At 41.2% G+C, this 63,810-nt stretch overlaps 3 protein-coding genes, 1 long non-coding RNA gene and 1 pseudogene across 6 annotated transcripts in view; 4 read left to right on the top strand and 1 right to left on the bottom strand.

The window, feature by feature from the left end:
- The window catches only part of LOC124112900, a 4,507-nt gene extending 2,899 nt beyond the window's left edge, over positions 1 to 1,608 (bottom strand). The window contains exon 1 of the long non-coding RNA XR_007220699.1: positions 1 to 1,608. This exon is cut by the window's left edge and continues 1,066 nt beyond it. This is a non-coding gene — a long non-coding RNA (uncharacterized LOC124112900).
- A 3,151-nt stretch (positions 1,609 to 4,759) lies between these two features.
- LOC125379315 lies at positions 4,760 to 8,338 on the top strand (annotated as a pseudogene).
- Positions 8,339 to 12,755: 4,417 nt separating this feature from the next.
- Positions 12,756 to 20,688, top strand: LOC124112902 (transmembrane protein 267-like). The gene is made up of 2 exons (XM_046473081.2): positions 12,756 to 13,227; positions 18,688 to 20,688. Exons 1-2 carry the CDS (start codon positions 12,913 to 12,915, stop codon positions 19,045 to 19,047), a joined length of 675 nt encoding a protein of 224 aa, XP_046329037.1. The 5' UTR covers positions 12,756 to 12,912; the 3' UTR covers positions 19,048 to 20,688.
- Positions 20,689 to 24,089: 3,401 nt separating this feature from the next.
- Positions 24,090 to 42,637, top strand: LOC124112872. Of its 3 annotated transcripts, none has more exons than XM_046473043.2 (7): positions 24,090 to 24,216; positions 25,755 to 25,978; positions 36,425 to 36,485; positions 37,007 to 37,179; positions 39,927 to 40,075; positions 41,257 to 41,318; positions 42,497 to 42,637. In XM_046473043.2, the coding sequence occupies exons 2-6, from the start codon at positions 25,765 to 25,767 to the stop codon at positions 41,299 to 41,301; spliced, it is 642 nt and encodes a 213-aa protein (XP_046328999.2). In that variant the 5' UTR covers positions 24,090 to 24,216; positions 25,755 to 25,764; the 3' UTR covers positions 41,302 to 41,318; positions 42,497 to 42,637. The 3 variants fall into 3 exon arrangements, with proteins under 3 accessions (XP_046328999.2, XP_046328998.2, XP_048251459.1); XM_046473042.2 differs by having other exon boundaries at positions 24,096 to 24,231; XM_048395502.1 differs by lacking the exons at positions 39,927 to 40,075; positions 41,257 to 41,318; positions 42,497 to 42,637 and adding an exon at positions 39,248 to 39,826 and having other exon boundaries at positions 24,096 to 24,231.
- Positions 42,638 to 46,467: 3,830 nt separating this feature from the next.
- On the top strand, positions 46,468 to 49,387 carry LOC124112873 (complement C1q-like protein 4). Its single transcript, XM_046473046.2, has 2 exons — positions 46,468 to 46,793; positions 48,879 to 49,387. The coding sequence occupies exons 1-2, from the start codon at positions 46,502 to 46,504 to the stop codon at positions 49,283 to 49,285; spliced, it is 699 nt and encodes a 232-aa protein (XP_046329002.2). The 5' UTR covers positions 46,468 to 46,501; the 3' UTR covers positions 49,286 to 49,387.
- Positions 49,388 to 63,810: the final 14,423 nt, after the last annotated feature.

The following is a 63,810-nucleotide window of genomic DNA, read 5'->3' on the forward strand; positions in this document are numbered from 1 at the left end:
GAAACAACACAGAAAAGAAGAATCCAAGGCACTTAAACATATTAAGATGCCTTCAACATTGACAGTCCCTCTGGAGGTTCAAAACCCCTTTAAACCTCTTGATATGGAGGTCACTCCATCGCTGCCATTACAGCGAAGAGGACCTTCTCCCCGCTCACGATCTCCAATTATACCCCCATGAGCACCTCTCCCAATTTAATATAATGGAATTGTAGAGGACTTCGGAACAATTTTACTGATCTTCAGCTCTTAATTCAAGATTTTAAACCATCTGCATTTTGTTTACAAGAAACTTTCCTCAAAACTACTGATAAATTTGATTTAAGACAGTATGATTCTTACCATAGCTTTTCCCTTCCGGGTGATAAAGCAACTTGAGGATCTTCTGTGCTGGTGAGGCAGGGCCTCATTCACAGTCCTGTTCCTCTCAATACTACTCTTTTTAATGATGATTCTAACACGTATCTTCATCCTGCAACTGGACCATACTCTTGTCTGGACTTGTCAGTTGTAAATTCTAATTTATTTAATGAATTTGAATGGTCAGTCCACGATGACCTCTGTGGAAGTGACCATTTTCCTACCATTTTAAAATCTGTTACACCATCTGATGTTCCTCCGTCATCACGATAGAATTTTACTAAAGCCAACTTGGCGTTTTATGAAGTCCTTTGTTCTTACAAACTAAAACCTGAAGTTTTTATTGATGTTCCCGACTCTATACAAATGTTCTCTGATGAACTTACTAAAATAGCTGATGAATGTATTCCGAAGTCCTCCTCAAATCCTCACATACGTAAACCATGGTTCAACAATGATTGCTAAAAAGCTAGAAAGGCACGGAAAAAAGCTGAAAAATATTTCATTTGCCATCCAATGATCCATAACCTCAAAAAATTCAAAATTGTAAATGCTAACACCGGCGCACTTTCAAACAAACCAAATGCCAATCTTGACGCCTATGTCCAACGTATGGAACATTACTCAGAAAATGAAGGGTCAGGGCACTCAATACACCATCTCAAAGATGGGGATCAATTGTTAACTGATAAATCAGATATTGCAAATAAACTTCGTGAAACTCTGGCTCAACATTCTTCCTCGTCTAATTATGTCCCTCAATTTCAAAAATAAAAAAAGCTGCAGGAAAAGAAACCTTTAAATTTTAATTCAGATAACGGGGAAGATTACAATTAAGTCTTTTCCATTCATGAGCTCCATACTTCACTTGGGCAGGCTCATGACACTGCTGCAGAGTCTGATAATATACAGTATCAACTCTTAAAACATTTACCGCCATCCTGTTTAGAAACCCTTTTGATAATATTTGATAAAATCTGGACGTCAGGAGAATTTCCTTCTTCATGGCGTGAAGCTATCATTGTTCCCATACATAAACCTGGACGTGATCATACTGATCCTTCCAATTATCGACCCATTTCATTGACTAGCTGCGTTTGCAAAACCATGGAACGCATGGTCAATAATAGATTAACTTGGTACTTAGAATCCAATAAATAATCACAAATATTCAATGTGGATTCCGTAAAAAATCGCAGTACCATTGACCATTTAGTTTGATCGGAGTCATTCGTTAAGAATGCCATTATAAATAAACAACATGCAGTGTCTACCTTTTTTCGATCTAGAAAAAGCATATGACACTACATGGAAGTACGGTATTTTAAAAGATTTTCATGATTTTGGATTGCGAGGCCGTTTGCCTCAATTTATATCCAAGTTTTTAACTGACAGGCAATTTCAAGTCCCCGTGGGTTCTACCCTGTCTGATCATTATAATCAGGATCAGGGTGTCCCACAGGACAGTATTTTGTCTGTCACTTTGTTTAGTATTAAATCAACAGTTTAGCAAAGGTTTTAAACGATTAAATTGATGGATCGTTGTTTGTGGATGACTTTAATGTTTCTTGCCGTGGTAGGAACATGCATACGATTGAGAGGCAAATGAAATTGTGTTTAAATAACATCCAAAAATGGTGTTTAGAAAATGGCTTTTAATTTTCCAAATCTAAAACTAACTGTATTCATTTTTGCAGAAAAATATAAATCTCACAAAGACCCAGAACTAATATAAGATAACACCCCCATTAAAGTTGTAAAAGAAGCGAAATTTTTGGGTATAATTTTCGATCATCATTAAACCTTTTTACCACATATAAAATACTCAAAGAATAAATGTCTGAAAGCCCTAGATTTGTTAAAAGTTGTCTCTAATTCCAAGTGGGGAGGGGATCAGAAAACCCTCCTCCAACTACAGGGCACTTATCCGCTCCAAACTAGATTATGGCTCCATCATTTATGGTGGAGCCTGTAAAAGCAATTTAAAAATTCTAGATCCTATTCACCATCAAGGCCTGAGGCTTTGCCTTGGAACCTTCCGAAATTCACTGATACAAAGTCTGTATGTGAAGGCTGTTGAGCCGTTGTCCCGGTATAAACTCTCCCCCATACAAATTCTCCCCCGGCGAATCTGTTCTGAAATAAAATCTCCCCCGGGTGGATATATTTCGCGCCCCCCTCAGTATAAAGTCTCCCCCTTGATTATACGTAAAAAAACTGTCAAAATATCCACGCGCGCGTCCAGCTCAAACTGTCTGTTATACTCTGATTTAAGATCTAAAATATATTCCTTGATACAGGCTAAGATTTGAAATGGTATCAGTGTAATATCAGTGGCTAGAATATCATGGTGCAACCAGGTTTCTGTTAAACGTACAACATCATAACTATCTAATTCAGCACTGATTAAATCTACTTTGTCTTTAAGACTGCATACGTTTAGATGTATAATCTTTAAATCTGGACTATGCAAAGTTCCTGGATTCGGATGGATATCACCGCAGCAGAAGAGAAAAAGTAAAACTAACAATGATAATCGGAAATTATATAAGCAAAGTAACCCAAAATATAGAAATGTGTATCATCTTCCCGAAATGATTTAGCATGTAGAAAAGATTAAAAAAACACCCACCGCCAGCCTGTATTGAACAACATCAACCAGCATCGTCAAAGCAAAGTGTACATGTAATTGTCACAATCGGGCCGGCGGTGAATCTTAATGAAGAACACCTTGTTAAAAATACACACTGAAACTGATTTGCATAACGGATGACCACACCATATTGCAAAATATCAAAACAGTAAAAATGATACAGTATAACCTCATGCTGAAGAGATAACAAGAACAACACAGAGAAGTAAAATAGCACGTCATATAGAAATGAGATAAAGTAATCTTAGAAGGGATTCATACGTTATATACAACTTATTATATATACAAAATATTATTATGAAAAACGAAAGGAAATGTGAGACCCCCACCCCCTCCCACACCCGAAAAGAAATATACCCCGCAAAATCAATAAAAATAAAAATCAAGAAATAAAAAACCCAAACCCACACACACACAAGTATCTAAATGTATATTTAGATAAATATATAACCAAGAAAAAATAAAGGAGAGAAAAAAATAAATAAAACAATACATAGACAAATAAACATTAAAAGCTAGAGGTATATGAAAAGCCAATGTGTAATGCTAAAGCACGAAGACACGATAAACTGTGCCAACATTACAATGTTCCCCGATATGCATGCTTTACCTGGGTTACATACGGGTGATCTAAGTTTTGTTGTTGTCTGTATACATTTTTTTGATATACCAGTTTGAGTCTACATGTGAACACAATCGATGGTTGAAATGTTAGACTAAGAACAAAACATGAACTAATTCTCAAGAAGTCTGATGTATAAAGTTACCTTCATCTTTGATTGACTGATGTATTTTCAATCTTTATTCAGCACTGAAGAGGCCACAGGCCTATAGTACGAAGTATTAAGTTTATGAAGAATCAGCATTGATTTTGACTCCATAAACTGTCATAAAGTATTCACAAAGTATCAGGGGTCATTTCAACATGCAAAATGATTGACATAGTCCTTTATAGAGCGAGGATTGGGCTGTTTTCCCACCCGATTGACTGATATTACAACATTCACATGGTTTAGAATGGGACAATGAATGGTAAAGCATGCAAATTACACTAATACGCGATATTTCATAAGAATATATCATATCTCAATTAAAATATAAAACCAATATTTATGAGTCAGCACTCGCCATTTTGATATAAGACTTTATCACTGTATCCAATTCCAAAATTTGAGATACAAACTTTCGGACAGTTCAGTTCAAAATTCTTCAACCTTTAATACATCACAAGATTTGTAGCTAGACGACTGGAATCTACAGTCTTGACTGTGTGTTTTCTTTGATGAGAATGTTATTCACCTACCTTAGCGTGTAGGGGTGTGATGTCCTGGGCAGGAAATGACAGTGTTTTGACTACTCGTCTTTCATAAATTAACGTGTTAGGCATCCCTAATTAACCTTTACTAATTCATGTTAACACAGGATGTTTTCTGGAAGTGGACAATCGCGAATGTCATAGGGCTGAGATGACACGTGTTAATAACTGTCCTAGAACTTCTAAAGTTACAAAATATTCTTTATATCTAACGACTAGTATTATATCTACCTATATACCACCACTTTTTTGTCTCATATTGCGGTAGTTAAAGAAAACACAGTGCTCAAAGTGAAGCCCTTTTCACTCCACATTCTCAACATCGTCTGTATCAGAAGTGTTTGGCTTGTCTATAGATGTAAACACATTTGAGTAAACATCTATGCGTTTAAAGGTGATTTTGACAATCTCTGCCGAAAATTGTATCAACAATGATTTCGCAAAAATCTCAAACTGGGCCCGAAAATGGCAAGTAGGTTTCAATCCCGATAAGACCAAACCTATAACATTCAGTCGCAAAGTCAATTCTGGTTTTAGACCAAATTTATACATGGAGAGTACTGTTATTGAAGAAGTACAAAGTCACAAACATTTAGGAATTACACTTCAATCTGATTGTTCATTTAAAATACATATTAACAAAATTATTAGAAAAATCAGTCCAATGATCAACTGCCTAAGGAGCTTTAAATACAGACTAACAAGAAATACGCTTGAAACTAAGTACACATCTTTTATCCTAACAAACTTCGACTACTGCTGTCATATTTGGGACAACTGTACAAACGAACAGTCATTGTTACTCGAGAATTTACATTTGGACGCATTGAGAACTATTTGTGGGGCGGTTCGGGGTACCAGTCATGTTAAAATTTATAACGAAACAAACTTTCAGTCCTTAAAGAACGACGACACCGCTTCAAATTGATTACATTTTACAAAATGAAAAACAGTATTTCACCTGTATATCTCAACGATCTCATTCCAAGTCCAGTCTCTGATAATAGCAATTTTAACATTAGAAATAGATCTAACATACAAACAATCAAATATAGAACCCAGACCTATGCTAAATCATTTCTTCCAGATACGATTAACCTGTGGAACACTCTACCCAATGAAGTTACTAATTGTTGCTCATTAAAAGAATTCAAATCCTTAATTAATCGTTCTGATACAATTATAAATAATTTTGACTTAAAATACGGTCATAGATCATGTCAGATTGTCCACTGTCGCCTTAGGCTCGGCTGCAGTGACCTAAATGCTGATAAGTTTAGACGACATGAATCAGACATATCAGACTGCACTTGTGGGTATCACTTTGAAGACGCAATTGACTTTTTTTATACCTGTCAAAAATACGATAATATCAGAAACACTATGTATTTCTACACACATGGGTATGATTTAAAAACGATATTACATGGCAGTAGTTTAGTTAGCAGTTCTACAAACATGACTATTCTTAAATCAGTTCACGATTTTATTGTCAAAAGCAAAAGATTCGAGTAGCTTAATTTTATGCATGTAGTAATGGAAAACTGCTATATCTTATTTCACAGACACCACTTGTATTGGCTTCATATATTTCATTTGTGCATTTAGTATGTTTATGTTTAGCACCATCTTTCATATAATCTTATATATAACCATCTGTTGTAAAGTTATTACCTTGAGAGGTATTTACATAAGCAGGTTTTGCTTGTTTACCGATCCAGATTTTTTTTGAAATAAAAATATGTTTAAACCACTTTTAGGCAATGCCCTCAACTATTGAACTGCATGGCAAGTATTTATAAAACGACCGGGGGAGGAAATATTCTGGGGGGAGATTTTATTTCGTAGGGTGGGGGAGATTTTTTTTTGAGAGGGGCGGAACTGTACCGGTATAAATTCGCCGGGTGGAGATTTTATTCTGGGGGCGAATATATTTCTTGACACCGTCCCTTCATCAACGTCGCATTAAATTGTCTTTACAGTACATATCTAAACTATGTTCTTCGAAATCCAATCCAGCTTATGACTGTGTTTTTAATCCACTTTATGAAAATCTATACCAAAAGAAATCATCTCTCATTCCACCACTTGCAATAAGAATACAATCTCACATTTCTGCTGCGAAATTAGATCTTGAAAACATTGCCCCCACTCAGGTTTTCTCTTCTCCGCCCTGGCAGTTTGTGAAGCCAGAGGTGGACCTAACATTAACTAAACTGAAGAAATCTGACACAAACCAACTAACTTATCAACAACAATATAGTGAATTACGAAGCACATATGATACTTACAAATCTTTATCTACAGATGGATCCAAAGATGGTGACGCCAGTGACCGAAGGGATGATATAAATACAGCCGGGGTCCATGCAGGAAGCAAAGGCACTGTAAGTCCCCATGCCCCCTATTATGGTGATCTCCCTTTAGTTACTGACGATCTCTAGCCCATTTTTATACTGTGTTGTCAATTGATTCTTTCTTCTTTTAAATGTGCCTCAACTAGTTTCAAATCTAATCTGTGATATGCTAGTTATTGTACTGTCCTTCGATGACAGGTTTTTATAAAGTTTAAATAAATGTATTATTAATGTCTAACTTCTCGTCACGATATGGATGAAATATTGCCAATGTGACGTTAAATATTAACTCACTCACTCACTCACTCACCCAGGGACTCTCCAACATAACCCTCACCTTTGATTCTGTAATTCCTGGATCCCACAGACACTCCAACACAACCCTCACCTTTGATTCTGTAATTCGTGGATCCCACGGACTCTCCAACACAACCCTCACCTTTGATTCTATAATTCGTGGATCCCACGGACTCTCTGGGACAACACAACCCTCACCTTTGATTCTGTAATTCGTGGATCCCACGGACTCTCCAACACAACCCTCACCTTTGATTCTGTAATTCCTGGATCCCTGAGACTCTCCAACACAACCCTCACCTTTGATTCTGTAATTCGTGGATCCCACGGACTCTCCAACACAACCCTCACCTTTGATTCTGTAATTCCTGGATCCCACAGACACTCCAACACAACCCTCACCTTTGATTCTGTAATTCCTGGATCCCACGGACTCTCCAACACAACCCTCACCTTTGATTCTGTAATTCGTGGATCCCACGGACTCTCCAACACAAGCCTCACCTTTGATTCTGTAATTCGTGGATCCCACGGACTCTCCAACACAACCCTCACCTTTGATTCTATAATTCGTGGATCCAACAGACACTCCAACACAACCCTCACCTTTGATTCTGTAATTCGTGGATCCCACGGACTCTCCAACACAACCCTCACCTTTGATTCTGTAATTCGTGGTTCCCACAGACACTCCAACACAACCCTCACCTTTGATTCTGTAATTCGTGGATCCCACGGACTCTCCAACACAACCCTCACCTTTGATTCTGTAATTCGTGGATCCCACGGACTCTCCAACACAACCCTCACCTTTGATTCTGTAATTCGTGGATCCCACGGACTCTCCAACACAACCCTCACCTTTGATTCTGTAATTCCTGGATCCCACAGACACTCCAACACAACCCTCACCTTTGATTCTGTAATTCGTGGATCCCACGGACTCTCCAACACAACCCTCACCTTTGATTCTGTAATTCGTGGTTCCCACAGACACTCCAACACAACCCTCACCTTTGATTCTGTAATTCGTGGATCCCACAGACACTCCAACACAACCCTCACCTTTGAATCTGTAATTCGTGGATCCCACGGACACTCCGGTTTTTCATCATGAGCAAAGTGGCTTGAGTGAGTGAGTGAGTGAGTGAGTGAGTGAGTGAGTGAAGGAACTGCCTTCACACATCGTACCCATGTGGGGAATCGAACAGGATCTTCGGGTAACGGGCGAACACCTTAACCACCCCTACTAGAACTCTGAACCAGGCACACCGGTGTATTTCATCATGAGCAAAGTGGCTTGAGTGAGTGAGTGAGTCAGTATTGTTTTACGTCGCTTTTAGGAATATTCCAGCAATATCGCGGCGGAGGACACCAGAAATGGGCTTCACACAATGCACATATTTCGGGAATCGAACCGGGGTCTTCGGCGTGACGAGCGAACGTTTTAATCACAAGACTACCAGGTGGTTGGAAATAGCCATTCGAAATTATGTAACTTTTTATGTAAGTGCCGTATAATGAGATTATACTTACTTTTCGGAATTGCATATCTACGTGCATCATCTGAGACTCGGCCCACTGACACTGGACTCCCGTCTGTAACACCGAGGTGGCCGTACATGGTACAGTGGGAGGTGGTACGCTTGTACTCCAGGGCGACACATCCGGGAAGAACACCGCATTCTACATTGCATTTCAAGAGAGATACAGCAGTAACTTCGTCTAAAACCGTGACTTTATAATCAAAACGTTTGTCAATTTTCTTAAACCTTCTTCCAAGTACTGTTGCTTCTTGTGGTGAGGCCCCCAGTAGTATGAACACAGGCACAGCCGCTGAGAACATGGTGCACCTCGTGTGTTTCCGTTGAGGCAGTAACAGACTCACTGACTGTCACGTTGTTCAATATTAATGACGCACGAAACCTACAGTACTGCTCAAAACTAATCTTCCCGCGATCATACATATACACAAACAAATGCATACAGATACACAGACGCGCACGTTTGTTTCGCAGAGTGACATTTTTGTTACTTGACCAGCGTGTAATTCGCTTCCCAAAGCGGAATATTTTTTGTTAAAGTGATTTTGTATATAATCATATCGAAATGAATGATAAGAATTTTCGTGACCTTAAATATTTTTTTATACTTTTGTTTACATTTTTTAAGATTTTGCAAACACGAAACTACTTTTTAAGTCGCAGATACAAGGGGTGGCGAACCGTCCCTGTGTTTTCGGTAGGGACAATTTACGTTTCAAGGTTTTACGTTTGTAATGAAATAATTAAATTTTCCGGTAAACAACTCTACCAACAAGTATATAATAAATAGGATATCCCTTTTGTCTCGTGAGATATTATGTTTCTCTCATCTCGTGACGACCCGTGACGATTCCGGGGTAGAATAGGTCTTCAGCAACCCATACTTGCCGTAAGAGGCGACTAACGGGATCGGGTGGTCAGGCTCGCTGACTTGGTTGATACATGTCATCGATCCCAATTGCGTGGATCGATGCTCATGATATTAATCACTGGATTGTCTGGTCCACACTCGATTATTTACAGACCGCCGTCATATAGCTGGAATATTGCTGAGTGCGGCGTTAAACAACAAATCAACCAACCAAATCATCTCGTGACTTGAGAGATATCTTCTTTTCCTCCGTCACTCCATAAGAGAAACATGATATTTCACTCGACACATGAATTATCCTCTATATATTCGCTTTAAAAAACAGCATATCAACTTATAGGATGACACATAGCTTATCAGCTCTATACGAAACAGATATACAGACGGATAAGTATGAATTATTGATGGGTATATTATCTTGCATCTTGCAAGAAAACAGCTACACGATATACGCCAGTAGTTTATTTTCGCTTAATTGTACTCATACATAACACCTTTGGAAGGGAATGTTTTTTCCCCGACGAAAGAAAGTCATAATTCATAGCCTGTGCTTTTCCTGTGATACACATGACTGATGTAAGTCGGCATAAACAAACAACTGATAAATTTAAAGAGGGAATATATTTATTTTATTATATGTGTAAATGACATTTTTATAGCAGACGAAGATAGTCACTGACTAAATATACTTGACGATTTGGAAACGTATTGCCTGCAAAAATACTTGAAGGATATCGAAAACATATATTACATTTATTTGTTGCAGACAGATAAGTGTGAATTATTGATGAGTATATTATCTTGCATCTGCCTCTGGTGTTCAAACAGAAGAGCAACACAGGATGTGCCAGTGGTTTATTTTCGCTTAATAGTCAAGTTGTGTACAAGTACTCCTATATAACACAATTATCAAGGGCCTTTGGAAGCAAATGGTTTGTCGCCGACTACAGAAATTCATAATTCATAACCTGCGTCTTTCAAGTTGGTTGGTTGGTTTGTTGTTTTACGCCGCACTCAGCAATATTCCAGCTATATGACGGCGGTCTGTAAAAATTCGAGTGTGGACCAGACAATCCAGTGATTAATATCATGAGCATCGATCCGCGCAATTGGGATCGATGACATACATCAACCAAGTCAGCGAGCCTGACGACCCGATCCCGTTAGTCGCCTTTTACGACAAGCATAGTCGCCTTTTACAGAAAACAGGGGTTGCTGAAGACCTATTCTACCCCGGAATCTTCACGGGTCTCGCGTCTTTCAAGTGATGCAAACCGGCAGAGACAAAAAACTGATAAAGTAAGGAGGGAACATATTTAGTTAAGAATAAGTGAAAATGACAAGTTTTGTTGAAAACGAAGAAAGTCACTAACTAAAAATGTTGAGTATTTGGAATCGTTGAATTTAAGGATTCTACTTAGGTTTTCTGAAGGTCAAGTTTGGAGGATATAAAAAGATAATCCAACAAATAATTAATGAAATTTCCCGGTACAGAATGATTGGGTAATTCCTATAGGACCACAGGCCCTTGTGTCGTCGCTTATTTATTTCTAGATGATTTAATATAATGTATGAAACACGAAAGAAAACCTAGTGTCGACCTACTCAGATTGTCAGTCCAGATTTGTTTCTTTGTTTGTTTGCTTGTTGTTTAACGCCGCACTCAGCAATATTCCAGCTATATGACGGCGGTCTGTAAAATAATCGAGCCTGGATCAGACAATCCAGTGATTGACATCATGATCATCGATCTACGCAATTGCGATCAACCAAGTCAGCGAGACTGACCCCCCGATCCCGTTAGTCGCCTTTTACGAAAAGCATTGTCGCCTTTTACGGCAAGCATGGGTTGCTGAAGACCTATTCTACCGCGGAATCTTCACGGGTCCAGTCCGAATTTGAAGAGGTCATTTTACGACGATTATGTTTTGGTCCTTTTAGGTAACCGCACGGACGGGTGAGGATCCTCCAAGGTGTATGTTTGTTGTTTAACGCCGCACTCAGCAATATTCCAGCTATATGACGGCGGTCTGTAAATAATCGAGTCTGGACCAGACAATCCAGTGATTGAAATCATGACCATGGATCCACGCAGTTGAGATAATAAATGCATGCTCAGCAATATTCCAGCTATATGACTGCGGTCTGTAAATAATCGAATCTGGACCACAAAATCCAGTGATTAATATCATGAGCATCGATCCACGCAATTGGGATGTGATGACATGTTTCAACCAAGTCAGCGAGCCTAGGCTGAACACCCGATCCCGTTAGTCGCCTCTTACGACGTAATTGTGATGTAAAGATTGCATTATACACGACTGTTGTCAATTCATGTTTCAATCCAAAATGGATTAAACATATTTATTTTCACAAAAATGTGAAAATGGATTGGCAAAAAAGCGAAGCGCTTATGTCAATACCGCTCCATAACATAAAAGACATGATACAATACATACATCAATGGAGGTTAGATGTTACAAATGAATTGTACACGCCAAGCTAGATGTGTATAAAAATAAATCTATTTGCAGTTTATATTAAACAATTCATTTAATTGAAAATCTGCCAGTTTTTAAAATGAAGTTTTGAATAGAATCTAATGTTTGGGTTTGCTCTTCCTTACTCAAATACGAATTTTCGCGTAGCACTTTTTGTGAAAAAAACACATGTTGGTACAAAATCCTTTCATTTCGAAGAACATATAATTTGTACAGGTCTAAAATATATCTAAAATACTGATCTGCGTTCGCTGCAGCCAAGCCTGAGGCGACTGTGAATAATTTGACATAACCAGTTTCCGTAATATAAATGGGGGCACGGGTGGCCCAGTCGTCTAAGGCGCCGCGATTCGCACTGCAGAGTTGCGTCCCTTGGGCACGCCAGAAACCTATGATTGTGGGTTCGAATCCCATTTCGCCCCGATTATGTTTCTAGGTTTGTCAGCACCATACCCGTGCTCGTGGGTTTCACCGAAGTGGTAAACGTCTGAGACCTGCATCACTTCGGGCTTTCCTCCAACATTAAGCTGACACACTGTGATATAACTGGAATACTGTTAAAAGCGGCGTAAACCCAACTCACTCGCTCGCCATAATATAAATCCCTGTGTATACCATTATCTCCCCTTACATGCCTTACGGTGAAACAAATTCTTAAATTGTGTAACGGTCTCTGCCAAAAAAAACCTCGGCATGCCCTGTGATTCATGTCAACATTAATGGTTAATTGGTATCTGCTCTCTTAACCACTGAGCATGCATTTATTATCCATAGCGAAGGAGAGCTCAATTGATTAAGTATGATCATATCCCGTTTCCTTTTCATTGATGAATTTCACACTAACCAACAACCGGAAGTGTATGTGGCGAGACACTTCCGCTGTAAACAAACCCACGCAACTACTGATAGTAGTGATACACAAACGAGATTGCATCAAACCCCAGACGAGAACTTAGATGATTTAACACGTCATCGTAAACAAGGAATGTGTGTACGAATACGATACGTGTGAAAATGTCGCTGTTAACTCAGTTTTTCGATTCCAGTTTGAGTAAGACGAACACTTTGGTTCTGGAGGTCGTTCTTTTGTCAACATGTCTGCTCGGAGACGGCGGCTTGTCGTTCATCGCCCACAGACTTGGGGATTATCTCTGGGTTCGGGCAGGCATCGACAGTGCTACACATGGGCTGATAGCTTTGTGGTGCTGGGCGTTGGTGGAAAATGTCAACTTCGACCGCTACAAACTTCTCAACTGCCTCCTGTGTGCCGTGCTTGCTGTGGGAGTTGACCTGGATCATTTCTATGCTGCAAAGTCTTTGAATATCAAGGTGAGGGTCGGTTCCCAACTGACTCGGTTACTATCCTGGTGATTGACATTCTACCATGAATTTGGAAATTACTCGATTCTGATTGGTCAATAAGAGGCTAATAATCACAATAAACCCCCTCTGACTGAAACAGCTGTTTTGACGGCCGTATCGACGCATTCATAGAATGGTACTTTGTTAAGTCATTGTCGGTAGGCATATTTAAATAATTATGTCTACAATTATAACTTGCGAAATGCACTGTTGCAGTTACTACAATATTCAAAGGTTGTGTGGCAATACATTTTGTGCAGAAAACACGACAGAAATCAGCAAAAATGCAGTTTATCGGGCACAGCCCGAGCTGTACCATCAATTACCGTGCTATAGTGCTACCGTGGTCTCGCTATACCGTTACCGTGCCTCACGCTCCGGTGACTCTCGCTTCACGATCCAACACCCGTTTTTGGTCTTAGGGAAACTTACACGTCTTTATGATCCAACACCTGTTGTCAGTCTTAGGCAAACTTACACATCTTTACGATCCAACACCTGTTGTCAGTCTTAGGGAAACTTACATTTGGCTACCTCTGAATTTTAGACAGTAGACAAATTGAAATTTAGGTCGCATTGGCGACCATTTTAGTCGCAACTTTGAGGCCTGTAATGGGTTGCTAATGACTCATTAAAAAAACACTGATTACATGTGATAGCGCTCGTGGTCTAGTGGTAGAGCGTCTTCTAATTAACGCATTAAATAGCCAAGCCGGTGAGCCGGGAAGCGCGTTCGGGCCCCCACAGCGCTAATTGGATCTGAAAAAGTGAGCCAGTAAAATGCACTTCTCCCCAGAAATCTACAAAGAGGATGTTCTTAAATTTTGGATACAACAGAGAGTATCAAATTAGGGGCTTTTCTATATACAACTGTGACATCGTATCTTTTACGTCACAATGAGCGATATGACGTCATAATGGTGACGTGAGTTGTAGAACGATGGCCTTGCAAAGCTTGCTTAGTTTTCTTTTGGGGTGCCCATCTCATGTTAGCTTTCCAAGTTGCCGTGCTTATATGCTTTCAATGCCTGTCACTGTTCAAGTGAAGTATTACTAGGTAAACAAACTGCTTGAGTATATACTGCACGTTCGGTTCAAAATTCAATTTAATGTCACTCTTTTTGGGGTAAAGCGGCATAAAACCATACTCACCATCTTGGGGCTCAGCCAGGCTCGCTTCAAATGTTTACCAGGGACACAGGTGGCCCAGTCATGTAAGGCTCAGCAATTTTCTGTACAGAGTTGTGTCCCTTGGGCGCACCCAAAACCTGATATTGTTTGTCCGAATCCCAGTTCCCCTAGGTTTGTCACTCAGCCCCATACCCATGCTTAAGCTTGTTGGTTGCACCAAATGAGGTTACATCTGAGACCTGCATCACTTCAGGCTGACACACCGTGATAAAACTGGAATACTATTCAAAGCAGCATTGGGGCGATCGGGTAGCCTTAGTGGTTAAAGTGTTCGCTTGTCACGCCAAAGACCCGGGTTCGATTCCCAACATGGGTATGTAGCAGCCATAAAATGTCCGAGTCCCGTGATGGAATTCGAACCACGGACCTTCTGATCAGAGGCTGGACGCCATGTCCACATGACCAAAGCGGTTAACCCCATCAGCAAGCTGACAAGTTAAGGATGTCATCTGTCGGATGACTCCAAGCCCTGCTACAGGTCCAATGTTTGAAGCCCGTTTCTGGTGTCCCCTGCTGTGATATTGCTGGAATATTTCTAAAAGCAGCGTAAAACCATACTCACTCACTCAAAGCAGTGTTAAGCCCAGCTCACACAATGTTAAATTGTGTGTAAGCAAAAAGGTTGTTTGTGTCTTAAACATTTTACTAATATTTTAAGAAAAAATAATTGTGGGTAATAATGAGATAAAAAGAAGTTGAGAATCTTTATGATGCATTTTACCCGCACTTTTTTATGCTTTTCAGTTTCAGCATGTTCAGTTTCTTGCACTACATCCAAATAAATACAATGTACTTAGAATTTAAAAAAGCTTACAGGCTAATGATAATGAACATGATAATTGTTTGAGGAAACTCAAGTTAAAAATCAATTTCATCAAAATTAGATCTTAGTTCTCGCTATCACTAGATCTGAGGACATCCCATTACGGGTCACAGCAGAACAGCCTTTCGCGAACTTTGATCGACTAATGGAATGACTGACAATAAGTTGACATAATCAAGTCATTCCAATCAGAAACAAATTTGACAAATTCTCGATTAAAAATTTGAAAATGAACAAAAGTACAATCTGGACTGGATAAAAGATGGCATTAAGCCTGTAACTGTCATTCGGACTACCCCGTGTTAAATTGTTCAAGGTTGCATGATTAAAAACACATTCCGATTTTCATGATCTGATAAGCTACACTCTGAATGGTCCGATGAAAGGTCATTCTGACGTGACCCCGAATGGGATATCCATAGATTTTTGTTTAGCGATAGAGAAAACTAAGATCTGATTTTAATAGTGTAAACATTTAGGCACAAAATAATGGTGAGCACATGTCTTTCAACACCCTAATGACAACAAATTTTCTAATACTATTTTGACAAGTAAACATTTCCTGATATACTCTCTCTGTCTACAGGCAGCACTGAGTCTACCCGACCACCCACCTCTCCATCTGACCACCATCACCCTAGTGTCTGTGTCATGTTATCATACATCCTTATATACTCTCTCTGTCTACAGGCAGCACTAAATCTACCCAACCGCCCACCTCTCCATTTGACCACCATCACCCCAGTGTCTGTGTCATGTTATCATACATCCTTATATACTCTCTCTGTCTACAAGCAGCACGAAGTCTACCCGACCACCCACCTCTCCATCTGACCACCATCACCCCAGTGTCTGTGTCATGTTATCATACATCCTGATATACTCTCTCTGTCTACAGGCAGCACGTTGTCTTCCCGACCGCCCACCTCTCCATCTGACCACCATCACCCCAGTGTCTGTGTCATGTTATCATACATCCTGATATACTCTCTCTGTCTACAGGCAGCACGGAGTCAACCCGACCACCCACCTCTCCATCTGACCACCATAACCCAGTGTCTGTGTCATCTTATACATCCTGATATACTCTCTCTGTCTACAGGCAGCACTGAGTCTTCCCGACCACCCACCTCTCCATCTGACCACCATCACCCCAGTGTCCGTGTCATGGTATTATACATCCTTATATACTCTCTCTGTCTACAGGCAGCACAGAGTCTACCCGACCACCCGCCTCTCCATCTGACCACCATCACCCCAGTGTCTGTGTCATGTTATCATACATCCTTATATACTCTCTCTGTCTACAGGCAGCACTGAGTCTTCCCGACCACCCACCTCTCCATCTGACCACCATCACCCCAGTGTCTGTGTCATGTTATCATACATCCTTATATACTCTCTCTGTCTACAGGCAGCACTGAGTCTTCCCGACCACCCACTTAACCCCAGTGTCTGTGTCATGTTATCATACATCCTGATATACTCTCTCTGTCTACAGGCAGCACGGAGTCTACACGACCACCCACCTCTCCATCTGACCACCATCACCCCAGTGTCTGTGTCATGTTATACATCCTTTTATACTCTCTCTGTCTACAGGCAGCACTGAGTCTACCCAACTGCCCACCTCTCCATCTGACCACCATCACCCCAGTGTCTGTGTCATGTTATCATACATCCTTATATACTCTCTCTGTCTACAGGCAGCACGGAGTCTACCCGACCACCCACCTCTCCATCTGACCACCATCACCCCAGTGTCTGTGTCATGTTATCATACATCCTTATATACTCTCTCTGTCTACAGGCAGCACTGAGTCTACCCGACCACCCACCTCTCCATCTGACCACCATCACCCCAGTGTCTGTGTCATGTTATACATCCTGATATACTCTCTCTGTCTACAGGCAGCACAGAGTCTACCCGACCACCCACCTCTCCATCTGACCACCATCACCCCAGTGTCTGTGTCATGTTATCATACATCCTGATATACTCTCTCTGTCTACAGGCAGCACTGAGTCTTCCCGACCGCCCACCTCTCCATCTGACCACCATCACCCCAGTGTCTGTGTCATGTTATACATCCTGATATACTCTCTCTGTCTACAGGCAGCACTGAGTCTTCCCGACCGCCCACCTCTCCATCTGACCACCATCACCCCAGTGTCTGTGTCATGTTATCATACATACTTATATACTCTCTCTGTCTACAGGCAGCACGGAGTCTACCCGACCACCCACCTCTCCATCTGACCACCATCACCCCAGTGTCTGTGTCATGTTATACATCCTGATATACTCTCTCTGTCTACAGGCAGCACTGAGTCTACCTGACCGCCCACCTCTCCATCTGACCACCATCACCCCAGTGTCTGTGTCATGTTATCATAGATCCTGATATACTCTCTCTGTCTTCAGGCAGCATTGAGTCTACCCGACTGCCCACCTCTCCATCTGACCACCATCACCCCAGTGTCTGTGTCATGTTATCATACATCCTTATATACTCTCGCTGTCTACAGGCAGCACGGAGTCTACCCGACCGCCCACCTCTCCATCTGACCACCATCACCCCAGTGTCTGTGTCATGTTATCATACATCCTGATATACTCTCTCTGTCTACAGGCAGCACGGAGTCTACCCGACCACCCACCTCTCCATCTGACCACCATCACCCCAGTGTCTGTGTCATGTTATCATACATCCTTATATACTCTCTCTGTCTACAGGCAGCACTGAGTCTTCCCGACCACCCACTTAACCCCAGTGTCTGTGTCATGTTATCATACATCCTGATATACTATCTCTGTCTCCAGGCAGCACTGAGTCTACCTGACCACCCACCCCTCCATCTGACCACCATCTCCCCAGGATCTGTGTCATGTTATACATCCTGATATTCCCTTTCTGTCTACAGGCAGCACTGAGTCTTCCCGACCGCCCACCCGTCCATCTGACGACCATCACTCCAGTGTCTGTGTCATGTTATCATACATCCTGATATACTCTCTCTGTCTACAGGCAGCACTGAGTCTACCGGACCGCCCACCTCTCCATCTGACCACCATCACCCCAGTGTCTGTGTCATGTTATCATACATCCTGATATACTCTCTCTGTCTACAGGCAGCACTGAGTCTTCCCGACCGCCCACCTCTCCATCGTACGACCATCACCCCAGTGTCTGTGTCATGTTATCATACATCCTGATATACTCTCTCTGTCTACAGGCAGCACTGAGTCTTCCCGACCACCCACCATCACCCCAGTGTCTGTGTCATGTTATCATACATCCTGATATACTCTCTCTGTCTACAGGCAGCACTGAGTCTTCCCGACCACCCACCATCACCCCAGTGTCTGTGTCATGTTATCATACATCCTAATATACTCTCTCTGTCTATAGGCAGCACTGAGTCTACCCGACCGCCCACCTCTCCATCTGACCACCATCATCCCTGTGGTGACTGCATCATTATGGATTCTAGGGATGGTGCTCAAAGTCCGCTACTTGAAGACGTTGTCTCTCATCTTCCTGACTGCAGTCTTTTCACACCACCTGCGAGATGCCACCAGGAGAGGTCTGTGGTTGGCCCCTTTCTCCAACACTCGTCATGTGCCCTACTGGCTGTATATAGCAGTTACCATGGTGATCCCTGTCCTCATCAGGAAAGTGTACCTCATTGTCTTATCGGAGAAGAAGGTAGTAGACAGCGGCATTGAATCTGTGGCTGTGGTACCAACTATATTCAGTGCCAAGTCTTGATTTGAAATTGTAGTCATGGTTACAGTGATATTGATGGTGTGTGTGTCAAAGAATATCTGTTCCTGTAGTGGACGAGAAATTTCTTTCAACAATATGATTGTTTACACTGGCAATATTTGTTTGGGATTGAACTAATTCCATGTGGAACTGATGATATTTGACATTTTCACAGCCGAAATTGTTGTCATGGTTACATGGATATGGTGATGGTGTTTGGACAGATAAGCCAGTTGTCATGGTTACGGATGTAACAGTAAAGATTTCTGACTGCAGAAGTAAATGTGTTTTACTGCTACAGTGAAGATATCTGCTGAATCAAGGGTGTCTGACTGCTACATTAAGTGTCTGATTGGACAGGGGCATTGAGCAGCTGTTGTAACAAGTATATAACAATGTCATTCAAAGAAAAGGAGTTACAAAATGTGCATCCGGTGAGTTATCACTGCTGGGTTCAAGAGTTCTACCCACTCATGTCCGCATACCAATCAGTGACCTGTTGTTGGTTCAGTTAACAATTTAACTTCCTTAATGCCAGTCAACAGACTAAACATATAAACTGCGTGTTGTTTTTATGAAAACACTGTTTATTGTTTTTACGGAAGTGGTCTCCACTCAAGGCTAATAAGCAGTGGTATTTGTGGTTGATTGGATTAAGGTCAGGATATGTATCATTCCACTGGGGATGGGGGGGTTGCATTGATATTGAGTCTCATTTTTGGCCTTGGGTCAGCAGTCGTAATAATTTGGAGATGCATAAATTTCAAGATTTACGGTGTGGGAAACCAGCTTTTTCTGCATAAACATGGATGTGAAAATGCGAATTAGAGTGAGTGAGTATGGTTTTATGCCGCTTTTGGCAATATTCCAGCAACATCACGGAGGGGGACACCAGAAATGGGCCTCTCATCATGCTCATTGGAAAGACACAATATGGCTGAAGTAGTGTATGTGACTTAAATTTTAACTTATTCATGTGACGAAACACAATTCCAAAATGCACTGACACATGGTTAACCTATGATCGAGGGTGGGGACACGGGTGGCCCAGTCATCTAGGGTGCTGCGATTCGCTGTGCAGAGTTGCGTCCCTTGGGCATGCCAGAAACCTATGATTGTGTGTTCGAATCCCAGTTCGCCACGATTATATTTCTATGTTTGTCAGCACCATACCCATGCTCGTGGGTTTCCCCGAAGTGGTAAACGTCTGAGACCTGTATCACTTCGAGCTTTCCTCCCTCCCTCACTCACTCACTCACTCACTCACTCAGGATTGTCATCTGATGTTACATTGTTATCTCCCTTGCAGTTAACTATAAACCGGCATCAGTCCTGACTAGTACAAGCAGCCACACACACGTGCATGCACGTCGCTATATAAGTGCGATAATCTTGGACGCGACGTTAAACCCCATTTCACCTTGCAGTTAAACGTTGTACAAAGTCGAATGCATGTTATTTATTGTGAATGAGTGAGACTTGTTTTCCATGTCTTTCAACTGTCTACATATTCTACTATATCACAGCTGGAGTCCATTTGACTTCTTTTGACTATATTTATGTGCTATATACATATGGAACATTACTTTTGTTTTGGAACAAGCTATTGTTTAATTATAACATGAATAAATTATTGATAAAGTCTACAGTTTGTTTTGTGCTGAAATATTATGTTTGTGTGTTGTTTAACGCCGCACTCAGCAATATTCCAGCTATATAATGATGGTCTGTGAATAATCAAGTCTGGACCAGACAATCCAGTGATTGACATCATGAGCATTGATCCACGCAACTGGGATATGATGACATGTATCAACCAAGCCAGCGATCCTGTTAGTCGCCTCTTACGACAAGCATAGTCGCCTTTTAAGGCAAGCATGGGTTGCTGAAGACCAGTTCTACCCCGGATCTTCACGGGTCCCATGAAATATTATGAGGATGAGGACATGTAAAGGCAGTTAAACAGTTTAGTGATACAGGCAGGTTTGTTTGTTGTTCAACACCGCACCCTGAATATTCCACACATATGACAGCGGCCTCTTAATAATCAAGTGGACCAGACAATCCAGTGATTGATATGACAAACTCCTATCTACACAGATGGGAAACAATGACATGAATGAACCAAGTCTACAGGTTCTACTACACCAAATCAGAACCAGTTAGGACAGTGCGGTTTTCGTAGGGAGCCTTCAGTGCAGATCGAGAGATATCTGCAGGCTGTGATTGGAGGATATTCTGTAAGATTTTTATGTCTTTCAAATGTACATCCATCCAGTTATTAAAAATGACCATGTTTTTCTATATTTAGTACTGTCTTTTTCAACATGATGACTTATGCTGAATGTGACCACAGCTATTTTCAAGTAGGTGACATTTGGTGCGAAACTGGGGGTGGTGTGTAGCTTCCTGTACTCCGAAAAGGAGCTGGCTAAGCTAGTCATTTTTTTAATTTTTATTGCTGCTCTAAGGCCGAACTGTGCACACACGTACAGGTAATAGCTGTTGAATGCTTAGTTATTTAAAAAAAAATATAACGTTACTATAGAAGTCTATCGGAAAACATTTGGTTGTGTGTAACCTGTAAGACCGCCTAACCCATGCCTCTTCAACATGCATGTGTAGCTTAAGACTAATAATAACCAGGATCTTCACTCGGTTGGTTGGTTGGTTTGTTGTTTAACGCCGCACTCAGCAATATTCCAGCTATATGACGGCGGTCTGTAAATAATCGAGTCTGGACCAGACAATCCAGTGATTGATATCATGAGCATCGATCCATGCAATTGGGATCGATGACATGCATCAACCAAGTCAGCGAGCCTGACCACCCGACCCCGTTAGTCACCTTTTACAAGTTTGGGCTGCTGATGTCCAATTCTATCCTGGCTCTTCACTGGATTGTTGGAAGTTGATTTTTAGATGTTGAAATGTTTTGGGTTATGTGAAGAAGTTTCACAGTAAGGTGTTTTAGAGTGTTGCAATACAATCTTATAGTAATGATTTAAATATGTGTATCTTGTATGTGAGATCTGTACTAAAAATGTGGGTAGTGCCCTTCCTTGCAATTTCCTTTTCTGCAAGGAGTCAAGATCAATCAACAGGGTTATGGTGAGTGACTGAGTATTCCAGTGTCAGCGTGTAATGTGGGAGGAAAGCCCGAAGTGATGCAGGTCTCAGACGTTTACAGCTTCGGTGAAACCCATGAGTACGGGTATGGTGCTGACAAACCCAGAAACATAATCGGGGCGAATCGGGATTCGAACCCACAATCGTAGGTTTCTGGCGTGCCCAAGGGACACACCTCTGCACAGCGAATCGCGGCGCCTTAGATGACTGGGCCACCTGTGCCCTGGGTTATGAAGAAGATGCAGTACACTTGCTATAGTATCCCTGACCTTAAAAAGTCCCCTTAGGCTAATGTTATTGGTTGAACAACCCTGACACTATGATATCCTGCAAATCTTCAGGTATGACATTGTTTTTGTGAAGAAATAGTTAAACAATCAGCTTCAATAAAGACCACCACTGAACAGAAATTGAAGTCTGTGTTGATATTCAAATGAAGCAACACTAGGACAGTCATGTTGCCAGAATCCTAAATAGCACAGTCTTGGTGCTATAATGACAGCCACATGTTTGGATGGTTTGTTGTTTAACGCCGCACTCAGCAATATTCCAGCTATATGATGGCGGTCTGTAAATAAACTTTCTCTTTTTGTGTTGATATGATTTCTATTTTCGCACATGATATGATTTCATTTTTATCTTTGGCTGCTCTGTTTATATTTGTTCGAGTAGCTGTCTGTCCCTCATAAATTGATATAGTTCTGCATCGCTATTGCATCTCTTGACTACAGGAGATCTACAACGTATAGCGGATCTAACTGCAATTCTTGTTTTAACCAAGCCCTGGTTTGACTTTCCAGTAACTGGATTCAGGTTGATTGCAAGATAGGCATACCTCGTCATAGTGATTGTTGTGAATTCCTCAAAGTTTTGTTTGTTTGTTAGTTGTTTAACGCCGCACTCAGCAATATTCCAGCTATATGACGGCGGTCTATAAATAATGGAGTCTGGACCAGACAATCCAGTGATGTATCGATCCAAGGCAATTGGGATCGATGACATGCATCAACCAAGTCAGCGAGCCTGACCACCCGATCCCGTTCGTCGCTTCTTACGACAAGCATAATCACCTTTTACAGCAAGCATGGGTTGCTGAAGACCTATTCTACCCCGGGTCTTCACGGGTCTAAAGATTATGGAAGTCAATAGGGTAGCATAGTGGCTAAGATGGCTTCACGGGTCTTATCCCAAAAGGAGTCTGGGTTTGAAGAGATAGTAGGAAATAGCTGTCCTATGGGGATTATGGATTAGCATTGGTCTCCCGTAGGTAGTTGGGCAGTCAGTTGTTTGCCTTGTACCGACTTAGACACAGGCCACCGTCAGTGCGCGTTCAACAGTACAATGCCTGTCAATGTCCCATACTCCTTGACTCTTGAGGGCTATTTACAGATGTACCAAGTTCGCCAGCTTTGACCTCATTGATTACAATTTCCAAAATTACAGAAATATATTTTCATCAGTACATACGTTTTGTTTGGTTGTTGTTTAACGCTGCGCTCAATATTTAACATAATTACGATACTCTCAGCGCTAAGATCGTTTTGTGGAACGGGAACTGGATTTATCTGACACAGTAACACAGAAATTGGTAAGAGGCGACTAACGGGATCGGGTGATCAGGCTCGCTGACTTGGTTTGTGCATGTCATCGTATCCTAATTACGTTGGCGGAGCTCATGATTTCAATCACTGGATTCTCTGGTCAAGATTCAATCATTTACAGAATGCCGTCATATAGCCGGAAAAATGCTAAGTGCGGCGTTAAACAACAAACAGACAAATATCGGGTAGTCCACACAACGTGTCAGAATCGCCGACACATTGTGTGACATTTATAGTGCACGAGAAATAAACAAGCCCTGTCTTGGATAGTATATATAGCATTTGTTTTAAAGATTTCGCAAATTGTGTCAAAAGGTTATCTTTTGAAACGACTAACATCTGAGTCACACTGTTGGTTCCACTGCGCATCGCATGTTCAACAAATGTTGTTTTCCCAACCAACAGAGCTATAAATTGCGTGCCATCTCACAGAGAATCTAAGGTAGGTTTTAAACATGTAAGTATAATGTTAGAAGATCATGTTTAAATGCTGCTCTCACCAATAGTGACATAGACATTGAATGTACATAGGACATAATATTCGATCATGGTTTCCAAACTTCAAACAATTTTCTACGTTTTTATTTACTGTTTATGTTTTCAAATTGTAACTAAATAGCCATTCATTACCCTGTCTTTATGCGAGTCCACTACAAAAGGCATTACTTAGAAGTTGACGGCGGTCTAGAGGTAGAGCGTCCGCCCGGAGAGCGAAAGGTCCGGGTTCTATCCCCGGCCGCGTCAGACCAAAAGACGTTAAAAGATGGTACTTGTTGTTACCCTGTCTGGCGCTCGGCATTAAGGGGCTAAAACAAGGACTGGTCGGCTCGGAGTCAGTATACTGTGTCTGAGTGGGGTATTCATGTTAAACTTCGGCATGGTATCTCAGTGAGCTAGCACTATAAATCGGCATCAGTCCGGACTAGTACAAGCAGCCACACACACACACACACACACACACACACACGTGCATGCATGTCGCTATATAAGTGCAATAACGCGACGTTAAACCCAATTTCACCTCACCTAGAAGTTGACGGATGACAAGGTAGACACAACTTTATGGATAACAACTTCTTTAATACTGTAAAAAGCGACTGTAAAAAGCGATGTTAATCCTCTACTGTTAATCCTCAACCTACTATATATATTCTGTACAAAGTCTCTCATTCAGTCTTGCTTGACAACGGTATAAGGATCTATACCGAAACGTCGCCTTTGCAGAATTAAAGAAGTTGTTAGCCATAAATTGTGTCTACTTTGTAATATATGTGCAATTGCTTCAAAGACGTCAAAGATGGATCTGATGTCGTTTCACGAACACTAACGTCACGGGCAAGGGAAGAAGTAAATTAAGTCGCATTAAAACAGCGTCCTTTGTGGGTTCCGGATATCCAGAAAAAACTATGCTGGTCGTAAAAGGTTATCAAATGGATCGATGGTCAGTCACGGTGAGGTCCGTGAAGATCCGGGTTGGAATAGGTCTTCAGCAACCTATGCTTGCATTAAAAGGCAACTAGGCTTGTCGAACGAAGCGACAAACGAGACCGGGTGGTCAGGCTCGCTGACTTGGTTGATGCATGTCATCGTATCCCAGTTGCGTGGATCGATGATCATGAGGTCAATCTCTGGATTGTCTGGTCCAGACTCGATTATTTACAGACCGCCGTCATATAGCTGGAATATTTCTGAGTGCGGCGTTAAGCACTAGCAGCAGTAGCCGCAGCAGCAACAACAACAACAACAACGACAACAACAACAACAGCAACGACAGTGACTTGTTTGATAGCGTGTCAACGTACCCCAACGGCGTGGATCTATCCTGATAATATCAATCACTAAATTGTCTGGTCCAGATTCGATTATTTACAGACCGCCGCCGTATTGATGGAATATTGCTGCGTTAAACATCAAACAAACAAACTAATCTTTAGATAATATTTTGTGATAGTGTTTCGAAGTTTGTAACATATTTTACAGCCTCTTCACGATGAAGGCTGCAGCTATCTTCACACTGTTTCTGCTTGTGTCGTCTGTCCATGGAAACGGCTTCACGGATTTCTTTAAGAACGTTGGTAACAAGCTCGGGTCGTTCTTCACCACTGTCGGCCACAGCCTGCTTCACCAACTGGACACCACAGGGGTGGACCTGCTCAACGCGGGAGTATCGGCTGGCAAGCAGTTGGTATCGCAAGGCCTTCAGGGTGAGATCTCCACGACAGATCTACCACTCCACGACAGAACTCCCACTCCACTACAGGCTTTCACTCCACTACATAACTACCACTCCACTACAGGCTTTCACTCCACTACATAACTACCACTCCACTACATAACTATCACTCCACTACAGAACTACCACTCCACAACAGAACTATCACTCCACTACAGAACTACCACTCCACAACAGAACTACCACTCCACTACAGAACTACAACGCCTCTACACAACTACCACTCCACGACAGAACTACCACTCCACGACAGAACTACTTCTCCACTACAGAACTACCACTCCACTACAGAACTTTCACTCCACTACAGAACTACCACTCCACTAAAGAACTACCACTCCACTAAAGAACTACCACTCCACTAAAGAACTACCACTCCACTACACAACTACCACTCCACGACAGAACTACCACTCCACGAAAGAACTACCACTCCACGAAAGAACTACCACTCCACTACAGAACTTTCACTCCGCTACAGAACTACCACTCCACAACAGAACTACCACTCCACTACATAACTATCACTCCACGACAGAACTATCACTCCACTACATAACTATCACTCCACGACAGAACTATCACTCCACTACAGAACTACCACTCCACTACAGAACTACCACTCCACGACAGAATTACCACTCAACTAAAGAACTATCACTCCACTACAGAACTACCACTCCACTACACAACTACCACTCCAAGACAGAACTACCACTCGACGAAAGAACTACCACTCCACTACAGAACTTTCACTCCACTACAGAACTACCACTCCACAACAGAACTACCACTCCACTACATAACTATCACTCCACGACAGAACTACCACTCCACGAAAGAACTACCACTCCACGACAGAACTACCACTCCACTACATATCTACCACTCCACTAAAGAACTACCACTCCACGAAAGAACTACCACTCCACGAAAGAACTACCACTCCACGACAGAACTACCACTCCACTACAGAACTACCACTCCACTAAAGAACTTTCACTCCACTACAGAACTACCACTCCACTAAAGAACTACCACTCCACTAAAGAACTACCACTCCACTACAGAACTACCACTCCACTACACAACTACCACTCCACGACAGAACTACCACTCCACGAAAGAACTACCACTCCACGAAAGAACTACCACTCCACGACAGAACTATCACTCCACTACACAACTACCACTCCACTACACAACTACCACTCCACGACAGAATTACCACTCCACTACAGAACTACCACTCCACTAAAGAACTACCACTCCACTACAGAACTACCACTCCACTACACAACTACCACTCCACGACAGAACTACCACTCCACGAAAGAACTACCACTCCACGAAAGAACTACCACTCCACTACAGAACTTTCACTCCACTACAGAACTACCACTCCACTAAAGAACTACCACTCCACTAAAGAACTACCACTCCACTAAAGAACTACCACTCCACTACACAACTACCACTCCACTACACAACTACCACTCCACGACAGAACTACCACTCCACGAAAGAACTACCACTCCACGAAAGAACTACCACTCCACTACAGAACTTTCACTCCGCTACAGAACTACCACTCCACAACAGAACTACCACTCCACTACATAACTATCACTCCACGACAGAACTATCACTCCACTACATAACTATCACTCCACGACAGAACTATCACTCCACTACAGAACTACCACTCCACTACAGAACTACCACTCCACGACAGAATTACCACTCAACTAAAGAACTATCACTCCACTACAGAACTACCACTCCACTACACAACTACCACTCCAAGACAGAACTACCACTCCACGAAAGAACTACCACTCCACGAAAGAACTACCACTCCACTACAGAACTTTCACTCCACTACATAACTACCACTCCACAACAGAACTACCACTCCACTACATAACTATCACTCCACGACAGAACTACCACTCCACGAAAGAACTACCACTCCACGACAGAACTACCACTCCACTACATATCTACCACTCCACGAAAGAACTACCACTCCACGAAAGAACTACCACTCCACGAAAGAACTACCACTCCACGACAGAACTACCACTCCACTACAGAACTACCACTCCACTAAAGAACTTTCACTCCACTACAGAACTACCACTCCACTAAAGAACTACCACTCCACTACAGAACTACCACTCCACTACACAACTACCACTCCACGACAGAACTACCACTCCACTACATTAACTATCACTGCACGACAGAACTATCACTCCACTACACAACTACCACTCCACTACACAACTACCACTCCACGACAGAATTACCACTCCACTACAGAACTACCACTCCACTAAAGAACTACCACTCCACTACAGAACTACCACTCCACTACACAACTACCACTCCACGACAGAACTACCACTCCACGAAAGAACTACCACTTCACGAAAGAACTACCACTCCACTACAGAACTTTCACTCCGCTACAGAACTACCACTCCACAACAGAACTACCACTCCACTACATAACTATCACTCCACGACAGAACTATCACTCCACTACATAACTATCACTCCACGACAGAACTATCACTCCACTACAGAACTACCACTCCACTACAGAACTACCACTCCACGACAGAATTACCACTCAACTAAAGAACTATCACTCCACTACAGAACTACCACTCCACTACACAACTACCACTCCAAGACAGAACTACCACTCCACGAAAGAACTACCACTCCACGAAAGAACTACCACTCCACTACAGAACTTTCACTCCACTACAGAACTACCACTCCACAACAGAACTACCACTCCACTACATAACTATCACTCCACGACAGAACTACCACTCCACGAAAGAACTACCACTCCACGACAGAACTACCACTCCACTACATATCTACCACTCCACGAAAGAACTACCACTCCACGAAAGAACTACCACTCCACGAAAGAACTACCACTCCACGACAGAACTACCACTCCACTACAGAACTACCACTCCACTAAAGAACTTTCACTCCACTACAGAACTACCACTCCACTAAAGAACTACCACTCCACTAAAGAACTACCACTCCACTACAGAACTACCACTCCACTACACAACTACCACTCCACGACCGAACTACCACTCCACTACATTAACTATCACTGCACGACAGAACTATCACTCCACTACACAACTACCACTCCACTACACAACTACCACTCCACGACAGAATTACCACTCCACTACAGAACTACCACTCCACTAAAGAACTACCACTCCACTACAGAACTACCACTCCACGAAAGAACTACCACTCCACGAAAGAACTACCACTCCACTACAGAACTTTCACTCCGCTACAGAACTACCACTCCACAACAGAACTACCACTCCACTACATAACTATCACTCCACGACAGAACTATCACTCCACTACATAACTATCACTCCACGACAGAACTATCACTCCACTACAGAACTACCACTCCACTACAGAACTACCACTCCACGACAGAATTACCACTCAACTAAAGAACTATCACTCCACTACAGAACTACCACTCCACTACACAACTACCACTCCAAGACAGAACTACCACTCCACGAAAGAACTACCACTCCACGAAAGAACTACCACTCCACTACAGAACTTTCACTCCACTACAGAACTACCACTCCACAACAGAACTACCACTCCACTACATAACTATCACTCCACGACAGAACTACCACTCCACGAAAGAACTACCACTCCACAACAGAACTACCACTCCACGAAAGAACTACCACTCCACGAAAGAACTACCACTCCATGAAAGAACTACCACTCCACGACAGAACTATCACTCCACTACAGAACTACCACTCCACAACAGAACTACCACTCCACTACATAACTATCACTCCACGACAGAACTACCACTCCACTACACAACTACCACTCCACAACAGAACTACCACTCCACTACATAACTACCACTCCACGAAAGAACAACCACTCCACGAAAGAACTACCACTCCACGACAGAACTATCACTCCCCTACATAACTATCACTCCACGACAGAACTACCACTCCACTACACAGCTACCATTCCACGATAGAACTACCACTCCACGACAGAATTACCACTCCACTAAAGAATTACCACTCCACTACAGAACTACCACTCCACTACACAACTACCACTCCACGACAGAACTACCTCTCCACTACAGAACTACCACTCCACTACAGAACTACCTCTCCACTACAGAACTACCACTCCACTACAGAACTTTCACTCCACTACAGAACTACCACTCCACTACACAACTACCACTCCACGACAGAACTACCACTCCACGACAGAACTACCTCTCCACTAAAGAACTACCACTCCACTAAAGAACTACCACTCCACTACAGAACTACCACTCCACTACACAACTACCACTCCACGACAGAACTACCACTCAACGAAAGAACTACCACTCCACTACAGAACTACCACTCCACTACAGAACTTTCACTCCGCTACAGAACTACCACTCCACAACAGAAGTACCACTCCACTACATAACTATCACTCCACGACAGAACTATCACTCCACTACACAACTACCACTCCACTACACAACTACCACTCCACGACAGAATTACCACTCCACTAAAGAACTACCACTCCACGAAAGAACTACCACTCCACTACAGAACTACCACTCCACTACACAACTACCACTCCACGACAGAACTACCACTTCACGAAAGAACTACTACTCCACGAAAGAACTACCACTCCACTACAGAACTTTCACTCCACTACAGAACTACCACTCCACAACAGAACTACCACTCCACTACATAACTATCACTCCACGACAGAACTATCACTCCACTACACAACTACCACTCCACTACAGAACTACCACTCTTCGACAGAATTACCACTCCACTAAAGAACTACCACTCCACTACAGAACTACCACTCCACTACACAACTACTACTCCACGACAGAACTTCCGCTCCACGAAAGAACTACCACTCCACGAAAGAACTACCACTCCACTACAGAACTTTCACTCCACTACAGAACTACCACTCCACAACAGAACTACCACTCCACTACATAACTATCACTCCACGACAGAACTACCACTCCACGAAAGAACTACCACTCCACGACAGAACTACCACTCCACTACATAACTACCACTCCACTACAGAACTACCACTCCACGAAAGAACTACCACTCCACGACAGAACTATCACTCCACTACAGAACTACCACTCCACAACAGAACTACCACTCCACTACATAACTATCACTCCACGACAGAACTACCACTCCACGAAAGAACTACCACTCCACAACAGAACTACCACTCCACTACATAACTACCACTCCACGAAAGAACTACCACTCCACGACAGAACTTTCACTCCACTACAGAACTACCACTCCACTACACAACTACCACTCCACGACAGAACTACCACTCCACGACAGAACTACCACTCCACGACAGAACTACCTCTCCACTACAGAACTACCACTCCACTACAGAACTACCACTCCACTACATAACTATCACTCCACGACAGAACTATCACTCCACTACACAACTACCACTCCACTACACAACTATCACTCCACGATAGAACTACCACTCCACTACAGAACTACCACTCCACTGAAAAACTACGACTCCAATAAAGAACTACCACTCCCCTACAGAACTACCACTCCACTATAGAACTACCACTCCACTTCAGAACTACCACTCCACTACACAACTACCACTCCACGACAGAACTACCACTCCACGACAGAACTACCTCTCCACTACAGAACTACCACTCCACTACAGAACTTTCACTCCACTACAGAACTACCACTCCACTTCAGAACTACCACTCCACTAAAGAACTACCACTCCACTAAAGAACTACCACTCCACTACAGAACTACCACTCCACTACACAACTACCACTCCACGACAGAACTACCACTCAACGAAAGAACTACCACTCCACTACAGAACTACCACTCCACTACAGAACTTTCACTCCACTACAGAACTACCACTCCACAACAGAACTACCACTCCACTACATAACTATCACTCCACGACAGAACTATCACTCCACTACACAACTACCACTCCACGACAGAACTATCACTCCACTACACAACTACCACTCCACTACACAACTACCACTCCACGACAGAATTACCACTCCACTACAGAACTACCACTCCACGACAGAACTACCACTCCACTAAAGAACTACCACTCCACTACAGAACTACCACTCCACTACAGAACTACCACTCCACTACAGAACTACCACTCCACTGAAGAACTACCACTCCACTAAAGAACTACCACTCCACTACAGAACTACCACTCCACTACACAACTACCATTCCACGACAGAACTACCACTCCACTACAGAACTACCACTCCACTACAGAACTACAACTCCACTACACAACTACCACTCCACGACAGAACTACCACTCCACTGAAGAACTACCACTCCACTAAAGAACTACTACTCCACTACAGAACTACTACTCCACTACAGACTTTCACTCCACTACAGAACTACCGCTCCACTACAGACTTTCACTCCACGACAGAACTATAACTCTGCGAGAGAACAATCACTCCACTAGCGAACTACCGATCCATGACAGAACTATCACTCCAAGACTAAACTATCAGTCCACGACAGAACTACCACTCCAAGACCGAACTACCGCTCAATGACAGAATTACCACTCAAACACCGAACAATCACTCCACGACAGAACTACCACTCCAAGACCGAACTACCGCTCCATGACAGAACTACCACTCCAAGACCGAACTATCACTCAAAGACTTAACTATCAGTCCGTGACAGAACTATCACTCTAAGAGGAACTATCACTCAAAGACCAAACTATCATTCCAAGACCAAACAATCACTCCACGACAGAACTACCACTCCAAGACTGAACTACCACTCAATGACAGAACTACCGCTCCAAGACCGAACTATCACTCCTAGAATAAACTATCAATCCATGATAGAACAATCACTCAAACATCGAACAATCACTCCACGACAGAACTACCACTCCAAGACCGAACTATCACTCAAAGACCAAACTATCATTCCAAGACCGAACAATTACTCCAAGACCGAACTATCACTCAAAGACCAAACTATCATTCCAAGACCGAACAATCACTCCACAACAGAACTATCACTCCAAGACAGAACAATCACTCCAAGACCAAACAATCACTCCAAGACTGAACTATCACTCCAAGACCATACTATCACTCAAAGACCGAACCATCACTCCAAACCCGAACAATCACCCCAAGTCCGAACAATCACTACAAGACCGAACTATCACTCCAAGACCGAACGATCACTCGACGACAGAACTATCACTCCACAACAGAACTGTCACTCCACGACAGAACTATTACTCCAAGGCAGAACTATCACTCCAAGACCGGACAATCACTCCACGACAGAATTACTACTCCAAGACCGAACTATCACTCCAAGACCGAACCATCAATCCAAGACCGAAGAATCATAGGTCAATCACTACACAACCTAATTATCACAGGTCGACAATAGCATGACAGCATGACAGAACAATCACATGTCAAACCATTTCACGAAAGAAAAAACAATCCATGAATATCACATGTCAAAAATTTGACGAAAGCACATTTACTTCACGACAACAAAACCACAGGCAAATGACTCCACTACATAGCGATCACTTCACCACAGAACAATGATAGGTCAATCACGCCATGACAGAACAATCACTTCACTGCAATTAACTCCTCAATCAACGCGGTCAGTGGGTCAGTGCATGTAATGTCATGACGTTACCTGCCATCCACCAGGTTGAAATGGACGTTTATTCACACACGAAATTGTCTGAGTTGTCACAGGTCGAGTTTTAACCCCTTGACAGTGTAAGCGGGAAGGTGAAAAGTCAAAATTAGTTGATTAGTGTGTAGGCCTTTGGCCCATACACAGGAAATGCAATTGAATTAATATATAGTTGGAAAATTTCCAATACAATTCTGGCAAATTAACTTGACGTAGTTCAATATAATGTTTGCAAATCAATACGAAATGATATTCATCTTCAGACATATTGCCAACAGGACTGATGCGTAAACATGATTCAATAGATTGTCATCTACCCGTTCTGTCGTAAAGGTAAAACATTACATCAAAATTTGATAAAAACACTGCGTACGTTTACTGTTGTAAATACTCAAATATCTTTCAGGAGCAAACAGTGTTTTATATTCTTTATACATCACATATCGGGTACTATTGTTGAGTGTTGACATCCAGTTTTGATGCAATTCATCTTTAATACCCCAATGAAAGTCATATTGTCCCCAACAGACTGGTTTAACCGTACACATCCCACACCATGCGAAAATAACATGTTACGAACAGATGCTACCCAAATATTATGACCAATGTTGTCGGAATACATCAATATGTTATATACTTTTCTTGGGATACGCCCTTAGTGCTTTCTGGTTAATTTTAACCAAATCTGTATGATGCGGACTTGCGCATTAACATAAAGCAGGTAGCGACAAGATTCACCGTAGACAATGGCATTTAGCGTTTGTTTTCCGACTCTAACGTGCCAAAATATGGACTCGTTCTAATTGATCATACTTCTGGTAACCCCATATTTCTGACCCATATAAAAGTATTGGTAATACCCGTGTATCAAATATTTAAAAATATATTTTTGAATCAACAATTCCTATTTTATTCAAATTTATATTTATTTCCATCAAAGCTCGTTTTCCATGACTTGCTAAATCTTGAAAGTTGAAGAAAATATTATACCCAAGTACTTGTGACTGTTAACTATGGGCAGGGGGATGTCTTAGTATGTCCATTTCTCCTTGGAAGATAGAATGCCTCCCCTTTTTCTTTTCATCCCTACGTTTGATTTTTGTATGTCAACTTTTAATCCCCATGTATCTGAAACCCCCCAATGATGTTGAGCTGGGTCTGTAAACCCGCAATAGATTCTGAGACAAAGATGACGTCATCTGTAAATAACAGTAACAAAATTTCATAAATATCTGGTAATAATTGTATGCCATGTTTACCATGTTCATGTATAACTTTTGATAGTTCTCCTATAAATAGAGAAAATAGCAAAGGGCAAAGTATACAACCTTGGCGTTCATCATTTGGATAGTCAAAGAAATCGGTATATGAGGAAGCTTGTCTGACACAAGATTTAACAGAATCTGATAACATTTTTCCACCCAGGCCATAACATTGCAAACAGTACCATATTTATTTTGTCCTTTAGTTCTGAACAAGCGGAAAGTCTGTTATCAAGAACACCCGTATATATCTTGCTTATAACACTTAATAATGAAATTCGCCTGTAGTTGTCTTCAATCTTCGTATCTCCATTCTTATGTACCGTACTATAATAAACTGGGTCCAAACTGCAGGAAATATACCAGAGTTGTAGATCTTATTAAAAAGGCAAATAAAAAATGGCATTTCACTGTCTGATGTACATTTTAAGATTTCAATCATACGATTTAAATGCAGATAGCTTATATTGACAGAATGTTCCGATGATCATCAATAGTATTGAAATTATGTATCTAGTATTAGCCCCACGGCACGTTTGAACAGGGATTAAAAGTATTTGACTAATTTAAACTGTACAAACACAACACTAAACTATTTCCTGAACCATATGGGGGCACGGATGGTCCAGCCGTCTGAAGCACAACAATTGAGGTTCGAATCCCATATTCGCCCCGATTATGTTTCTGGGCTTGTCAGCAAAATATCCGAGCTCGTGGGTTTCACCAAAGTGGTAAACGTCTGAGACCTGCGTCACTTCAGGCTTTCTTCCCACATCAAACTGACACGCCGTGATACTGTTTGAAGACTGTTGTTCAAAGCGACCTTAAACTCAATTCACTCACTCACTCCCATTAACGACTTACTAACAGATGGTGCTTTTCTGTACAAGTATTCTCCACAAACAGCATCCTTTGTGACAATCGGAAATAAATACGTCTTGCATTTGATTGATTGATTGATTGTTGATGAACGCCGCACACAGCAATATTCCAGCTATATGACGGCGGTCTGTAAAGAATCGAGTCGGGACCAGACCATCCAGTGATTAATATCATGAGCATCGATCCACGCAATTGGGATTGATGACATGCGTCAACCAAGTCAGTGAGCCTGACCACCCGATCCCGTTAGTCGCCTCTTACGATAATCATAGTCGCCTTTTACGGCAAGTATGGGTTGCTGAAGAGCGAATTAGCTGTTGGATGGGGCAGTATATATGGACTGGCGTGTTTCACAAAAGTTAATCATTCGGTTTCGATCTTTTACAGCTTTGGCTCTGAACACTGCAAATGCACTCCAGAACAGAAACAACTCTAAACGAGCTCTCAGGTAAGTATTCACATATCACATGCTATATAGCTTTGTAAAGTTTGGAATGTTGCCCTATAAAGACGATCGAAACGTCCCAAGTCATTTTGGATGGTTCAGTAGACATATAAGCAATTTTCTGCGTTCCTAGCAAACGATGACCCGTGGTGATTCCATATTAGTTTTGTTTGTTTGTTGTTTAACGCCGCACTTAGCAATATTCCAGCTATATGAGGGCAGTCTGTAAATAATCGAGTCTGGACCAGACAATCCAGTGATTGACATCATGAGCATCGAGATTGGGATCGACGACATGCATCAACGAAGTCAGCGAGCCTGACCACCCGATCCCGTTAGTCGCCTCTTGCGACAAGCATAGTCACCTTTTACCGCAAACATGGGTTGCTGAAGACCTATTCTACCCCGGGTCTTCACGGGTCTAAAGATTATGGAAGTCAATAGGGTAGCATAGTGGCTAAGATGGCTGAAGACCTATTCTACCCCAGATCTTTACGAAAAAGCATTTCTTGTTTAACTTACAGCCCCGAGTTTCAACGTCTCGAGGCAGACATACACGGAGTTATTGATAAGGCTGGAGATGATCTGAAACGTGTGATTACCTGGGCTGAAGGCAAAGTCAGTGGCATCCTTGTACAAGGCGTTAAAGGAACCATTACACCGGACGAGGCTCTCACAAAACTGAAGAGTATTGTAGGTACGTTTGCAGATATGTCATCAAGCTATGAGTGAGTGAGTATGGTTTTTACGCCGCTTTTAGCAATTTTCCAGCAATATCGCGGCGGGGGACACCAGAAATGGGCTTCACACAGTGTACCCATGTCGGGAATCGAACCCGGGTCTTCGGCGTGACGAGCGAACGCTTTAACCACTAAGCTACCCGACCGCCCCTCATCAAGCGATGAACTACGGGTCCAGGAGCTATCCATGGCTGTCACCCCTTTCTTTTATGATAATTATTCTAGACCATTTGCCACCGTTGCCTCGGGTTCGAATGACACGACGCTGTTAAAATAGTTATCCAGTCACTTTTCACTGTTTTGTTCAATCTCATTAAAAGCACATCTTGGTTCTCACTACTGCTGAACAAAGATCTGAGGACATCCCATTAGGGACGACCTTTCATCCAACCAATCAGAGTATCACTTACCAGATCATGAAAGTGACAGTCCGAATGTGATTTCTAATCATGCAGCCTCGAAAACTTTAAGACGGGGTATTCCGAACGATAGTTACGGGCTTAACGACTGAATCTATGCAATCTAGACCATCTATTAGCCATTCGAGAATGTTCTTTTGTTCAGGTTTCAATTTTTTAAGGGAGAATTTGTCAAAATATGTTTCGAAGCGTAGTCGCCAATTTGCCTTCTGATTGGCTAATATCGACTTCTTGTCAGTAATTCCATTGGTCGGTCAGAGTTCGAGAAAGGTCGGTCTGACGTGAACCGTAATGGGATGTCCTCAGATCTTTGTTTAGCGGCAGCGAGAAATAAGATCTGATTTCGATGAGATTGCTGTTTTGTTTTGACTGAAACAAGCGGCGACATTATTATCCTCATTTTAATTGAAGCATCAGACACATGTTCATAATCATATGATACGAGTCTGACTTAACTGACAGTCAAAAGAATGTTTGCACTTGGAAATTGGATTTGACCAAACAATTAGAAACTTTATCCAAACATTACCAGGTTGTAAGCAGTCGCCGAAACACTGCAAACATTAGGTCCAAACACATCAATGATACTAATATCAAATACATGGTTGGTTGGTTGGTTTAACGCCGCACTCAGTAATATTCCAGCTATATGACGGCGGTCTGTAAATAATCGAGTCTGGACTAGACAATCCAGTGATTGATATTATGAGCATCGATCCACGCAATTAGGATCGATGACATGAATCGACCAAGTCAGCGAGCCTCACCACCCGATCCTGTTAGTAATACGTTACCGCCGAATACCCATTTCTTGTTTGTTTTTAACCACCAACATGGGTGTATACTTTCTCTTGCCCGACGGTTTATATCATAAGCATGTGTTTTTTTATGTAGTCGGAAGAGCCTTTTTTTCGGAGATCTGTTTTTATTGTGGAAATGATTGTGTGGCTTTTATTTTCGACTCGATATCAAATACTAGTGATAACATGTCTTCGCGGAAGGAGAACCGCCTACAAGTACCATTGAGAACTGATTCCCTCCATGTATGTGTGTATGTATGTATGTACACAAGACTGAGCACCCGTGAAGATCCGGGGTAGAATAGGTCTTCAGCCACCCACGCTTGCCGTAAAAGGCGACTTTGCTTGTCGTATCCCAATTGCGTGGATCGATGCTCATGATATCATTTACAGACCGCCGTCATATTCCTGAGTGCGGCGTAAAACAACAAACAAACAAACCAAGACTAAGAGTTTCAACTTTGTGTAAAGTAAATTTTAACTGTTGAACATTGTCATTGCAACAATAATTTACAATAGTACATTCCGTCGTGCAGATTTAGAAACATTGTAGAAATGTTTCATATTTGTTAATACTTTGTGATTATTTATACATACACTATTAATAACATTGCTGACAGCAACTTATATTAAGATGCTGATTTTGTAAGTGTAAACAACGTATCCAGGTGAGCTACAGTTCCATGACACTATATCTGTACATTGCTAGGTATGCACAATACGGCAGCCGGTGCTTTCGAGAAACTGGTTCTGGAAGGAGTTGAGGGTTTGACGAGTTCCATGACACTATATCTGTACATTGCTAGGTATGCACAATACGGCGGCCGGTGCTTTCGAGAAACTGGTTCTGGAAGGAGTTGAGGGTTTGACGAGCTCCATGACACTATATCTGTACATTGCTAGGTATGCACAATACGGCAGCCGGTGCTTTCGAGAAAATGGTTCTGGAAGGAGTTGAGGGTTTGACGAGTTCCATGACACTATATCTGTACATTGCTAGGTATGCACAATACGGCGGCCGGTGCTCTCGAGAAACTGGTTCTGGAAGGAGTTGAGGGTTTGACGAGCTCCATGACACTATATCTGTACATTGCTAGGTATGCACAATACGGCGGCCGGTGCTTTCGAGAAACTGGTTCTGGAAGGAGTTGAGGGTTTGACGAGCTCCATGACACTATATCTGTACATTGCTAGGTATGCACAATACGGCGGCCGGTGCTCTCGAGAAACTGGTTCTGGAAGGAGTTGAGGGTTTGACGAGCTCCATGACACTATATCTGTACATTGCTAGGTATGCACAATACGGCGGCCGGTGCTTTCGAGAAACTGGTTCTGGAAGGAGTTGAGGGTTTGACGAGCTCCATGACACTATATCTGTACATTGCTAGGTATGCACAATACGGCGGCCGGTGCTCTCGAGAAACTGGTTCTGGAAGGAGTTGAGGGTTTGACGATCTCCATGACACTATATCTGTACATTGCTAGGTATGCACAATACGGCGGCCGGTGCTTTCGAGAAACTGGTTCTGGAAGGAGTTGAGGGTTTGACAAGTTCCATGACGAAGGATCACAAAAGCTTCTTGTCTGCACCTTTCAAGGCCCACTTGGAGTCTCTCACTCGTAGCATCACAGAGGTGAGTGGAGTTGTCAGAATCAGCTTCATGGTTAAACATGATCATTCTGAAATTGCTGGGTTATTTCGGAATGTCTAATTCCCAAATTGGACTTTATATATATTTATCCATATTTCAGTGACAGGTCGTGTATAATTACGTAATGATCACTAATGTTTTTTTCGTTTTGTTTGTTGTTTAACGCCGCACTCAGCAGTATTCCAGCTATATGACGGCGGTCTGTAAATTATCAAGTCTGGACCAGACATTCAAGTGATTGACAACATGAGCATCAATCAACGCAATTGGGATCGATGACATGCATCCACCAAGTCAGCGAGCCTGACCACCCGATTCCGTTAGTCGCCTCTTACGACAAGCATTGGTTGCTGAAGACCTATTCTAACCCGGATCTTCACGGGTCTGATCACAAATGACACAAATATGATTTTACATGTATGAACAAACCGATTGCTTGTGTAAAGATTGGTGGGTTTTATAACGTGTTTACCAGCCCATTCCTGATTCCGGTCGGGTTGCCTAGTGGTTAAAGCGTTCGCCCGTCACGCCGAAGACCCGGGTTCGATTCCCCACATAAGTACAATGTGTAAAAGCCCATTTCTGGTGTCCCCCGCCGTGATATTGCTAGAATATTACTTAAAGCGGCGTACAAACTCACACACACTAGATGACATGAAGTCGTTTGATAAAACGAATCTCACGACACAGGATATCAGTCACTGCATTAGCTGCGCTTAAATGCGTCAAATTACCATGACAGATGCTCGAATATTTATTTAAATTTGACTAAACCATACTTTTTTTGTCACATAAATGATAACTGTCGACGAAGCTCCCCATATTAGGATTTCCTCGACCCGTGAAGATCCGGGTCAGAAAAGATCTTCAGCAACCCATGCTTGCCGGAAAAGGCGACTATACTTGTCGTGAAAGGCGACTGACGGGATCGGGTGGTCAGGCTTGCAGACTTGGTTGATGCATGTCATCTTATTCCAACTGCGTGGATCGATGCTCATGATGTCAATCACTGGATTGTCTGGTCGAGACTCGATTATTTACAGGCCGCCGTCATATATGTGGAATTTTGCTGAGTGTGGCGTTAAACAACATTGTTTGGTTTGATTACTATTCTATTAATAGTAAGCCAATGCCTTCACTTATTAAAGTTTTATTTGTTTCAGCATATGCTAAGCATAATGAAGTCCTTCGAGCAGCAGCAAGTGTAAACAAATCAAACTGTGAGGTATGAGGAACTCGACAGTCAAACTTTATGCTTGCAATCTCATTAAAATGAGATCTTAGTTCTCGCTACCACTAAACTAAGATCTGAGGACATCCCATTACAGGTCACGTCAGACCGACCTTGCGTGAACTTTGACCGACCATTGGAATGACCAATCAGAAGGCAGTTTTCTCGTGCTTTGTGACACTAATTTCAAATTTGCGACTTCGCTTCGGAACATATTTTGACAAATTCTCATTTACAAATTTGAAACCTGAACAAAAAAAACCAGTTCTGGAATGGCTAATAGATGGTCTAGATTGTAAGGATTCAGTCGTTAAACCCGTAACTATCGTTCGGAATACCCAATGTTAAAGTTTTCGGGGTTGCATGAATAGAAATCACATTTCGACTGTCGCTTTCATAATCTGGTAAGCGATGCTCTGATTGGTCGGATGAAAGGTCGTTCTGACGTGACCCCTAATGGGATGTCTTCAGATCTTTGTTTAGCGGTATCGAAAATAAGGTCTGATTTTAATGAGATTGTTTATGCTTGTTACCTGGAGATTGTAACACAGTCACTGTATTGTGAAACATAGCCGAACATCATGTATGAGCTCTTAGGGAAATTAATTACAAGCCAAATTCACTCATATGCAACAGAGACATGATGTTCCTCCACAATTTTCGTTAACCTGTGAAATTTGCTGCACCGATGTATGCAAGCTGTTCTTTTCATACTTCGTCTATAGGATAATGCTCCTTTGGTTCAAATCTGAAGATTCCGGGATAGAATAGGTCTTCAGCAACCCGTGCTTGCCGTAAACGGTGACTATGCTTGTCGTAACAGGCGACTAACGGGATCGGGTGGTCAGGCTCACTGACTTGGTTGACGCATGTCATCAATCCCAATTGCGTGGATCGATGTTCGTGATATTAATCACTGGGTTGTCTGGTCCAGACTCGATTATTTACAGACCGCCGTCATATAGCTGGAATATTGCTGAGTGCGGCGTTAAACAACAAACCAACAACAAACCAAAATCAAATCTACTAGTCAGAGTGTTTTTCCGTCCATGGTGCAATTTGTCTCCACTCAATTTGTTCTTTTCAACATTTATAATCGTTTTATTTCAGAGTAATGGAATATTAATTGTCAGTGCAAGACAATAACCAGCCTACATTTTCTCTCGAAACAGATTCTACTTGGCGTCACATTAACAAGAATATCCGGGATCCTAGAGGCCGCTATTATAAAATGTTTTTTTCCTCATCACAAGACAATATCAAATTGTATAAATGAATGACTATTAATTTGAATAAAAGATAGCTACATTTTGCTTGAGCGTTTAGAATTCAACTTACGAATATACAAGTGTTCAGTCACATCCACAGGAAACAACTTGTGTCATGAGTGAGTGAGTGAGTTGGGTTTAACGCCGCTCTTAACAGTATTCCAGTTATATCGCGGCGTGTCAGCTGAATGTTGGAGGAAAGCGAGAACGGGTATGGTGCTGACAAACCTAGAAACATAATCGGAGCGAACCGGGATTCGAACCCACAATCATAGGTTTCTGGCGTGCCCAAGGAACGCAACTCTGCACAGCGAATCGCGCCGCCTCAGACGACTGGGCCACCCGTGCCCCCTTATCTTGCATAGACATACATTCTTTTTTACAGATTTAACAACCAACCTCCCAATATCATTAATGTTTTATGTAGCTTTACGAGTTTAACACATTTAACACTGACTGATAACGACAAACAGAATGGTACCAACACGGTGCCTATGTCCACAGTAAGTTACGTAGATGCTAGGGGTTCTTCATGGGCAATAGAAGTTGAAAGCCAGGTAGTTTCATTTGGTTTTGAAAGTTAAAAGCTGGGTAGTTTGATTTGGTTTTGAAAGTTGAAAGCCAGGTAGTTTGATCTGGTTTTGAAAGTTGAAAGCCAGGTAGTTTGATCTGGTTTTGAAAGTTGAAAGCCAGGTAGTTTGATCTGGTTTTGAAAGTTGAAAGCTAGGTAGTTTGATTTGGTTTTGAAAGTTGAAAGCCAGGTAGTTTGATCTGGTTTTGAAAGTTGAAAGCCAGGTTGTTTGATCTGGTTTTGAAAGTTGAAAGCCAGGTAGTTTGATCTGGTTTTGAAAGTTGAAAGCCAGGTAGTTTGATCTGGTTTTGAAAGTTGAAAGCTGGGTAGTTTGATTTGGTTTTGAAAGTTGAAAGCCAGGTAGTTTGATCTGGCTTTGAAAGTTGAAAGCTAGGTAGTTTGATCTGGTTTTGAAAGTTGAAAGCTAGGTAGATGCATCTGTAGTTTCATCTGGTTTTGGTAGGCATGGACTTCGCCAAACCGAAGATAATGATATCTGACTGGAAATACTCGGTGGTATTCTGGACATAAACATTTCCAGAATTAGGAATAACTGCTTGCTTCTGTTTATGAATGTACTTGCATTATATTTACTTTCTAATCCTGCATGAAAATATTGACCCAAGACTCTCGACGATATGTTACCTAAGGATTGTCTGGTCCAGACTCGATTATTTACCGACCGCCGCCGTACAGCTGGAATAATACTGAGTGCGGCGCTAAACAACAAGCAAACAAACAAACACGGTGTACACTCAGACAACAAGAAGATAATATTCAATCATTTATCTGCTGAAACCAAATAGGTTCTTTATTTGATCACAGTATGATTGTGATAGACACACTGTGTCTTTAGTGAAGAGTTATGGTACCTTTACATCAAATTTTGACAATAATATTTGGAGTAATATAGTGAGTGGGTATGGTTTTACACCGCTTTTAGCAATATTCCAGCAATACCACGGCGGGCAGGTAATATACCTCTAAAACTAGTAGAATAGCTATAAAACTAGAGACCGCCTCCGTGGTCGGCCCGGTGAGCGGACGGTCGTGGGTTCGAACCCAGGCCGCGTCATATAAAATATGTTCAAAACTATTTTATCCTGCATGGCCCTCTGCTCAAGGACTGGTCGGCTCGGGATAGTGGGATATGCATGTTAAACTGCGGCGTGGTATCTAAGTGGGCTAGCACTATAAACTCCGGACAATATTCCGGACTAGCACAAGCTGATACTCACACGCACGCAAGTGCAATAATCTTGAACGCGACGTTAAACCCCATTTCATCTCACTACACCTGAAACTACAGTTTGTCTTTTACCGAAATGATAAATATTGCTGTGAAAACTGTTCCAATAGCAATAAACCCTAGGGTAGTTGGAAAATGTTCACTCCATATTTGATTTAACTACATTATAAGAAAATGTTCAATGACATAGAACAACAGGCTAGGTGATCTCATCCAACACGCACACACGAATCCTGACTATTAACATTATCAAAACTGTTTCTCAGATGCATTATATGAACACATTCAATTCAATATATCCAAAAAACGTTAACAGTTAGTACTTGTTGTTACCTGCTTGGCGCGCAGATTTAGGGAATAAACCTAGGACTGGTCGGCTCGGTGTCTGCAGACTGTGTGAGAGTATCCATCTGCGGCGTGGTATTATAAAACCGGCATTAGTCCGGACGAATGCAGACACACACGCACGCATACACACACACGCATGAACGCACACACGCACGCATACACACACACACACACACACACGCATGAACGCACACACACGTACACACACACACACACACAGACACACACACACGTCCTTTTATTATCTTCAACAAACCTCATTAAACATCCTCTCCTCTATTGATGTTGTTTTGGGGGCAGTGTAGTAGCCTAGTGGTTAAAGCGTTCGCTCGTCACGCCGAAGACCCGGGTTCGATTCCTCACATGGGTACAATGTGTGTCTCCTGCCGTGATATTGCTGGAATATTGCTCAAAGCGGCGCAAAACACAACTCGCTGATATAGTTTTGTCACACAGAACGCAGAAAAGAGCCCAACCCAGCACACACACACACGCACGCACGCACGCACGCACACGCACGCACGCACGCACGCACACACACACGCACGCGCGCACACGCACACACACACACTCTCTCTCTCACACACACACAGACACACACACACACACTCTCTCTCTCTCTCTCACACACACACACACAGACACACACACACACACTCACACTCACACACACAGAGGGATTTACCCATGAATTAATGTATCTCCTGTTTACTACACCAAGGGGCAACACGAAAGTTCAAGCAATGGTAACTGTAAGTGCCATGTCAAAATGTGTGACTGTTGTTCTATCTTATCAGCTACTATGTAGGATACAAAATGTTGTTTCACATGATATAAGGAGAAAGGCTGTAGGTGTTTTAGTACAGGTTGATGCGGTAGTTGAATATGTGGTGGATCAGGACAATGATGGATATTTCATGTTCTTAATAAACGTTATGATTGATCGGTTGGTTGGTTTGTTGTTTAACGCCGCACTCAGCAATATTCAAGCTATATGACAGCGGTCTGAAAATAATGGAGTCTGGACCAGACAATCCAGTGATTGACATCATGAGCATCGATCTACGCAATTGGGATGCAATGACATGCAGCAACAAAGTCAGCGAGTCTGACCACCCGTTCCAGTTAGTCATCTCTTACGACAAGCATGGGTTGCCTCCTCTCTCATACCCGTTGAGATCCGGGGTAGAATATTTCTTCAGCAACCCATGCTTGCCTAAAAGGCGACCACGCTTGTCGCGAGAGGCGACTAACGGGATCGGGTGGTCAGGCTCGCTGACTTGGTTGATGCATGTCATCGATTCCAATTGCGTGGATCGATGCTCATGCTATCAATCACTGGACTGGTCCACACTCGATTATTTACAGACCACCGTCACATAGCTGGAATATGTCCGAGTGTGGCGTTAAACAACAAACAAACAAAACAAAGTCTATACTAACCGGATCTTCACGGGACGTTTAGCATGTAGTGCACCTTGATCATGTTAGAGCATCATATATTATCACAGTTGTGATATACATTAATGATATCAAATGAATGTATTCATACAACGCTAAACACGACACGAAAACATCCACATTTGAATATTAAACATACTGCAACAAATGCCCCAATAAAACAATGGAATCTGCCATATGATTAATTCCATAATGGACTCGCCTGTCAAGTGACCTTTAGTATAAGGGCAATCGAAGCGACTTAAAAACTAGTTCATGCTCACTTTAGGAGGAAGGTACCATGTTTTTGTTCGTCATATTTTGTTGTCTTATACTGCCGCCGTCATGTCCCGGGTTGCTGTTATCTTTAACAAAACCAGATGGCAGCATTGACACGCCAATGCTCCTACAACATATCAGTGTGCTGGAGAAATCCGTTGCCAGCCTCAAAGCCACTACAGCCGGCCTGCAATCAGAGTTAGATGTAACCAAGAAGGACCTCCAGGCAACTCAAAACGAGCTGCAAGTCACAAAAAGTGATCTGCAGACAACCCAAACAGAACTTCAGATGAGCAATGCTGCACACAATAACAGTATGTATAAGTTGTTGGTTTGTTGTTTTACGCCGCACTTAGCAATATTCCAACTATATGACGGCGGTCTGTAAATAATCGAGTGGGGACCAGACAATCGAGTGATTGATATCATGAGGACGTGGATCCACGCAATCCACCTATTCTATTCTACCCCGGAATCTCCACGCAATTGGGATACGATGACATGTATCAAACAAGTCAGCTAGCCTGACCACCCGATCCCGTTAGCCGCCTTTTACGGCAAGCATAGTCGCCTTTTAGGTCTTCAGCAACCCGTGCTTGCCGTAAAAGGTGACAATGCTTGTCGTAAAAGCATGCTGACGTGGTTGATGCTTGTCATCGATCCCAAATGCGTGGATCGATGCTCATGATATCAGTCACTGGATTGTCTGGTACAGACTCGATAATTTACAGACCGCCGTCATATAGCTGGAATATTGCTGAGGTCGGCGTTAAACAACAAACCAACCAACCCAGCCTTTCACGGCAAGCATGGGTTCCTGAAGACCTATTCTACCCCGAATCTTCACGGGTCGTATGTATAAGAGAGAGAAGAGAGAGTGTATCTAAATGTCATTCAATGACTTAACAGTATGTAAAGTCTGCAAGTATTGAACTCCTACACACCTTCACTAAATATTACAGCATTTAGCAACTAAACGAATTTTGGACACAAAGTTTCTGATAGTTAAGACACTAAGCACATATGAATGACAATGCTAAATTATGTAGGTCAGAAGAAATAAGACATCGATGTTTACTGGTGGCTGAAATGAATGACGTTAAGTTTGTAGTGTTTCAGCGACTGTTTTCAGCCAATAAAGATTTTGATAACTTTTGTAATTATTGGGTCAAATCAAATTTTCTTTTGCCCGGCATTTTTAACTTCTGTTATTGTCTGTTGGTGTGTTGCTACCAATGACAGACATTATTGAAGGCTCTGTCCAGGATGTTAAAGTACCGTAAATATATTGTCCCCCTGTGTGACACGTAATCCTATCATAATCAATGTAACTATCATCAACCAGTGTTTTAAGCCAACTCATTGATGAGTATTTTTTAATATTGGCTAGTATTGTGCACGACCACCAGTGGCTAAAGTGATGACGTAAATCCTGCTGGGGTATCATGCAGGAAGCAGAGGTACTGTAAGTCCCCATGATCCCCAGCGAGGTGGCCTAGCTTTGGTTACTGGTGGCTTATAGCCCGTGTTTTAAACTGTATATATAATATTGTTATTCTCAAATACGTTTCATGAATTGTTTCTAAAGATAGTATGCTCAAATATATTTGCATTAATGACTAAATTGTGTATATATTTACTTGGTCTCGTCGCTATAGGGCTGCGATAATGCCGATGCGACGTTACATTTTAACTCACTCACTCACTTTTGCCCGGCAGTTTTCATCAGTTTTATATAGGAATCATCATGCTTACGACAGGCACAAAATTACCATAATTAAAAGTGGTTTTAAGTTGCATATGTCTGTTACGAATTTATTTGACGTATACATTCTAATATTTCTGATCCTATTAAAATTTAGGATCACGTGAATACCACTTTTATTACTAAAGTTGGTTGATTGGTTGGTTGTTTAACGCCGCACTTAGCAATATCCCAGCTATATGACGGCGGTCTGAAAATAATCTGGACCAGACAATCCAGTGATTAATATCATGAGCACCGATCCACCCAAATGCGATCGATGACATATTACACAAGAATGTACTTATAACATAAGCTTTAATTGCTGTTTTGATCTTGATTATTTGGACAGCATAAAGAGTACATGTACTATTCTGTACTTGACCCAGGGGCAGTTTTATTTACTCTTAAACGAAAAGGGGCGGTCGGGTAGCCTAGTGGTTAAAGCGTTCGCTCGTCACGCCAAAGACCCGGGTTCGATTCCCGACATGGGTACAATGTGTGAATATTGCTGGAATATTGCTTAAAGCGGCGTAAAACCATACTCACTCACTCACTTAAACGAAAAGTAAGTTTTCAGTTTCCGTAATATTGATCCATAACATTTTGAAGCTGGTTATGACTATTGTTCTATTGTTCTATTGTTCTTACACAGCTCCAGTGACAAGAAGCGTTGCGTTCCACGTATCAGCGCCCTATACTGCCAAGGCGGGAGTCCCACTAGAATATCAGTCCATTCTCTACAATGCAGGGTCCGCTTATAACATCACTTCAGGAAAATTCACAGCACCAGTTTCTGGAACCTACATGTTCTGGACGCAGCTTGACATGAACCAACAACGCTCTATGTTGTATGTTAAGATTATGCAATCTGGCCAACTCACGGCCACTGGCTTTGTGCAAACAGGCAATGACGTGTATCAGTCTGACGCTACAGCTGTCGTCGTCAACCACGTCAAAAAGGGCGAGGAAGTGTGGGTGGAACCAAATGCCTCTAAAGACATCGACAGTAACGACGGGTCCTATTTTGGTGGTGTTCTGGTGTCCGGGTATTCAAATTAACCTTCTTTAATTAACGACAACATGGACATGTCACCTGTCAGTTCGTCCTTCCATGTAAGACTTTTCATTTTGTCAGTGTGGAATAAAATATGAATATTTTAAGACGAACTGTTGAATCTTTTTTTATGCTATCATTCTTTCATGATATGTGTCTGAGTGTGTAGCAATGTCTTCATCTGCGCAGTTCGCAGAGGTCTTGGAGTGGCTCTGTCATGATCCGCTGTTTTTTTGTTTGTTGGTTGGTTGTTTAACGCCGCACTCAACGCTATTTGGATACGATGACATGCATCAACCAAGTCAGCGAGCCTAACCACCCGATCCCGTTAGTCGCCTCTTACGACAAGCATAGTCGCCTTTTACGGCAAGCATGGGTTGCTGAAGACCTATTCTACCCCGGATCTTCACGGGTCGAGAACTCAATAGAAGACCACTTTATTGTAGAGACCGTAATACAAGATTTGAAGATATTTTCAGCAAAAGTAAGTTGGAATTACTGTTTACATTTGCCTAATTTTCATTAGACGGGTTGAAACAGGTGTCGATACTGTAAATTAAAGCGATACAACACTTTCGTTGATCATACGAAATCTCTTTTGTATGAATCCGACTATATTTGAAGGAGACGTTATGAATCAGTTAAATAGTGTCGATACCTGTTCGATAAAAGGCGATACCCGCCATGAACACATGCAAAGGCAAGTCAAGTGTTCACCTTAAAAGAACGGGGAAACATATGGTCAAAATAGGGACATCGGTTTAGTCTCTGATGCATAAAATTTGAAAATATCACCCACATGTCTGCCATCAAGAAAAAATAATTGACGTATTTCTATTTTCGTTTTAAAACATTTATTTGAGACCTACTGTCAGTATGTAGGTTACAGTTTGGCAAACCTGTGACAGAAAGTATGAACAACAACACACAATATGGCCATGAAGCCAAGTCGCCTGACCATCCAATCCCCATAGGTCAAGACAGATAATCACAATGTAGACCCTACACTAAAGTACTCATGGAAATGAAAAAAACCCTGTTTTGCTGGATTTAATAATCGACACAAAGCATTACGTAAGCAATACGAAATAACAAAACAACTGGAAAAGCACTAGTCTGGATTTGCTAGTTTTATCTCGGTGCTCAATACAAAATGTACTTTACAGGAGGTAATTTGTAGGCACTTTCAACCTTCAAAAATAAAACTAATTGACATGGCAGAAACAGGCTATAGGCATTTTGCAAATTAGCCTGGAAAAAAAGTTATCAAAACAACAATGATAATAACAACTATGTTTATGTACATAATAATAATGACATGTAAGTTGTTGTTTGAGAAGGGAATATGTTACTTTACGTTCTGATATTTTGACGATGATTCACTATCCCACAATGCCACTCACAAATCACTAACCACTGACAAAACACATGCACGTGGGTTTCAAGCACCTGTTTTCACCTGTCGTCAAGGTGTCATAGGTCATGGACATTCACCTTACCCAATATAACGGAACACAGAAATAATACTGCAGTATCTATCATTTGAAAGTGTATTACTGTGCAGTCCAACAATATATGATGACGTCTCTAGTAAAGGGTGTGCACTAATAATAAAGATCAGGGGTAGAATAGGTCTTCAGCAACCCATGCTTGCCGTAAAAGGTGACTTTGCTTGTCGTAAGAGTTGGCTAACAGGATCGGGTGGTCAGGCTCGCTGACTTGGTTGATGCAGGTCATCGATCCCAATTGCGTGGATCGGTGCTCATGATATCAATCACTGAATTCTCTGGTCCAGACTCGATCGCCGTCATATAGCTGGAATATTACTGAGTGCGGCGTTAAATAACAAACAAACAGACAAACTTGGTCAGTCTATCGGGTACATAGATTTATATACAGGTGCAACAATTAAGACACTTGCTCCTGTCCTATTTACTTTGAGGAATCTTCAGTTTTATAGAGAACGTCTGTGTATAAGTTATTCTCAAGGCATGATTAATTATATCTCAGTCTGGCATCACTCTCATATGAGTACAATGAGAAGAATGAAACGAAGTCATGTCATCACACTGAAAACCATAGTTACAGATAACTGTCTTACGTTTGTCGTTTAGCTACGTTATGTAAACATGACACTTTCGTAAATATATTCGTAAGTGCACAACCACTTGACACTTATCGGCGATGTGAGCTTATACTATGGGTCGATGTCCATGTACGTTCGCGACACTTAAATAACTTCTCCTCATGAACATTGAACTCACGTGTTACTTTGCCAATTGGCAGCCGAGTGACATGGGGTTACACGTTTTCTTGATATTTGACCAAACATGTCTAGATGATTTCAGTATCTGGGGTGTTGTTCACTTACTCTGAGTCTGATAGGGGAGGCACGGGTGGCCCAATCGTCTAAGGCGCCGTGATTCGCTGTGCAGAGTTGCGTCCCTTGGGCACGCCAGAAACCTATGATTGTTGGTTGAATCCCGGTTCGCCCCGATTATGTTTCTAGGTTTGTCAGCGCCATACCCGTGCTCGTGGGTTTCACCGAAGTGGTAAACGTCTGAGACCTGCATCACTTCGGGCTTTCCTCCCTCATTAAGCTGACACGCCGTGATATAACTGGAATACTGTTAACAGCGGCGTTAAACACAACTCACTCACTCAGTCTGATAGTCATATTCTGAAACCGTAGTGATATCTTGTATAAGTATGGTTACTCTCCAATGCTGAACTAACCATGAAAAGTGGACTCAATTGAAAATTGAATGAATTGATATATTGTTTCAATAAAGTGAGTGTGTTCAAGTGGCCGACGTACTACTCGCATTAAGGTTCATTTTCACGTACGTTTACTTTGTAGTTAAAAGTGAGTGAGTGAGTGAGCTAAGCGTATGCCGCTTTTAACAGTGTTCCAGTTATATCGCAGGGTATCAGCTTAATGTGGGAGGAAAGCCCGAAGTGATGCAGGTCTAAGACGTTTACCACCTCGGTGAAACCCAGGAGCACGGGTATGGGGCTGACACAACTGGAGACATAATCGTTGCGAACCGGGATTCGAACCCACAATCCTAGGTTTCTGGCGAGCTCAAGGGACGCAACTCTGCACGGAGAGTTGCGGAGACTTAGACGACTCATCTTTTGGCTTTTAAAGTCAGTTAACTCTCTTGCCTCGGGAAGATGTACACGACTGGGCTACTTGCGACCACTTTTACTTATCAGCATTTACAACCTACAAGTTGTTTTACTGCATGCAATATTTTTAACTTGCCAAAAATACATTATCTCTTGATTTAGATACAGGAAATACTCATTTCACTTATTGATACATCAGTTGATAAATCTAAATAGAAGGCGGAGTTCAACGATCATAGGTTTCAGGCGAGCCCAAGGGACGCAACTCTGCACAGCGAATCGAGGCGCCTCAGGCTACTGGGCCACACATATCAGGAATATTGCTGACAAATCATTCCATAAAAAATGCCTGCAAAGTTTTCATTTCGTATGTTTTACATGTTTGTTTATATTCTGTTAATATTGTTTCCTCTCTTCCTGCTAACAGGGGCGGTCGGGTAGCCTAGTGGTTAAAGCGTTCGCACGAGTATCCATCTGCACGAATGAACGCACACATGCACGCACGCACGCACTCACGCACGCACACACGTCCTTTTATTATCTTCACCAAGACGATAAACCTCATTTAACATCCTCTCATCTATTGATGTTGTTCTGGGAACAATGTAGTAGCCTAGTGGTTAAAGCGTCAGCTCGTCACGCCGAAGACCCGGGTTCGATTCCCGACATTGGTGCAATGTGTGAAGCCCATTTCTGGTGTCCCCCGACGTGACATTGCTGGAATATTGCCAAAAGCGGCGTAAAACTATACTCAGTCAGTCAGTCCTGCTAACAATATTGGATTGCAAAGACACACATCACTCATTCCTATCCCTGCTACAAAAATAAAACTCACTGCTGGTTATTTTCATTTTCGGATAGATATTTTGTGAGCAACTGCTATGGACGTTATCAAACGCTTACAGCTTCTTAAATTCATCGTTTTGGAGGAGACGTCGAAAATAACAGAAATCAAGACAAATACAACAATAGTCACAATATATTATTTCATTTCACACACAATTTACACTCCTTTTCATATCGCTGCGAAAAGCTACAAGACTGTTGATGCGGCGTAAAACAATACTCAGTCCATCACGCCATTTCATACGTTCCTTCTCCTGTATCGCGAAATAGTGTGGCGATACGTTCGCGATAGTGCCGTGAAGCTACAGCTGGGGTGGTGCATTTGTAGCGGATAAGTGACGCGAGAATGGCTCAAAAGTGACGCGACAGTGCAGCAAAGGTGTGCGTAGGTGAGTGAGTGAGTGAGGTGGATTTAAGGCAGTTTTGACCAGTATTCCAGTCCTATCACAGCGTGTCAACTTAATGTGGGAGGAAAGCCCGAAGTCATGCCGGTCGCGGCCGTTTACAACTTTGGTGAAACCCACGAAAATCTACAATTGGTGCAACAATGCTTTCGATCCTCTTATGTCGTACGCTAAACCCCCCCCCCCCCCCCCCCCCCCCCACACACACACACACACACGCCCACTCCATCCACACACACACATCCAACTCCGCCACCACACCGCAAATCCAGGGCACTCAAGTTCAGATCCAAAAATCTCGCCAGAAACCTATGATTGTGGGTTCGAATCCCGGTTCGCCCCGATTATGTTTCTAGGTTTGTCAGCATCATACCCGTGCTCGTGGGTTTCACCGAAATGGTAAACGTCTCAGACCTGCATCACTTCGGGCTTTCCTCACACATTAAGCTGACAAGTAAATAATGAGTTGCCTCGCCTAATTCGGCTTACTTTAATCAAGCGGATGCGAGGTCAGGCAGTCAGGTTTTATGACTCCGTCTAGCATAGTTACTCTCGGGATCGGGATCTCCCCATACTTGAAGTTAGGGTGAATTAAAAAATAAAGTCCTAATGGTTGACAGGGAAGATATTGACAACTGAATATTTCAAGGATAAGGAGGTGGGGGTTGGGAGCACAGGTTGTTGAGATAAGGGATTAGCGACGGCGGTAAGGCTGTGGTTGTGTTAGTGCGTGTTGGGAGGAAAGTAAAGAAGCATTGCTAGGGTTTATTTAATAGCGTCCTGAATAGGAATATTGTTAGTGTCTCAGTGAGTGAGTGAGTGAGTTGGGTTTAACGCCGCTTTGAACAGTATTCTAGTTATATCAGCTTGACGTGGGAGGAAAGCCGAAGTGATTCAGGTCTCAGACGTTTATGAAACCTACCACCACGGTATGGCGCTGGCAAACCTAGAAACATACTCGGAAAGAATCGGGATTCGAACTCATGATAATAGGCTTCTGGTGTGCCTAAGAGAACAGCCAATTTCGGCGCCCGTGCCACTTAATGTCTGAGAGGGTGGTAGGCACATAACGGTTTTTAGGAATTTGAGTAAATAATACATTTTGAATTTTTTAATAACGGCACTGCCCCGGCAATTTCGAAGAATACGCAAAGGGTTGTAGTTAGAAAATTACAAGGAGATTTGGGAGAAGGGTCGGATCTGTTCAGCGGACGACATGGGCTGAATGAGAGTTTGTTGATTCGTTTGTTGTTTAACGCCGCGAGGGGTATAGCTATATTACGGATGTGCGACCCGTAAAGATCCGGGGTAGAATAGGTCTTCAGCAACCCATGCTTGCCGTAAAAGGCGACTATGCTTGTCGTAAAAGGCCACTAACGGGATCGGGTGGTCAGGCTCGATGACTTGGTTGATACATGTCACGATGTTCATGATGTCAATCACTGGATTGTCTGGTCCAGATTCGATTATTTTACAGACCGCCGTCATATAGCTGGAATATTGATGAGTGCGGCGTTAAACAACAAACAAACAAACAAACAAACGGATGTGCAGGGTGAGGGCGCGAGACTCTGAGAGGACAAGTTATGGACGTTTGGATCTCAGTGAGTGAATGAAATATAAGTAACGTCACCTTGGCAATATTTCAGTCATATCGTGAGGGGAACAGGTTATACATTAATAATAAATACCTTTATACTAAAAAGAAATAAACAGTGAAGTAACTATGTTATTACAGATATTAACTAGTTTGAGGACTAATAATTATTATTATCATTATAATTATTATTATTATTATTATTTCCCTCTCGCCAAACCTCACACACTACTGTACACCAGACCTGAACTTAATAATGCATGGTTACTAACGTAATTTCGTTACATACAGATATTAAGATCGTATCAGTTAAGGTTGACTAATAGCGTTACGTGACCTTCCAAACAAGACTATTATCAGCTGGCGTGACCTGTTTACGAACTAGGTTGCCTTACAAGACTCGGGTATCCTGACATTCTACACCGACAGGGAGGTCATTTTGTCTTACTGGGAACGAAATTATTTCATTTTCCTATTTTATTGAGGTTAATACATTATTATTACACAGTGAGCACGATGATCAAGCCCTTTTAGATCAAACACAATGTTTATTCAAACATATGATTGTGTGTGTGTGTGTGTGTGGGGGGGGGGGGGGGGGGGGGGGGGGGTACGGTAAGGGTGTATTTTGGTTGTTCAAGTGGGACCACATCGAGTGGGTGACTCACTCGGGCCTACACGGGATATTCCGCTAGAGTACATACTACAAGTACAATCTATGAGTACATACTACGAGTACAATCTATGAGTACATACTACGAGTACAATCTACGAGTACATACTACAAGTACAATCTATGAGTACATACTACAAGTACAATCTATGAGTACATACTACAAGTACAATCTATGAGTACATACTACGAGTACAATCTACGAGTACAAACTACGAGTACAATCTATGAGCACATACTACAAGTACAATCTACGAGTACATACTACAAGTTCAATCTATGAGTACATACTACAAGTACAATCTACGAGTACAATCTATGAGTACATACTACGAGTACAATCTATGAGCACGTTACTACGAGAACAATCTATGAGTACATACTACAAGTACAATCTATTAGTACATACTACGAGTACAATCTATGAGTACATACTACAAGTACAATCTATGAGTACATACTACAAGTACAATCTATGAGTACATACTACAAGTACAATCTATGAGTACATACTACAAGTACAATCTATGAGTACATACTACAAGAACAATCTATGAGTACATACTACGAGTACAATCTACGAGTACATACTACGAGTACAATCTATGAGAACATACTACAAGAACAATCTATGAGTACAGTACATACTACAAGTACAATCTATGAGTACATACTACGAGTACAATCTATGAGCACGTTTCTACGAGAACAATCTATGAGTACATACTACGAGTACAATCTATGAGTACATACTACAAGTACAATCTATGAGTACATACTACGAGTACAATCTATGAGCACGTTACTACGAGAACAATCTATGAGTACATACTACGAGTACAATCTATGAGGACATACTACAAGTACAATCTATGAGCACGTTACTACGAGAACAATCTATAAGTACATACTACAAGTACAATCTGTGAGTACATACTACAAGTACAATCTATGAGTACATACTACGAGTACAATCTATGAGTACATACTACAAGTACAATCTATGAGTACATACTACAAGTACAATCTATGAGTACATACTACGAGTACAATCTATGAGGACATACTACAAGTACAATCTATGAGCACGTTACTACGAGAACAATCTATGAGTACATACTACAAGTACAATCTATGAGTACATACTACAAGTACAATCTATGAGTACATACTACGAGTACAATCTATGAGTACATACTACAAGTACAATCTATGAGTACATACTACAAGTACAATCTACGAGTACATACTACAAGTACAATCTATGAGTACATACTACGAGTACAATCTATGAGTACATACTACAAGTACAATCTATGAGTACATACTACAAGTACAATCTACGAGTACATACTACAAGTACAATCTATGAGTACATACTACAAGTACAATCTATGAGTACATACTACAAGAACAATCTATGAGTACATACTACGAGTACAATCTATGAGTACATACTACAAGTACAATCTATGAGTACATACTACGAGTACAATCTATGAGCACGTTTCTACGAGAACAATCTATGAGTACATACTACGAGTACAATCTATGAGTACATACTACAAGTACAATCTATGAGTACATACTACGAGTACAATCTATGAGCACGTTACTACGAGAACAATCTATGAGTACATACTACAAGTACAATCTATGAGCACGTTACTACGAGAACAATCTATGAGTACATACTACGAGTACAATCTATGAGGACATACTACAAGTACAATCTATGAGCACGTTACTACGAGAACAATCTATGAGTACATACTACAAGTACAATCTATGAGTACATACTACGAGTACAATCTATGAGTACATACTACAAGTACAATCTATGAGTACATACTACAAGTACAATATATGAGTACATACTACAAGTACAATCTATGAGTACATACTACGAGTACAATCTATGAGGACATACTACAAGTACAATCTATGAGCACGTTACTACGAGAACAATCTATGAGTACATACTACAATTACAATCTATGAGTACATACTACGAGTACAATCTATGAGTACATACTACGAGTACAATCTACGAGTACATACTACAAGTACAATCTATGAGTACATACTACAAGTACAATCTATGAGTACATACTACAAGTACAATCTATGAGTACATACTACGAGTACAATCTACGAGTACAAACTACGAGTACAATCTATGAGCACATACTACAAGTACAATCTACGAGTACATACTACAAGTTCAATCTATGAGTACATACTACAAGTACAATCTACGAGTACAATCTATGAGTACATACTACGAGTACAATCTATGAGCACGTTACTACGAGAACAATCTATGAGTACATACTACAAGTACAATCTATTAGTACATACTACGAGTACAATCTATGAGTACATACTACAAGTACAATCTATGAGTACATACTACGAGTACAATCTATGAGGACATACTACAAGTACAATCTATGAGCACGTTACTACGAGAACAATCTATGAGTACATACTACAATTACAATCTATGAGTACATACTACGAGTACAATCTATGAGTACATACTACAAGTACAATCTATGAGTACATACTACAAGTACAATCTATGAGTACATACTACAAGTACAATCTATGAGTACATACTACGAGTACAATCTATGAGTACATACTACAAGTACAATCTATGAGCACGTTACTACGAGAACAATCTATGAGTACATACTACAAGTACAATCTATGAGTACATACTACAAGTACAAACTATGAGTACATACTACGAGTACAATCTATGAGTACATACTACAAGTACAATCTATGAGTACATACTACAAGTACAATCTATGAGTACATACTACAAGTACAATCTATGAGTACATACTACGAGTACAATCTATGAGTACATACTACAAGTACAATCTATGAGTACATACTACGAGTACAATCTATGAGTACATACTACGAGTACAATCTATGAGCACGTTACTACGAGAACAATCTATGAGTACATACTACAAGTACAATCTAGTAATACATAATACGAGTACAATCTATGAGTACATACTACAAGTACAATCTATGAGTACATACTACAAGTACAATCTATGAGTACATACTACAAGTACAATCTACGAGTACATACTACAAGTACAATCTATGAGTACATACTACAAGTACAATCTATGAGTCCATACTACGAGTACAATCTATGAACACGTTACTGCGAGAACAATATATTAGTACATACTACGAGTACAATCTATTTGTACATACTACGAGTACAATCTATGAGCACGTTACTACGAGAACAATCTATGAGTACATACTACAAGTACAATCTATTAGTACATACTACGAGTACAATCTATGAGTACATACTACAAGTACAATCTATGAGTACATACTACAAGTACAATCTACGAGTACATACTACAAGTACAATCTATGAGTACATACTACAAGTACAATCTATGAGTACATACTACGAGTACAATCTACGAGTACATACTACGAGTACAATCTATGAGTACATACTACCAGAACAATCTATGAGCACGTTACTACGAGAACAATCTATGAGTACATACTACAAGTATAATCTATTAATACATACTACGAGTACAATCTATGAGTACATACTACAAGTACAATCTATGAGTACATACTACAAGTACAATCTATGAGTACATACTACAAGTACAATCTACGAGTACATACTACAAGTACAATCTATGAGTACATACTACTAGTACAATCTATGAGTACATACTACGAGTACAATCTATGAGCACGTTACTACGAGAACAATCTATTAGTACATACTACGAGTACAATCTATTAGTACATACTACGAGTACAATCTATGAGCACGTTTCTACGAGAACAATCTATGAGTACATACTACAAGTACAATCTATTAGTACATACTACGAGTACAATCTATGAGTACATACTACAAGTACAATCTATGAGTACATACTACAAGTACAAACTATGAGTACATACTACGAGTACAATCTATGAGTACATACTACAAGTACAATCTATGAGTACATACTACAAGTACAATCTATGAGTACATACTACAAGTACAATCTATGAGTACATACTACGAGTACAATCTATGAGTACATACTACAAGTACAATCTATGAGTACATACTACGAGTACAATCTATGAGTACATACTACAAGTACAATCTATGAGGACGTTACTACGAGACCAATCTATGAGTACATACTACAAGTACAATCTATGAGTACATACTACGAGTACAATCTATGAGCACGTTACTACGAGAACAATCTATGAGTACATACTACAAGTACAATCTAGTAATACATAATACGAGTACAATCTATGAGTACATACTACAAGTACAATCTATGAGTACATACTACAAGTACAATCTATGAGTACATACTACAAGTACAATCTACGAGTACATACTACAAGTACAATCTATGAGTACATACTACAAGTACAATCTATGAGTCCATACTACGAGTACAATCTATGAGCACGTTACTACGAGAACAATATATTAGTACATACTACGAGTACAATCTATTTGTACATACTACGAGTACAATCTATGAGCACGTTACTACGAGAACAATCTATGAGTACATACTACAAGTACAATCTATTAGTACATACTACGAGTACAATCTATGAGTACATACTACAAGTACAATCTATGAGTACATACTACAAGTACAATCTACGAGTACATACTACAAGTACAATCTACGAGTACATACTACAAGTACAATCTATGAGTACATACTACTAGTACAATCTATGAGTACATACTACGAGTACAATCTATGAGCACGTTACTACGAGAACAATCTTTGAGTACATACTACAAGTACAATCTATTAGTACATACTACGAGTACAATCTATGAGTACATACTACAAGTACAATCTATGAGTACATACTACAAGTACAATCTACGAGTACACACTACAAGTACAATCTATGAGTACATACTACAAGTACAATCTATGAGTACATACTACGAGCACAATCTACGAGTGCATACTACGAGTACAATCTATGAGTACATACTACAAGAACAATCTATGAGTACATACTACGAGTACAATCTATGAGGACATACTACAAGTACAATCTATGACCTCGTTACTACGAGAACAATCTATGAGTACATACTACAAGTACAATCTATGAGTACATACTACAAGTACAATCTATGAGTACATACTACGAGTACAATCTATGAGCACGTTTCTACGAGAACAATCTATGAGTACATACTAAGAGTACAATCTATGAGTACATACTACAAGTACAATCTATGAGTACATACTACGAGTACAATCTATGAACACGTTACTACGAGAACAATCTATGAGTACATACTACGAGTACAATCTATGAGGACATACTACAAGTACAATCTATGAGCACGTTACTACGAGAACAATCTATGAGTACATACTACAAGTACAATCTATGAGTACATACTACAAGTACAATCTATGAGTACATACTACGAGTACAATCTATGAGTACATACTACAAGTACAATCTATGAATACATACTACAAGTACAATCTATGAGTACATACTACAAGTACAATCTATGAGTACATACTACGAGTACAATCTATGAGGACATACTAGAAGTACAATCTATGAGCACGTTACTACGAGAACAATCTATGAGTACATACTACAAGTACAATCTATGAGTACATACTACAAGTACAAACTATGAGTACATACTACGAGTACAATCTATGAGTACATACTACAAGTACAATCTATGAGTACATACTACAAAGTACAATCTACGAGTACATACTACAAGTACAATCTATGAGTACATCCTACAAGTACAATCTATGAGTACATAGTACAAGTACAATCTATGAGTACATACTACGAGTACAATCTATGAGTACATACTACAAGTACAATCTATGAGCACGTTACTACGAGACCAATCTTTGAGTACATACTACAAGTACAATCTATGAGTACATACTACGAGTACAATCTATGAGGACATACTACAAGTACAATCTATCAGTACATACTACAAGTACAATCTATTAATACATACTACGAGTACAATATATGAGTACATACTACAAGTACAATCTATGAGTACATACTACAAGAACAATCTATGAGTACATACTACAAGTACAATCTACGAGTACATACTACAAGTACAATCTATGAGTACATACTACAAGTACAATCTATGAGTACATACTACGAGTACAATCTACGAGTACATACTACGAGTACAATCTATGAGTACATACTACAAGAACAATCTATGAGTAAAGTACATACTACAAGTACAATCTATGAGTACATACTACGAGTACAATCTATGAGTACATACTACGAGTACAATCTATGAGCACGTTACTACGAGAACAATCTATGAGTACATACTACGAGTACAATCTATTAGTACATACTACGAGTACAATCTATGAGCACGTTACTACGAGAACAATCTATGAGTACATACTACAAGTACAATCTATTAGTAAATACTACGAGTACAATCTATGAGTACATACTACAAGTACAATCTATGAGTACATACTACAAGTACAATCTACGAGTGCATACTACGAGTACAATCTTTGAGTACATACTACAAGTACAATCTATGAGTACATACTACGAGCACAATCTACGAGTACATACTACGAGTACAATCTATGAGTACATACTACAAGTACAATCTACGAGTACATACTACAAGTACAATCTATGAGTACATACTACAAGTACAATCTATGAGTACATACTACAAGAACAATCTATGAGTACATACTACGAGTACAATCTACGAGTACATACTACGAGTACAATCTATGAGAACATACTACAAGAACAATCTATGAGTACAGTACATACTACAAGTACAATCTATGAGTACATACTACGAGTACAATCTATGAGCACGTTTCTACGAGAACAATCTATGAGTACATACTACGAGTACAATCTATGAGTACATACTACAAGTACAATCTATGAGTACATACTACGAGTACAATCTATGAGCACGTTACTACGAGAACAATCTATGAGTACATACTACGAGTACAATCTATGAGGACATACTACAAGTACAATCTATGAGCACGTTACTACGAGAACAATCTATAAGTACATACTACAAGTACAATCTGTGAGTACATACTAAGAGTACAATCTATGAGTACATACTACGAGTACAATCTATGAGTACATACTACAAGTACAATCTATGAGTACATACTACAAGTACAATCTATGAGTACATACTACGAGTACAATCTATGAGGACATACTACAAGTACAATCTATGAGCACGGCACTACGAGAACAATCTATGAGTACATACTACAAGTACAATCTATGAGTACATACTACAAGTACAATCTATGAGTACATACTACGAGTACAATCTATGAGTACATACTAGAAGTACAATCTATGAGTACATACTACAAGTACAATCTACGAGTACATACTACAAGTACAATCTATGAGTACATACTACGAGTACAATCTATGAGTACATACTACAAGTACAATCTATGAGTACATACTACGAGTACAATCTATGAGTACATACTACAAGTACAATCTATGAGTACATACTACAAGAACAAACTATGAGTACATACTACGAGTACAATCTACGAGTACATACTACAAGTACAATCTATGAGAACATACTACAAGAACAATCTATGAGTACAGTACATACTACAAGTACAATCTATGAGTACATACTACGAGTACAATCTATGAGCACGTTTCTACGAGAACAATATATGAGTACATACTACGAGTACAATCTATGAGTACATACTACAAGTACAATCTATGAGTACATACTACGAGTACAATCTA

This window comes from Haliotis rufescens, unplaced genomic scaffold (genome assembly GCF_023055435.1).
Source record: "Haliotis rufescens isolate VD_foot unplaced genomic scaffold, xgHalRufe1.0.p SCAF_14, whole genome shotgun sequence".
NCBI classification, from domain to species: domain Eukaryota; kingdom Metazoa; phylum Mollusca; class Gastropoda; order Lepetellida; family Haliotidae; genus Haliotis; species Haliotis rufescens.

Bases quoted from the DNA above. Each gene is read 5' to 3' on its own strand.
- LOC124112902 (XM_046473081.2), top strand. From the start codon at position 12,913: ATGTCGCTGTTAACTCAGTTTTTCGATTCCAGTTTGAGTAAGACGAAC. The intron at 13,228-18,687 runs GTGAGGGTCGGT...CTCTGTCTATAG, and splicing joins CAAAGTCTTTGAATATCAAG to GCAGCACTGAGTCTACCCGA.
- LOC124112872 (XM_046473043.2), top strand. From the start codon at position 25,765: ATGAAGGCTGCAGCTATCTTCACACTGTTTCTGCTTGTGTCGTCTGTC. The intron at 25,979-36,424 runs GTGAGATCTCCA...GATCTTTTACAG, and splicing joins GGTATCGCAAGGCCTTCAGG to CTTTGGCTCTGAACACTGCA. The intron at 36,486-37,006 runs GTAAGTATTCAC...TTTAACTTACAG, and splicing joins AACTCTAAACGAGCTCTCAG to CCCCGAGTTTCAACGTCTCG.
- LOC124112873 (XM_046473046.2), top strand. From the start codon at position 46,502: ATGTTTTTGTTCGTCATATTTTGTTGTCTTATACTGCCGCCGTCATGT. The intron at 46,794-48,878 runs GTATGTATAAGT...GTTCTTACACAG, and splicing joins CAATGCTGCACACAATAACA to CTCCAGTGACAAGAAGCGTT.